The sequence below is a fragment of the Heterodontus francisci genome, chromosome 2 (assembly GCF_036365525.1).
Source record: "Heterodontus francisci isolate sHetFra1 chromosome 2, sHetFra1.hap1, whole genome shotgun sequence".
Lineage (NCBI taxonomy): Eukaryota > Metazoa > Chordata > Chondrichthyes > Heterodontiformes > Heterodontidae > Heterodontus > Heterodontus francisci.
Genome location: NC_090372.1, coordinates 202473387 through 202545475, shown reverse-complemented (window position 1 = coordinate 202545475; position 72089 = coordinate 202473387). Strand labels below are relative to the sequence as shown.

The window sequence follows — 72089 nt, the reverse complement described above, 5'->3', positions numbered from 1 at the left end:
AGCGGGGAGAGGATTCACTTCAAAAAGAGCATGGAGAGCAGGGAGAGGCTTCACTTCAAAAAGAGCACGGAGAGCAGGGAGAGGCTTCACTTCAAAAAGAGAGCAGGGAGAGGCTTCACTTCAAAAAGAGAGCAGAGAGTGGGGAGAGGCTTCACTTCAAAAAGATCGGGGAGAGGCTTCACTTCAAAAAGAGAGCAGAGAGCAGGGAGAGGCTTCACTTCAAAAAGAGTGCGGAGAGGCTTCACTTCAAAAAGAGCATGGAGAGCGGGGGGAGGCTTCATTTCAAAAAGAGTGGGGAGAGGCTTCACTTCAAAAAGAACGCAGAGAGCGGGGAGAGGATTCACTTCAAAAAGAGCATGGAGAGCAGGGAAGGGCTTCACTTCAAAAAGAGCGCAGAGAGGATTCACTTCAAAAAGAGCATGGAGAACAGGGAGAGGCTTCACTTTGAAAAGAGCGGGGAGAGCGGGGAGAGGCTTCACTTCAAAAAGAGCGGGGAGAGTGGGGAGCGGATTCATTTCAAAAGAACGCCAAGAGCAGGGAGAGGCTTCATTTCAAAAAGAACACCAAGAGTGGGGAGAGGCTTCATTTCAAAAAGAACACCGAGAGTGGGGAGAGGCTTCATTTCAAAAAGAACACCGAGAGTGGGGAGAGGCTTCATTTCAAAAAGAACACCGAGAGCGGGGAGAGGCTTCATTTCAAAAAGAGTGCCAAGAGCGCGGTGAGGATTCATTTCAAAAAGAGCGCGGAGAGCGAGGAGAGGCTTCACTTCAAAAAGAGCGTGGAGAGGGGGAGAGGCTTCACTTCAAAAAGAGCGTGGAGAGTGGGGAGAGGCTTCACTTCAAAAAGAGCGTGGAGAGTGGGGAGAGGCTTCACTTCAAAAAGAGCGTGGAGATGGGGAGAGGCTTCACTTCAAAAAGAGCGTGGAGATGGGGAGAGGCTTCACTTCAAAAAGAGCGTGGAGAGGGGGAGAGGCTTCACTTCAAAAAGAGCATGGTGGGGTGGGGGGGGTGGGGTGGAGTGGATTCACTTCAAAAAGTGTGCGGAGAGCAGGGAGAGGCTTCGTTTCAAAAAGAGTGCAGAGAGTGGGGAGAGGCTTCGTTTCAAAAAGAGCGCAGAGAGCAGGGAGAGGCTTTGTTTCAAAAAGAGCGTGGCGGGGGTGGGGGGGGGGGGGCGGGGGGGAGAGGCTTCATTTGAAAAAGAGTGTGGAGAGCAGGGAGAGGCTTTGCTTGAAAAAGAGCACAGAGAGCTAGGAGAGGCTTCATTTGAAAAAAAGAGCACAGCGAGCAAGGAAAGGCTATCCTATTCTCTGTCCTGTACTATCCTCTGTCCTATCCTCTATCTGATCCAGTTCAGTGGAACAAACCCGTTCAAAGAAAATCAAGTGTGGCATCACAGGCAAGCTGGTTGGGGAAGAAGCTAGCTGTTTGGTGAGTATGTGGTAAGTGGTTAAGGTTTATTCTAATACTAATATTTAAAATAGTAAAGGAACTAGTGGTAAGCTTAAATATATAAAAAAGGAAAATAAAATAAATTGAATAAAATAATTAAGTAGTTAATTGAAACACATTAAGGATGGCATGTCAGGTGATGTGTCACGGCTACAGCATGTGGGAGCTCCTGGATGCCAGTGTGATCCAGGACAAACACGTCTGCAGTGTTTGCGGCTCGAAGAGCTCCGGCTTATAGTCATTGAACTGGAGGCCGAGTTGCAGACACTGCGATACATCAGGGAGGGGGAAAGTTACCTGGACTCTTTGTATCAGGAAGTGGTCACACCCCTTAGGATAGGGTCTTCTGATTTGGTCAGTGGTCAGGGACAGGAGAGTGTGGCTGCAGCTGAGGCAGGTAAGGAGACCCAGAGGGCAGGAGTGCAGGAGCCTCAGCCTTTGCAATTGTCCAACATGTTTGAGGTTCTTTCAGCTTGTTTGGATGAGAGTGGGAGCTGCAGGGTGGATGAGCAACCTGACCATGACACCATGGTGCAGGAAGCCATTCAAGTGGAGGGAGAAAAAAGGAATGTAGTGGTAATAGGGGACAGTATAGTGAGGGGGATTGACATTGTTCTATGCAACGAAGAGCGAGAGTCCAGAAGGCTGTGTTGCCTGCTCGGTGCCAGGGCTCAGGACATCTGCTCAGGGCTGGAGAGGAATATGACACCATGTGGGAGGGGGAGGATCCAGTCGTCATGATCCATGTAGGTACCAATGACATAGACAGGGCTAGGAAAGAAGTTCTGTACAGTCAGCGTTCGCCAGAGCTGGTGGGCAGCCATAAAGGCGGGGCTAAAGTGTGGCGAGTCGAAGAGACTTAGCAGTTGGCAGGAAAAAAGACAGAGGCGCAAGGAGAGGGCCAACTGTGTAACAGCCCCGACAAACAAATTTTTCTGCAGCACCTGTGGAAGAGCCTGTCATTCTAGAATTGGCCTTTATAGCCACTCCAGGCGCTTCTCCACACACCACTGACCACCTCCAGGCGCTTACCCATTGTCTCTCGAGACAAGGAGACCAAAGAACAGTCAGTATGAGGAATTAGGCACTAAATTAAGAAGCAGAACCTCAAACGTAATAATCTCTGGATTATTACCTGAGCCAGATGCAAACTGGCATAGGGCAAATAAGATTAGAGAAATTAATGTGTGGCTTAAAGGCTAGTGTGGTAGAAGTGGGTTAAAGACAGGAAGGGACAGAGCGTACAAATCTAAGAGTAAATCAACAGGTAAGGCTAGAGGTTGCAAACATAATAAAAGGATAAAACTAAAGGCTCTGTGTCTGAATGCACATAGCAGATGAACTGAGAGCGCAAATAGAAATATATAAGTACGATCTGATAGCCATTACAGAGACATGGCTGCAGGCTGACATGGATTGGGACCTGAATATTGAAGGGTACATGGCATTTAGGAAGGACAGGAAGGTAGGAAAAGGTGGAGGGATGGCTTATTGTTAATTGTTAATTAATGATGGTATTAGTGCAATAGAGAGGGATAACCGAAGTTCAGCAAACCAGGATGTAGAAGCAGTTTGGGGAGAGATGAGAAATCAAAAAGGCAAGAAGTCACTTGTGGGAGTGGTGTACAGGCCACCTAACATTAACCACATTGTAGGACGGGGTATAAAGGAAGAAATAATGGCATCTTGTCAGAAAGGTACGGCGATAATCATGGGTGATTTTAACCTACATATAGACTGGAAAAATCAGATGGGCAGAGGTAGCCCAGATGAGGAGCACATAGAATGCTTTCGGGATAATTTCTTGGAACAGTACATTCTGGAGCCAACCAGAGAGCAGGCTATACTAGACCTGGTATTATGCAATAAGATAGGATTAATTAATGACCTCATAGTTAAGGCAGCCCTAGGTAGCAGCGATCATAATATGATTGAATTTTACATTCAGTTTGAGGGAGAGAAGACTGGGTCTAAGACCAGTATTTTAAACATAAATAAGGGCAATTATGAGGGTATGAAAGCAGAGCTAGCTAAAGTAAACTGGCAAATTAGGTTAAGGGATAGGTCAATAGAGATGCAGTGGCAAACATTTAAGAAGATATTTCAGAATACACAGGATATATTTCAACGAAAAGAACATTTCCAAGAGGTGGACCCACCGTGGTTAACTAAAACAGTTAAAGATAGTATCAAACTTAAAGAAAAAGCATATAATTGAGCAAAGATGGGTGGCAGGTCAGAAGATTGGACAGAACATAAAGATTGATTAAAAGATTGATAAGGAAGGTAAAATTAGAGTACGAGAGAAAGCTAGCTAGAAATATAAAGACAGATAGTAAGAATTTCCTAAGATATTTTTTAAAAAAGAGTTAACAAAGTGAGGGTTGGTCCTATAGAAAGTGAGTCTGGGGAATTAATAATGGATAATAAGGAGATGGCAGATGAATTGAACAGGCATTTTGCATCAGTCTTCACTACTGTGGATACAAGTAACATCCCAGAATTAGCTGTAAGTCAGGAAATGGAAGGGAGGGAGGAACTCAAGAAAATTACAATCACCAGGGAAGTGGTACTGAACAAATTGTTGGAGCTGCGGGCTGACAAGTCCCCGGGTTCTGATAGACTTCATCCTAGAGTCTTAAAAGAAGTGGCTAATGAGATAGTTGATGCATTAGTTTTAATTTTCCAAAATTCCCTAGATTCAGGGAAGGTTCCATTAGATTAGAAAATAACTCCTTTATTCAAAAAGGGAGGGAGACAGAAAGCAGGAAACTACAGGTCAGTTAGCTTAACATCTGTCTTAGGGAAAATGTTAGAAGTTATTATTAAAGACATTATAGCAGGGCACGGAAAAATTGAAGGCAATCAGGCAGAGTGAACATGGTTTTGTGAAAAGGAAATCATGTTTAACCAATTTATTGGCGTTCTTTGAGTGAGTTACATGTGCTGTGGATGAAGGGGAACCGGTGGATGTATTGTACTTAGATTTCCAGAAGGCATTTGATAAGGTGCCACATCAAAGGCTATTGCAAAAAACAAAAGCTCATGGTGTAGGGGATAACATATTGGCATGGATAGAGGATTGGCTAACTAACAGGAAACAGAGAGTAGGCATAAATGGGTCATTTTCTGATTGGCAAGATGTAACGAGTGGTGTGCCACAGGGATCAGGGCTGGGGCTTCAACTTTTTACAATTTACATAAATGATTTAGATGAAGGGACCGAAGGTATGGTTTTTAAATTTGCTGATGACACAAAGATAGGTAGGAAAGTAGGTTGTGAAGAGGATATAAGGAGGCTACAAAAGGATATAGATAGGTTAAGTGAATGGGCAAATATCTGGCAGATGGAGTGTAATGTGGGAAAATGCGAAGTGGTCCATTTTGGCAGGAAGAATAACAAAGAAGTATATTATCTAAATGGTGAGAGATTGCAGAGCTCTGAGATGCAGAGGGATCTGGGTGTCCTAGTGCATGAATTGTAAAAGGTTAGTATGCAGGTACAGCACGTAATTAGGAAAGCTGTTGGAATGTTATCATTTATCGTGAGGGGAATTGAATACAAAAGTAGGGAGGTTATGCTTCAGCTATACTGAGCATTGGTGAGACCACATCTGGAGTATTGTGTACAGTACTGGTCTCCTTATTTAAGGAAGGATGTAAATGCATTGGAAGCAGTTCAGAGAAGGTTTACTAGACTAATACCTGGAATGGGCGGGCTATCTTATGAAGAAAGATTGAGAAGGCTAGGCTTGTATCCGCTGGAATTTAGAAGAGTAAGAGGCGACTTGGTTGAAACATATAAGATCCTGAGGGGTCTTAACAGGGTGAATGTGAAAAGATGTTTCCCCTTGTGGGAGAATCTGGAACCAGGAGTTACTGTTTAAAAATAAGGGATCGCCCATTTAAGACAGAGATGAGGAGAAATTCTTTCTCTCAGAGGGTCGTGAGTCTTTGGAACTCTCTTCCTCAGAAGGTGGTGGAAGCAGAGTCTTTGAATATGTTTAAGGCAGAGGTAGATAGATTCATGATAAGCAAGGGGGTGAAAGATATTCGGGGGTAGGTGGTAATGTGGAGTAATCAGTTCAGCCATGAACTTATTGAATGGCAGAGCAGGCTCGAGGGGCCGAGTGGCCTACTCCTGCTCCTAATCCGTATATTCGTATGTTGACTTTGAAAAAACAGTCCCTGAAAATGTTTTTTTAAAAGAGGCACGGAGTGGTCTTGTGAGGAAAACAAGCCTTTCTGGGAAACCACCTGACTTCCAGCAACACCAACAAGCTTTTCCAGGAAACCATCTGACTTCCAGCTCAAAAAACAACAGAGAACTTTGGACACCTGAGAAATTGTTTACAAAGAAGTGTCAGGTCAAGATTGATGGAGGTCGAAAGGGTGACCTCCTGTTGTTGGTTTTGTTTTTGAATTGTTTTGAGTTGGGGTTAAACTGTATAAAAAGGGAGAGAACTTCCAAGGAGAGAAGAGAACTTCCAAGGAGAGAAGACCACAACCCTGCTCAGCTTTCCAGCACCTTGAGAAAAGACCTTGAGAAATCCAATGTGTCAACTCATCTCATCTCCCGTCTTTGAAGAAAAGCCTACTAAAATAATTCTCAATGCCACCTGAAAAGAACTGTTCTAAAACATCCCAGTGACCCGCCTACGTGTACTTGGAGGCTAGACTGTATGCCAGTTTTGGAACACAATATATCTCATTCGCTGTTTCTTCAAGAATGAGCAAGTATTCAGCCCAAGTTTCTTTTGTCTGTAATAGAGCTCTAAAAACAAAAATCACTTTATTTTTACAGTTAACCGGTGTATGTGTGTGCGTGAGTGTGAGGGGCTGAGGTAAAAAGGGAGCTTTCATATTTCAATCTGTGTGTTTATGCTTTACTTCATTACTAGCTAAGACTTGTTTTTATAATAAACTGATAATTTTGTTTATTAAGGAAAACTGGTTGGTTTGTTTTATCCTGGGATAAAAATAGAGTCTATGATTGACCCTATCGGTAAGTGGGAAAAAATTTAAATATATGTTGTGACCTAGAATAAACAGTGCACTCCTCCCACCTCGGTCGTAACAATGTCAACATAGTTACTGCCTCAATCACTTACCAGGAAAGTGAATTCCACAACCTCATAAATGCGCCAGTAAGTTTCTCTTGCCCTCTGTTCTAAATCGCTTACATTTAATCTTGTGTCTACAAATGATATAAGGGGATATGAGGATAGTGTGGGAAAAAGGCATTGAAGTGGTTGCTCAGCCATGCTCATATTGAATGACGGGGCAGGCTCAATGGGCTGAATGGCCTACTCCTGCTCCTGTGTTCCTATGTCTATGGTCCCTCAACTATCAGCAACAGTCTATTTCTATCTATCCTGCCCTTTCATAACTTTAAACACTTCTTTCAAAGTGTTTTCATTGTGTTCTTCCAATGAAAAATGATTCAAGGGTTGACGATAACTCTTGCTGCCAGGCAGGATCAGTTAAAATTGATCCCCAAATGTTTCGCATCATTCCTTGTAATTATATTTATTCAGACCAGACAGCATTCTAGTGAGCCTGTATTGAACCCTGCATAAAATTTCAACATCCTTCCTAGAGTGTGGAGCCCAATACTGTACACAGTACTCCAACTGATCAGAAGCAGAACTACTATGGGAGATAGGAACAGGAGTGGGCCATGCAACCTCTCGAGCCTGTTCTGTTCTTCAATTAAATCATGGCGGATCTGTATCTTAACTCCATTTATGTGACTTAGCTCCAGATGCCTTGACACCTCTACCTAGTTAAAACTATTGAGCTCAATCTTGGAAAATTTTCAGATATTTACTACCCTTTGTGTGAAAAACTGCTTCCTCATTTCACTGCTAAATGACACAAGAACATAAGGAATAGGAGCAGGAGTAGGCCATTCGGCCCCTCGAGCCTACTGCACCATTCAATATGATCATGGCTGATCGTCTGCCTCAACTTCACTTTCCTGCCCTCTCCCCATATCCCATGATGCCTCAAGGGATCAAAAATTTGTCTATCTCAGCCTTGAACATACTCAACAATGGAGCAGCCATAACTCTCCGAGTGAAGACATTTCTCCTCATCTTAGTTCTAAATGATCGACCCCTTATCCTGTGTTTTAGATTCCCCAGCCAGGGGAAACAACCTCTCAGTATCTGCCCTGTCAGCTGCTTCAGAATCTTGTATGTTTCAATGAGATCACCTCTCATTCTTCTAAACTCCAGAGAGTATAGGCCCAATTTACTCAGCCTCTCATCATAGGAAAACCCTCTCATCCCAGGAAGCAATCTAGTGAACCTTTGCTGTACCACCTCCAAGGCAAGATTAACCTAGTTCTAGTGTTATTATGCCCTCTTGTTTACAATTGCCAAACAAGAAAATATTTTTTGCATTTACCCTGTCAAATCATTTTATTAGAATTAATCTTCAGCTTTCTAAACTCAAGGGAATACAGGTCTGGTTTATGTAATCTGTCCTCATAATTTAATACTTTTAGCCCTGGTATTATTCTGGTATACCTGCACTGTACATCTCCTGAGGTGTGGTGCCCAAAATGGAAAGCCATACTCCAGACGGGGCCTGTCCAATGATCTATACAACTGAAGCATCACTTTCGAATTCCAATTCCCTTGAGATAAAGGTCAACATTCCATTTTTGTATTTTCTGATTACATTTTCTACCAGTGCACTAGCTTTCAGTGATATATACGTGAGTATCTAAATCCTTTTGTTCCTCCAACACCTAAAACAGATAATCTGGTCATTTATTTCATTGCTGTTTGTGTGACCTTGCTGTGCGAAAATTGGCTGCTACGTTTCCTGCATTATAAAAATGACTATACTTCAAATATTTTACTGGTTGTAAGTTACTTTGGCACGTTCTCAGGTCATAAAAGACGCCATATAAATGCAAGGCTTTCTTTACAAATATATTACATCTCAATAAGTTTATTTTCCATTTTTGTTCAGTTTGGCTCAGGGTTTTGTTAATAGTATTTTTTTTAATTCATTCACAGAATATGGACATAGATGGCAAGGTCAGCATTTATTTTCTATCCCTAGTTGCTCGAGTAAGTGGTGGAAAACTGCCTTCTTGAATACAATTGAGTGGCTTGCTAGGCCATTTCAGAGGGCAGTTAAGGGTCAACCACATTGCTGTGGGTGTGGAGTCAGACTGGGGAAGGGCAGATTTCCTCCCCTAAAGGTTCTTAGCAACCCAGGTGGATGTTAGTTTAGTTTTTAGTTTAGTTTAGAGATACAGCACTGAAACAGGCCCTTCGGCCCACCGAGTCTGTGCCGACCATCAACCACCCATTTATACTAATCCTACACTAAAAAAGACAGGGCTAAATTGTGGCGAGTCGAAGAGACTTAGTAGTTGGCAGGAAAAAAAAAAAAAAAAAAAAAAAAAAAGACAGAGGCGCAAGGGGAGAGCCAACTGTGCAACAGCCCCAACAAACAAATTTCTCTGCAGCACCTGTGGAAGAGCCTGTCACTCCAGAATTGGCCTTTATAGCCACTCCAGGCGCTGCTTCACAAACCACTGACCACCTCCAGGCGCGTATCCATTGTCTCTCGAGATAAGGAGGCCCAAAAGAAACACTAATCCCATATTCCTACCACATCCCCACCTGTCCCTATATTTCCCTACCACCTACCTATACTAGGGGCAATTTATAATGGCCAATTAACCTATCAACCTGCAAGTCTTTGGCATGTGGGAGGAAACCGGAGCACCCGGAGGAAACCCACGCAGACACAGGGAGAACTTGCAAACTCCACACAGGCAGCACCCAGAATTGAACCCGGGTCCCTGGAGCTGTGAGGCTGCGGTGCTAACCACTGCGCCACTGTGTTACGACAACCCAGTAGCTTCAATGGTCACCATTACAGATACTAACTTTCTATTCCAAATTTATTTATCTAATTTAAGTTCCCCAGCTGCTGTGGTGGGATTTGAACTCATGATTCTGGATCATTGATCCAGGTCTCTGGATTACTAGGCCAGTAACATAACTATGTACATGCACCTAAAGTTTAGATCTTCATTTAAAACAATTGATGCAATTGCTGTGTGGGCGGCACAGTGGCTAGCACCGCAGCCTCACAGCTCCAGGGACCCAGGTTCAATTCTGGGTACTGTCTGTGCGGAGTTTGCAAGTTCTCCCTGTGACCGCGTGGGTTTTCGCTGGGTGCTCCAGTTTCCTCCCACCACCAAAGACTTGCAGGTGATAGGTAAATTGGCCGTTATAAATTGCTCCTAGTGTAGGTAGGTGGTAGGGGAATATGGGATTACTGGAGGGTTAGTATAAATGGGTGGTTGTTGGTTGGCACAGACTCGGTGGGCTGAAGGGCCTGTTTCAGTGCTGTATCTCTAAATAAAATAAAAAATAAATTTGCTCCATTTTATTTTCCAGTCTGCACGTTGCAATTCATGTATTTTAACCTTTTTGTAGTTTTTTTAATCCTTCTCCTTTCCCCATGACTTCTTTATGTAAGGTTCTTAACCTTTTTGTTTCTGAGGAACACCACCACCTCCACCATGTTATAAAAATCCCACAGAGACCCAGTAAACCAAGCATTTTTCTGCATAAAAATACTTAAACATATTTATTATTTTTGTTTTACTTAATGTGAAACTTATTCCTGGTGCTGGCAACAATTCTGTCAAGTCATGGAAGCAGGCACACCTGCACGCCATGGTCAATGTTCATTTTGGCTCAGTACTTTGTTTTCATTGATGTCTTTGCTGGAAATCCAGCTACACATAAGCAGGTGGTACTAAACAGGACCAACACTTTCAGTGTTGCAGAAGAAGCAAAGCTGTGTTCAGTTGCACCATAACCAACGTGATCCTATTTCACGCGATGTCCACACTCATGCACTTTCCAGAATGGGTCTCTGGATGGTAATCAGAAGTAAGAATTCGAGCTAACTTTATTTTACCCTTCCAAAGATGTCGGAGGCACACTTGTTGCCATTAGACTTAGAACAGCTAACTGAGCACAGCCCAAGGATGTTCCTGTGCTGGTATCACATTCGGTTCGTGCATTTTGGTCTATCTATTTGGCCTATATATTCACAACATGTATTATGTATCGTAATAACATAACAAGATATAGAAAAGGAAGCATTGCCAAGCAGTACTTTGAAACAACACATTAGCTTTGATTTTTGGAACTAAAATTATGCAAAAATATACATCTAACCTGCACATACATATATGACTGACTATGAAAGCAAACTAATTCAAAGCCATTTGCCTAGATTCCCCATCAAGCAAGGAGTGCCTATTCCACATCTGGCATTGTGGACTCGTAGTTGCCCTGTCTTTATCCCCTTACATATATTTTACTTTGTTTAATGGACACACTTCAATGTAAATACAAATTCAGCGAGAGCTGCTTGTGTTCATTACTTAGGCGTCAGTGAAAGAGAAACTCCAATGAGATAAAGAAAATGAAAGGGCAGATTGTTTAATCTGGGAAAAGAACGAGTGATTGGATTGAAAAAAAACACCAGGAGCTGGAATTTGGGGAACTAAGAACCAAAACGGAATGACAGATAAAAGATGGGCCTTTGCTCAGCGTGGTCCCAGCGTTTTCTTTTCATAAAAGGTAACTTCTGAGACAACGTTCTGATTCTTAAAATAAAAGAGATGTCCGCAATGATAAAATTTGTGATCAAAGGTTGCTGAACAGAGTGAAACTGTGGAAACAGTGGGCTGCGAGATGAATGGAGGGGAAAGTGCATGTTTCCCTCCCAAAGAAAATGATTGATAAAAACAAATACATCAGATACATGTTAAACGCAAGTTTTAGATGGAATACAACTAATCCAACTCATCCATTTTTAAAAGCAAAGGTAGATGGGTTTTGATAAACTTATGGCAAAATGTAGCATGGTGAGGGGTGCGTAGTTTGGAGGCGGTGGGGTGGGGGGGGGGTGCGTGGACAGGAAAGGTTTTTTGTTTGGGTAACGTAACCAATCAGAACAGCTTTGTTCAGGATATCCCTGGTGATTGGAGAAAGTTCACGGAGAGAAATATAGCAGTTTGGTACGTTTTTAGAAAGAAGTGCTGCCTGTAGCCAGGGAGAGGTAATGTGACAGTATATCCGATTCTGAGACTCATAGATAGGGCTTTGCATTTACAAATGAGGATGTATATTTTGGAATCAAAGAAGCACTCTGTCTCAGGCTGTTTCTTGGGAGATGGTTAACCCTGCGAGTTAAGAGGCTGCTTAAATTTTGTGTGGAGTGGGCCTTAATGAGGATGGGTTGGGTTGATGGGAGTGTAGAGGTGGCTTGACAGTAGGAGATAAACAGCAGTCAGGCAATGATTTTGGATTTACTTAGAGGGGAGCCCAACAAGTAACAGGCCTTAAAAAAAAAAAGCAGGGAAGTGAACCCGCCGCACCCCCCAACAAAAGAACAGAACCTTCAAACAAGAAAATGAGTAAAGGGTGAGGCTGCGAGAACTCAACTAGTGCGAGTTTCTGCTGCACTCTGGATGGGAGGAGTGTGAGTACGTCACATGATCCAGTCAGTGACTTGGTGTAAATATGTTGGAGGACCAAGACTGAGAGTGACTTAATGCCAAGAAATCAGCCAACAGAAGCCAAGAAAAAGAAATAGCACACAAAATTAGCATTTTGTAGAATGTACAAAATGACAACAAAGAACAAAGAAAATCACAGCACAGGAACAGGCCCTTCGGCCCTCCAAGCCTACGCCGATCCAAATCCTCTATCTAAACCTGTCGCCTATTTTCTAAGGGTCTGTATCTCTTTACTTCCTGCCCATTCATGTATCTGTCTAGATACATCTTAAAAGACGCTATCGTGCCCGCGTCTACCACCTCCGCTGGCAACGCGTTCCAGGCACCCACCACCCTCTGCGTAAAGAACTTTCCACGCATATCCCCCCTAAACTTTTCCCCTTTCACTTTGAACTCGTGTCCTCTAGTAATTGAATCCCCCACTCTGGGAAAAAGCTTCTTGCTATCCACCCTGTCTATACCTCTCATGATTTTGTACACCTCAATCAGGTACCCCCTCAACCTCTGTCTTTCTAATGAAAATAATCCTAATCTACTCAACCTCTCTTCATAGCTAGCGCCCTCCATACCAGGCAACATCCTGGTGAACCTCCTCTGCATCCTCTCCAAAGCATCCACATCCTTTTGGCAATGTGGCGACCAGAACTGCACGCAGTATTCCAAATGTGGCCGAAACAAAGTCCTATACAAATGTAACATGACCTGCCAACTCTTGTACTCAATACCCCGTCCGATGAAGGAAAGCATGCCGTATGCCTTCTTGACCACTCTATTGACCTGCGTTGCCACCTTCAGGGAACAATGGACCTGAACACCCAAATCTCTCTGTACATCAATTTTCCCCAGGACTTTTCCATTTACTATATAGTTCACCCTTGAATTGGATCTTCCAAAATGCATCACCTCGCATTTGCCCTGATTGAACTCCATCTGCCATTTCTCTGCCCAACTCTCCAGTCTATCTATATTCTGCTGTATTCTCTGACAGTCCCCTTCACTATCTGCTACTCCACCAATCTTAGTGTCATCTGCAAACTTGCTAATCAGACCACCTATACTTTCCTCCAAATCATTTATGTATATCACAAACAACAGTGGTCCCAGCACGGATCCCTGTGGAACACCACTGGTCACACGTCTCCATTTTGAGAAACTCCCTTCCACTGCTACTCTCTGTCTCCTGTTGCCCAGCCAGTTCTTTATCCATCTAGCTAGTACACCTTGGACCCCATGCGCCTTCACTTTCTCCATCAGCCTACCATGGGGAACCTTATCAAACGCCTTACTGAAGTCCATGTATACGACATCTACAGCCCTTCCCTCATCAACCAACTTTGTCACTTCCTCAAAGAATTCTATTAAGTTGGTAAGATATGACCTTCCCTGCACAAAACCATGTTGCCTATCACTGATGAGCCCATTTTCTTCCAGATGGGAATAGATCCTATCCCTCAGTATCTTCTCCAGCAGCTTCCCTACCACTGACGTCAGGCTCACCGGTCTATAATTACCTGGATTATCCCTGCTACCCTTCTTAAACAAGGGGACAACATTAGCAATTCTCCAGTCCTCCGGGACCTCACCCGTGTTTAAGGAAGTTGCAAAGATATCTGTTAAGGCCCCAACTATTTCCTCTCTCGCTTCCCTCAGTAACCTGGGATAGATCCCATCCGGACCTGGGGACTTGTCCACCTTAATGCCTTTTAGAATACCCAACACTTCCTCCCTCCTTATGCCGACTTGACCTAGAGTATAGGTCAAGGGCAGCACAGTGGTTAGCACAGCAGCCTCACAGCTCCAGGGACCCGGGTTCGATTCTGGGTACTGCCTGTGTGGAGTTTGCAAGTTCTCCCTGCGTCTGCGTGGGTTTCCTCCGGGTGCTCCGGTTTCCTCCCACAAGCCAAAAGACTTGCAGGTTGGTAGGTAAATTGGCCATTATAAATTGTCACTAGTATAGGTAGGTGGTAGGGAAATATAGGGACAGGTGGGGATGTTTGGTAGGAATATGGGATTAGTGTAGGATTAGTATAAATGGGTGGTTGATGGTCGGCACAGACTCGGTGGGCCGAAGGGCCTGTTTCAGTGCTGTATCTCTAATCTCTATACAAAAATATTGCATGTAAAAGTAGGTGAGACAGTTGCAGGAAGTAAATGTTACACTTATAGACACACGTACTTTGGCTCAATTGTGGGTAATGCACACGGTGGACTGGATTTAGTGCACTGGGCTGAAAAGGCAGTGGGAATCCCGCCTGGCCATTCCGAGCACCCCCCCCCCACAACCGGCTCTATTTAATGGCACTTGGGCAATTAATTACCCAGTGCTGGCATCCCCATCCCTTTAAAGATGGAGATCCCGCCTGCAAGAGTTGCCAGCCAGAGGTATCGGCAGTGCCACCAGGAGTGGTAGCCTTGGAGCCAGGCCCAGTGCTGGAGACCCAGACCTCAGGTAAGTGAGGGTTGCTGGGGCTAGTCTGGCAGGCCCCGGCGATGGAGGGAGGGCAGGCGATGAGTGCAGGGGGTTGGGCATTCAGGGAGGTGGGTTGTTTTCTGCCACGGGCCCGCCATGGGTCACACAGATTGACCACGGAGGAGGGCCCCCCACCAAGCCTGCAGGGAGATCACCTTGTTTTACTGGGTGACCTCCCCATGTGGCAGTGGCCCCCCTGCCGCTTGCTTAATTCCAGTGGGGGCTGGAAGATGCCTTTATGTAGCAAATAATAGACCTCCAGGGCCTCAATTGGCTTCTGAGCAGGAAGGTCGTCGTTGGCCTTTCCTGCCTGACTTAATTGTGGTGCAACGGGAAGGCGACAGGCACTCCACCCCCCTGCCTCCTGCCACAACTCTATCGGTCCCCCGCCTCCTAGCCAGTCTCTGGGGGCACCTTTAAATCCAGTCCTGTAATTTGCAGAAGTTGGTCTCTGACTTCATGTTGCTGTTTTTTTCTCACAGTTGTGAGATACCCTAGATATGGGGGAGGTGCCAGTGGATTGGAAAGTGGTAAATATAACACCCTGATTCAAGAAAGGGTGCAAGGACATTCCTAGTAACTACAGGCCAGTCAGTTTAACATCAATGGTGGGTAAGGTTTTAGAAACAACAATCAAGAAAAAATTTGATAGACACTTGGAGAGGTTTGAGTTAATTAAGGAGGTCAAGCATGGATTTCCAAAAGGCAGATCATGTTTGACAAATCTAATTGAATTTTATGATAGAGAAGGTTGATGAAAGAGTTGCAACGGATGTAGTCGAATGGATTTTTAACAAATTAACACATAAAATTTAATAAATTTGAAGCTCATGGAATAGGAGGGTCAATGTCGAGTTAGATAAAAATTGGCTTAAGGACTGAAACCAGCAGGTCTTGGTAAATGCTTATCTTTCAGATTAGAGAATGGTAGACAGTGGTGTTCCCCAAAGGTCATTGCTAGGACAACTGCTTTTTCTATATGTAAGAGACTCGGATATTGGAATACAGAGTAGAATTTCAAAATTTGCTGATGATACCAAACTTCTTTTTTACAATCATGGGATGTGGGTGTCGCTGGCTAGGCCAGCATTTTATTGTCCATCCCCAATTGCTCTTGAGAAGGTGCTGGCGAGCTGCTTTCTTGAACCGCTGCAGTCCATGTGGGGTAGGTACACCAACAGTGCTGTTAGGAAGGAGTTCCAGGATTTTGACCCAGCAAGAGTGAAGGAACGGCAAGTCAGGATGGTGTGTGGCTTGGAGGGTAACTTGCAGGTGGTGGTGCTCCCATGCATTGTCCTTCTATGTGGTAGAGGTTGCGGGTTTGGAAGGTGTGGCAAACAGTGAAGATGATACGAATTGCCTGCAACAGGACATGGATAGGCTAGCAGAATGGGAAGACAAGTGGCAGATGGAATTTAATTCAGAGAAGTGTGAGCTGGTGCATTTTGTCAGAAGGGATAAGGTGAGGCAATACAGACTAGTTCTAAAGAGTGTGCAGGAACAGAGGGATCTGGAGGCTTCATGTGCATAGATCTTTGAAGGTGGCAGGTCATATTGAGAGAGTAGTTACAAAGCATTTAGGATCTTAAGCTTCAAAACTAGAAGTACCGAGTACAAAAACAGGGAAGTTATGCTGAACTGTTATAAAGCTCTGGTTCGGCCACAACTAGAGTCTCTCTCTCTTCTGTTTGGCCTCCTTGTCTCGAGAGACAATGGGTAAGCGCCTGGAGGGTGGTCAGTGGTTTGTGAAGCAGCGCCTGGAGTGCCTATAAAGGCCAATTCGAGAGTGACAGACTCTTCCACAGGTGCTGCAGAAAAAATTGTTTTTCAGGGCTGTTACACAGTTGGCTCTCTCCTTGCGCTTCTGTCTTTTTTCCTGCCAACAGCTAAGTCTCCGACTTGCCACTCTTTAGCCCCGCCTTAATGGCTGTCCGCCAGCTCTGGCGATCACTGGCAACTGACTCCCATGACTTGTGGTCAATGTCACAGGACTTCATGTTGCGTTTGCAGACGTCTTTAAAGCAGAGACATGGACAGCCGGTGGGTCTGATACCAGTGACGAGCTCGCTGTACAATATGTCCTTGGGGATCCTGCCATCTTCCACGCGGCACACATGGCCAAGGCATCTCAAGCGCCGCTGGCTCAGTAGGGTGTATATGCTGGGGATGTTGGCCGCCTTGAGGACTTCTGTGTTGGAGATACGGTCCTGCCACCTGATGCTGATTCTCCGGAGGCAGCAAAGATGGAATGAATTGAGACGTCGCTCTTGGCTGACATACATTGTCCAGGCCTCGCTGCCGTAGAGCAAGGTACTGAAGACACAGGCTTGATACATTCAGACTTTTGTGTTCTGTGTCAGTGCACCATTTTACCACACTCTCTTGGCCAGTCTGGACATAGCAGTGGACGCTTTTCCCATGCGCTTGTTGATTTCTGCATTGAGAGACAGGTTACTGGTGATAGTTGAGCCTAGGTAGGTGAACTCTTGAACCACTTCCAGAGCGTGGTCACTGATATTGATGGATTGAGCATTTCTGATGTCCTGTCCCATGATGTTCGTTTTCTTGAGGCTGATGTTTAGGCCAAATTCATTGCAGGCAGCCGCAATCCTGTCGATGAGTCTCTGCAGACACTCTTCTGTGTGGGATGTTAACGCAGCATCGTCAGCAAAGAGGAGATCCCTCAATTAGAGTATTGCGTCCAGTACTGGTCTCCACACATTAGGAAGGATGTGAGGGTCCTGGAGAAAGTGCAGAGGAAATTTACCAGAATGGTTTCAGGGATAAGGGAATTTGGCTACAACGTTAGGTTGGAGAAGCTGGGGTTGTTCTCCTTGAAGAAAAAGAGATTGGGGGGGATTTGAGAGAGGCGTACAAGATATGACAGGTTTAGGGAAGGTAGACAAAGAAAAGCTGTTCCCATTAACTGATGATACAAGGACTAGGGGACATAGATTTAAGGTATTGGGCAAAAGATTCAAGGGGGATGGGAGGAAGAAGTGGGTGGTAATGACCTGGAACTCGTTACCTACGAGGATGGTGGAATTGGAGATGATCAATGATTTCAAAAGGAATTTAGATGGGCAGTTCAGGGAAATAAACTTGCAGGGCTAAGGGGATAGAGTGAGGGAATGCAACTGACTAGATTGCTCTGCAGAGAGCCCACATGGGCTCGATGGGCCAAATGGCCTCCTTCTGTGCTGTAATGACTCTATGACTAGTTCAGATACTGAATGGTATTGGTGCATCATTGGAAGATAAGTACATTTCACACGCTCAGACGCCATAATCTTATTTCAGCCAACTCTGTGCAAAAATACTGTTCAAATCCTGGCTTTTGGGAGTGCTGGAGGATTTTAAGTAAAATGTTAATAAAGGCATTAAGGGCAATTCAGTGGATAAATTTTGTTGTGAAACATGTAAATTTCGACTTTCTTTTGTTCAAACCATTATTTTGGATACTAGAAAATTCAGCTACAAGAACTGATTTGTAGGAAAAACCTACTGGCTGGAAACTATAATTGCTTGGCAAAAACAAAAGTCTTTGAATTCAACTAAACTGTAGGCTAACCAAAATCTGTGCTGCTAAACATGTGATTGCCATTTGAAATTATATTTTCATTTGATTTATCTTTTTGGGGAGTGTGCGATGGGGTGATGGGTAAAATTGTTTCTGATTTGTAGGATACGCTCCCGTTGGTAGGTGGCATCAGCTAGTAAATATTGAATTGTTGGCTCCAGGCGAGAATTAATAAGGGTAAGCTCCAATAAAGGAGCATGTCTTTTCACCTATCTAAATGATTATTAATCATCAAAAATATTAAAAGCATTTTCCAATCAAAAAAGAAACATAATATACTGTTTTAAACTACAAAAAGTTTCTCCTGCATTGACAGTAGGCTCATGAATTTGTGGTAACCCTGTGTACCAACCTCTGACTAATTGCTTGTTCATTAAAACCAACCATACAAGACATGGGTGCCACAGTACATTATTGTTCCAAAATGCAGTGTCACACACTGTTAGGACAGGAATTCATGCCAATAGTGTGACCTGCAGGGGGAATGTAAATGATTTCGCACCCTCAAAGGCAAAATCAGCTCAGTTGCTCTCAGGTTTCCCAAGGACTGCTTACAAAGTAACATTGCAGAATTTTAGCAGGGATTTGGTTATTCTTCAGGTCTGTAGCTTTTGACACAGTTGAGCACACCATCCTCCTCTGTTATCCAGCTGAGTGGAAATGACCTGGTTCACTATTTCCTAAACATTCACAGCCAGAGAATGTTCTGCAATGGCCTCTCTTGCCACCCCTGCATTGTCACATCTAGAGCCCCCCCAAGGATCGATCCCGGACCCCTTCCTATTTCTCATCTAAATCCATACCTCAGTGACATCATCCAAAGACAGGATGTCAAGCTCCACATGTATGCTGATAACATCCAGCTCAACCTCACCATGTCTCTCTCAACCCCTCCACTGCTTCAGTTGTCAGACTGTTTGTCTGATGTCTAATCTTGGAGGATCTGAAATTTCCTACAATTAAACATCATGAAGACCAAAGCCATTGTCTTCAATCTCTCCCAGTTTCCAATTCAATCCCACTCTCTGGCCCCTGTTGCAGGCTAAATCAGACTGCACACAACCTCGGTGTCTTACATGAGCATTTCTAAGCTGAGCTATTAAAATAAGATTACATTTGTCAGTCATCAAGCAGAGCATTGAAGTCAAGGGATTTAGAATATGGTGCTCCTTTATTATTCTGTGCTACAGGACTGCCTTAGGCCTTTGAAAATGAGTGTGAAGACTCAAGCAGTGATAACAGAGCTGAATGTACAGGATCGCCATCAGGGAATCAAAAGCTCCAATTAAAAAGAAAGGCAAGTAGAAACCCGAGTTTTACGTAGCAACCTATAATTGATTAAGTCCAGGGTCACAAATGAGTCTTGTCAGCTTTCCCTGGAGTATTCCTTTCTAGAAAACAATAAAAAAAGAAAAACTTGCAGCTTTCATGACCTCAGGACATCCCAAAGTGCTTTACAACCAATTTGAAGCAAAGTCACTGTTGTTATAGACATATAGAAAATTTACAGTGTAGAAGGAGGCCATTCGGCCCTTTGTGTCTGTGCTAGCTGAAAAAGAATGACCCAGCCTAATTCCATTTTCCATCCCTTGGTCCATAGTCCTGTAAATGCATATGTGTTTTTTCAAATGCGACAAGAGTTTCTGCCTCTATCATTCTTTCAGGCAGCTAGTTCAAGACTCCAACTCCCTCTGGTGAAATACTTTCCCCTCAACTCCCCTCTAGTCTTTAGTTTTTAGTTTAGAGATACAGCACTGAAACAGGCCCTTCGGCCCACCGAGTCTGCGCCGACCATCAACCACCCATTTTACACTAATCTATACTAATCCCATATTCCTACCACATCCCCACCTGTCCCTATATTTCCCTACCACCTACCTATACTAGTGGCAATTTATAATGTCCAATTTACCTAGCAACCTGCAAGTCTTTTGGCTTGTGGGAGGAAACCGGAGCACCCGGAAAAATCCCACGCAGACACAGGGAAATCTTGCAAACTCCACACAGGCAGTACCTGGAATTGAACCCGGGTCACTGGAGCTGTGAGGCTGCGGTGCTAACCACTGCGCCACTGTGCCGCCCTGGTAAAAGTCCTTCTACTAATTACTTGAAAATCTATAACGTCTGGTTATTGGCCTCTCTGCAAAGGGAAATAGGTCCTTTCTATTCACTTTATCTAGGATTCTCATAATTTTATACACCTCAATTAAACCTCCCCTGCCTCCTCTGTTTGGTAGAGGCTTGGGTCTGAAACTAGTGCCTTAAACTTAAATAAAGGCAATTACAAGGGTATGAAGACAGGATTGACTAAGATGGACTGGGAAAAAAGTTAAAAGGTAAGAGAGTAGAGAAGCAGTAGCATACATTTAGGAAAATATTTCATAACTCTCAACAGATATATTCCACTGAAAAAGACTCTGAGAAGGATGCACCATCCATGGCTAACTGAGGAAATTAAGGATGGTATCAAATTGAAAGAAAATGTGTACAATGCTGCAAAGATTAGTGGTAGGCCAGAAGGTTGGGAAAATTTTAGAAAACAGCAAAAGATGACTAAAAAAAATAAAGGGGGAGAAATTAGAGTCAGAGTAAACTAGCAAGGAATACAAAAACAAAGTAAAAACTTCTAGAAATATATAAAAAGGTAAAGAGTAGCTGAAGTAAGTGTTGGTCCCTTAGAGGATGAGACTGGGAAATTAATAATGGGAAACAAGGAAATGGCAGAGACCTTGAACAAGTATTTTGTATCTATCTTCACAATAGAAGACACAAAAAGCATTCCAAGAATAGCAGAAAATCAATCGGCTCCATAACACTCAAGAAGCTCGACACCATCCAGGACAAAGCAGCCTGCTTGATCAGCGCTCCATCCACCACCTTAAACATTCACTCCCTCCACCACAGACACACACAGGCAGCAGTGTGTACCATATACAAGATACACTGCAGCAACTCAACATGTATCCTTTGACAGCACCTTCTAAACCCTGACCTCTTTCACCGAGAAGGGCAAGGGCAGCAGACGTGTGGGAACATCACCACCTTCAAGTTCCCCTCCAAGTCATACAGCATCCTGACTTGGAAATATATTGCCGTTCCTTCACTGTCACTGAATCAAAATCCTGGAACTCACTTCCTAATACATTGTGGGTGTACCTGCACCAGATGGACACAGCAGTTCAAGAAGGCAGCTTCTCAAGGGCAATTAGGGATGGGCAACAAATACTGGCCTTGCCAATGACACTCACATTCATGAAATTAATAAAAAAAGGAGGAACTTAAAACAATCACTAACGCTAGAGAAAAAAGTACTAGGAAAACTAATGGGACTAAAGGCTGACAAGTCTCCTGGACCTGATGGCCTGCATCCTAGGGTCTTAAAAGAAGTGGCTTCAGAGATAGTGAATGCATTGGTTGCATTCTTCCAAAATTCCCTAGATTCTGGAACATCTCTATTCAAGGAAGTCGGGGGGCGGGGGGGGGGGGGGGGGGAAAAGAGGTGGGGTTCGTGGCAGAAAGCAGGAAACTATAGGCCAGTAGCCCAACATCTGTCATTGGGAAAATGCTACAATCTATTGTGAAGGTATTAGTAGCAGGACATTGAGAAAACCATAATGCAATCAGGCAGAGTCAACACGGTTTTATGAAAGGTAAATCGTGTTTGAAAAATTTATTCTTTGAGGATGCAACAAGCAGGGTGGATAAAGGGGAACCAGTAGATGTAGTGTATTTGGATTTCCAAAATGCATTAGATAAGATGCCACATAAAAGGTTCCAAACAAGAGCTCATGGTGTTGGGGGTAATATTAGCACAGATAGAGGATTAGCTAACAGGAAAGATAGTCAGGATAAATGGAACATTTTCAGGTGAGAACCAAAGAAATCATAGAACCGTAGAAAAAATTCAGCACAAATGGAGGCCATTCAGCCCATTGTGTCTGTCAGCCGAAAACTAGCCTTCCAATCTCATTCCACCTTCCGGCACCTGGTCCATAGCCTTGCAGGTTACAGCACTTCAGGTATGCTTTAAAAGAACTGAGGGTTTCTGCCTCCACCACCATTCCTGGAAGTGAATTCCAGACACCCACCACCCTCTGGGTGAAAAAGTTTTTCCTCATGTCCCTTCTAATCCTTCTACTAATCACCTTAAATCTGTGCCCCCTGGTAATTGACCTCTCTGCTCGGGGAAACAGTTCCTTCCTGTCTACTCTATCTAGGCCCCTCATAATTTTGCACACCTCAATTAAGTCACTCCTCAGCCTCCTCTGTTCTAAGGAAAATAACCCTCGCCTATCCAATCTTTTCTCATAGCTGCAACTTTCAAGACCTGGCAACGTCCTTGTAAATCGCCTCTGCACTCTTTCCAGAGCAACTATGTCCTTCCTGTAATGTGGCGACCAGAACTGTACACAATACTCCAATTGTGGCTGAACCAGCCTTTTATACAGTTCCAGCATTACATCCCTGCTTTTGTATTCTATATCTCGGCCAGTAAAGGAAAGCATTCCATATGCCTTCTTCACCACTTTATCTACCTGTCCTGCCACCTTTCGGGACCTGTGGACACGCACTCCAAGGTCTCTCACTTCTTCTCCCCCTCTGAATATCCACCCGTTTACTGTGTATTCCCTCGCTTTATTTGCCCTCCCCAAATGCATTACCTCACACTTCTTTGGATTGAATTCCATTTGCCACTTTTCCTCCCACTCAACCAAACCATTGATATCATTCTGGAGTCACAGACATCCTCTTCACTATCAACTACATGACCAATTTTTGCATCATCAGCAAATTTGCCAATCATGCCTCCCACATTTAAGTTTAGTTTAGAGATACAACACTGAAACAGGCCCTTCGACCCACCGAGTCTGTGCCGACCATCAACCACCCATTTATACTAATCCTACACTAATCCCATATTCCTACCACATCCCCACCTGTCCCTATATATTTCCCTACCACCTACCTATACTAGGGGCAATTTATAATGGCCAATTTACCTACCAACCTGCAAGTCTTTTGGCGTAAAGTCCAAATCATTATTATATACCACAAACAGCAAGGGACCCAACACTGAGCCCTGTGGGACGCCACTGGAAACAGATTTCCATTCGCAAAAACATCCATCAACTACTACCCTTTGTTTCCTGTCACTGAGCCAATTTTGGATCCAACCTGCCACATTCCCCTGTATTCCATGGGTTTTCATTTTACTGACCAGTCTGCCATGCGCGACCATGTTCCTGATGGCGGGGCAGTCCAGGAGCAGGGGTCACAGTCTAAGGATAAGGGGTAAGCCATTTAGGACAGAGATGAGGAGAGATTTCTTCACCCAGAGAGTGGTGAACCTGTGGAATTCTCTACCACGGAAAGCAGTTGAGGTCAAATCATTAAATATATTCAAGAAAGAGTTAGATATAGTTCTTAGGGCTAATTGGATCAAGGGATAAGGGGAGGAAGCGGGAACAGGTTACCGAGTTTGGATGATCAGCCATGATCGTATTGAATGGCGGGGCAGGCTTGAAGGGGCGAATAGCCTACTCCTGCTCCTATTTTTCTATGTTCTACATTTCTAAATGCCTTACTAAAATCCATATGGACCACATCCACTGCACTGTCCTCATCAATTCTCCTGGGTACTTCCTCAAAGAATTCAATTAAGTTAGTAAGACATGACCTTCCCTTAACAAATCCATGATGACCATCCCTGATCAGTCCGTGCCTTTCTAAGTGGCAGTTTATCCTGTCCCTCAGAATTGATTCTAATAATTTATCCAACACCGACGTCAGACTGACCAGCCTATAATTATTTGGCCAATCTCTTGCACTCTTTTTAAACAATGGTATAACATTCGCAGACTTCCAAACCTCTGGCACCTCGGCTGTATCCAGTGAGGATTTGAAGATGATCCTCAGCGCATCTGCTATTTCCTCCCTGGCTTCCTTTAACAACCTGGGATGCAATCCATTTGGCCCTGGCGACTTATCCACTTTCAAGGATGTCAGACCCACTAGTACTTCCTCTCTCATTATGCTAATCATATCTAATATTTCCCACTCTTCTTTTACTACAATGTCTGCATCATCCCTCTCCTTTGTGAAGAGAGGCAAAAAACTCATTAAGAACCCTGCCCACATCATCTGCATCCACATGTAAGTTCCCTTGTACATTGCTGATAGGCCCTACCCTTTCTTTAGTTATCCTTTTGCTCTTAATGTACTGATAAAAACATCTTTGGGTTTTCCTTGATTTTACATGCCAATATTTTTTCATGTCCTCTCTTTGCTTTTCTAATTTCCTTTTTTACTTCACCTCTGCATTTTCTATACTCCTCTAGGCTTTCTAAAGTATTACGTTTTTTGTGATCGACATAAGCTTTCTTTTCCTGCTTCAACATACCCTCTAAGCGTCTAGATAACCAGGGGGCTCCAGATTTGGCCGTACCACCCTTTATCTTTGTGGGGACACTGGACATGTAGAATCTCGCTTTTGAATGCCTCCCACTGGTTTGCCACTGATTTTTCTTCCAGTAGCTGTGTCCAGTCCACTTTCGCCAGATCACCTCTCAAACTGTTGACAAACTAACTAGTGGAGTGCCTCAAGGATCAGTGATGGGGCCTCAACTATTTACAATCTATGCCAATGACTCGGACGAAGGAACCGAGAGTATTGTAGGCAAATTTGTAGATGATACAAAGATAGATAGGAAAACAAATTGTGAGGAGGACACAAAGTGTCTGCAAAGAGATATAGATAGGTTAAGTGAGTGGATAAAAATTTTGGCAGAAAGAATAGAAAAGCAGATTATTATTTACATGCAGATAGACTGCAGAATGTTGCAGTACAGAGGGATCTGGGTGTCCTTGTACATGAAGGTACAGCAAGTAACTAGGAAGGAAAATTGAATGTTGGCATTTATTGCAAGGGGGATGGAGTATAAAAGTAAGTAAGTTTTGCTACAACAGGGCATAGGTGAGACCACACCAAGAGTACAGTGTACAGTTTTGGTCTCCTTACTTAAGGAGGGATATACTTTCAGTGGAAGCAGTTCAGAGAAGGTTCACTAGGATGATTCCTGGGATGAAGGGGTCGGCTTATGAGGAAAGGTTCAGCAGGTTGGGCCTATACTCATTGGAGTTTAAAAGAATGAGGGGTGATCGTATTGAAACATTCTGAGGAGCTTAACAGGGTTGATGCTGAGAGGATGTTTCCCCTCTTGGGGATATCTAGAACTCGGGGGCACAGTTTCAAAATAAGGGATCTCCCTTTTATGACAGAGATGCGGAGGAATTACTTCTCTCAGAGTGTTGTTAATCTTTGGAATTCTCTTCCCCAGAGATCAGTGGAGACTGGTTATTGAACATAATCAAGGCTGAGTTAGACAGATTTCTGACCTACAAGGGAGTCAAGGGTTATGGGAGCAGGCAGGAAAGTGGAGTTAAGGCCACAATCAGATCACCCTTGATCTTATTAAATAGCGGAGCAGGCTTGAGGGGCTGAATGGCCTATTCCTACTCCTATTTCTTATGTTCTTAGATCCTGACCAGTCTCTTGCAGCTGCATTGTGGCCTCTTCATTCTCCCGTTTCCTATTTCATGGTTTCTCTATTCTTCCTCCTGCAGTCCTCTTTCTTTTTCCTGTTGCTTTGATACTCCTCAAAACCATTGTATTCCTTGCCTCCTACCATTACCATTAACCCATCTTTTGCATAGCACTGTGTTCCTCTCATTGTGTCCATTTTTGTTGTACTCTCTCATCCCAATGTCCTGTGCTCCATTTCAACCCCCATCATATATAACCTAATGCACTTACAACCTGTATGGGCTCCTATCTCCCTGCTTGACTCTCCCTCCCCCAGCTGCATGATACATCCCAATTCCTCCTCCTACTTAGTGGTTGCACTGATGGTCCATATTCCTCTTTGGCTTCCCCCACTTACTTCTCTGTGGCTGTCCCAACCACCTCTCATTCCCATCTGAGCTTGTCTTTCCCCCCATTCCTCCCTCTGCCATTTCCCTCACAGCTCTCTTTTGTGGCTGTCCTCCATCCTCCCTCTCATGTACATAAGTTGTATAGAATCTACAGCACAGCAATAGGCCATTTAGCCCAAATGATCTTTGCGCTACACGAGCCTGCTCCCACTCAACTTCATTTAATCATATCGACATAACATCCTTTCTCCCTCGTGTATTTACTTCGATTTCCCCTTAAATGTATCGATACTATGCGCCTCAACTAGTCTCTATGTTGTTATCACATGCCACATTCTTACCAATCTTTGGGTTTCCTACATTACATAGTGACTACACTTCAAAAATACTTCATTGGCTGTACAGTGCTTTGAGGCGTCTATTGGTCATGAAAAGCACTACAGAAATGCATTTGGTAGGGTTTACTGGGTTTCTTTCCCCCGCTACCTATAAGAACTCTTCCTGTTTACAGGATAACATTCTCAGGCATCAAGGAATTCAGCAGCGATGCCAATTTGCCTCAGAGTGGCTGGTAGGAGTCTGGGGAGGTCACAAATGCACAATGAAAGGCTGTATTTTCTTTTGAAGTTATGACATTTAAGTTCAAATGTATGCTTTTGTTGGATGCTTGCAACTGGGCGGGCTGGCAGGCCTGTGAGTGGGTGGAGATAGAGGGAGAGCTAGACAGTGCAATGTTCCAGTGAAACCAAGTGATTTTCAAAAATAATTTTAATTAATATATAAAGTGATTAAAAGCTATGTATAAAAAATGAAAATGTAAAAAAGGCACAGGCAAGGCTAGAATACCGAATGAGTACTTCGTATCGGCGTTTACAAAGGAAGAGGAATGTGAAAAAATAGCGGTAGAAACATAGAGTAGAGGCAAATGGATAGGGTAAAATTTGAGAGGGAGGAGGTACTGGAAAGGCTGGCTTTGCTTAAGATAGATAAGTCACCTGGTCCGGATGGCTCACATCCCAGATTGCTAAAGGAGGTGGAGCTGGATATAGCGGAAGGGCATGCCACAATCTTTCAATCTTCCCTGGATACGGGGGAGGTGCCAGAGGATTGGAGAGTGGCAAATGTGACACTCTTATTCAAAAAAGGGTGTAAAGACAGTCATAGCAACTACAGGCCGTTCAGTTTAACATCAGTGGTTTTAGAAACAACAAACAGGGGAAAAAAATCAACAGGCACTTGGAGAGGTTTGAGTTAATTAAGGATAGCCAGCACGGATTTGTAAAAGGCAGATCATGCTTGACTAATCTAACTGAAATTTTTGCTTAAGCTGCAGAAAAGGTTGATGAAGGGAATGTGGTGGATGTTGTCCACATGGATTTTAAGAAAGCATTTGATAAAGTACCACATAAAAGGTTGGTTAACAAAATTAAGGCACATGGAATAGCAGGGTCAGTTTCCAATTGGATAAAAAATGGCCTTAAGGACAGAAAACAGCAAGTTGTGGTAAATAGTTGTGTTTTCAGACAGGAGGATGGTAGACAGTGGGTCAGTGCTGGGTCCACAGATTTTTTTGCTATATATAAATGACTTGGATCTTGGAATACAGCGTAGCAATTCAAAAATTACTGATGATACCAAACTTGGAGGGTGATATGAACTGCCTGCAAAAGGACATAGATAGGCGTGCAGAATCAGCAGACAAGTGGCAGATGAAATTTAATACAGGCAAGTGTGAGGTGATGTATTTTGGTTGAAGGGATAGGGTGAGGCAATATAGACTTAATGGCACAGTTCTAAAGACTGTGTAGGAACAGAAGAATCTGGGGTTGCACGTGCATTGATCTTTGAAGGTGGCAGGACATATTGAGAGAGTGGTTAGCAAAGCATATGGGATCTTTGGCTTTATAAATAAAGGCATTGAGTACAAAAGCAGGGAAGTTATGCTGAACCTTTATCAAGCTCAAGTTAGGCCAGTTCTGTGCCTAGCTCTGGTCACGACACTTTAGGAAAGAGGCGAGGGTCCATGAGAGGGTGCAGAGAAGATTTACCAGAATGGTTCAAGGATGGGGGATTTTAGTTACAAGGTTAGGTTGGAAAACCTGGGGTTGTCTTCCCTGGAGCAAAGGAGATTGAGGGGAGATTTGAGAGAGATGTATAAGATTATGACAGGCTTAGGTAAGTTAGACAAGGAAAAACTGTTCACATTAACTGATGGTACAAGGACTAGGGGACACAGATTGAAGGTTTTCAGCAAGAGATACAGGGGAAATGTGAGGAAGAACTTTTTTTTTTTAATACAGCGAGTGGTCATGACCAGGAACTCGCTGCCCATGAGTGTGGTGGAAGCAGAGACAATTGACAATTTCAAAAGGAAATTGGATGGGCACTTGAAGGAAATAAACTTGCAGGGCTACGGGGGTTGCGTGGGGGTGGGAGAGAGTGGGACAGACTGGAATGCTCCGTGGAGAGCCAGCACAGACTTGATGGGCCAACTGGCCTCCTTCTATGCCATAAATGACTCCATGAATCTAGTTAAAGCTTAAATATAATTCCTGTATAGGGTTTCTGTTGTAACTTTTGTGGAAACCCTTGAGAAACACCATAAATCTGCAAGGTTTCCACAAAAGTTGCACCCAGCAATCGGAGAATTCCGTGAAAATTCTACTTTTCAAATGTTTAATACTTATTTTGGGGAAGCCCAAGAGGGGGAAAAAAAAAAAACAGAGGCCAGCCTGGCACAGAAATTTGCTTCAGAGCCATCTGATTGCACAATAAATTGTGACAAGTTTACAGAGGCAAAACCCATTGATAAATGTGGGAAGATTAATTTATATGAAAAAGTGTGATAACTGGAAGTCGAGTGGCACAGACAGGTAATGCACATAGATGCAAGATTTTTAATATATTATAGATAGATTATACTGTTAAGTGTCACATTGAATATATATAGAATTATTTTTAAAAGTCAAACTTTGAAGCTTACTTTTCAAACCAAAGGATAAGGATACTTTTCGGACATCAATATTTAAAATCTCTAGCCATCATCCCATACTAACATTATTACTTATAATTTTACCCTTCATAAACAAATTGCAGATTTTTTTCAAGCATTGCTGCTTTTTGAAAACAAGAGATTTTGAGTCAATTTTTTTATGAAAGGGATTTAAACATTTCATGACCTACACTTTTCAACCCTACAGTCTTTGCCAAATAGATGATGTACCCACAAAAATATGATCTCTTAGAGAACATTAGGGCTCTGGGGAAAAAGTGGGAGATTGGGATGAATTGGATAGCTCTTACAAACTTTCAAAGAGCCGGCACCGACATGATGGGTTGACTGGGCTCCTTCTGTGCTGTATGATTCTATGAACAAAGATTATCTACTATCTTGATCCTCATGACTCTTTGCAGCATTTTTGAAGATAAGAACAGTTTTAAAAATTTATTATTTTCAACATAAAACATTTTTCTTGCATTTATTCCTGCCTGCACATTAAGATTTAGCAAGTATAAATATTAGAACTTTTCTTTAGGTTTTTTCCCCTGATACGGTATAGATCTGTGCCCTGTAATTTTGCACTGTTTAAGCATAACACTGGTCATTTTCAAGCATTATAAACAGAATTCAGCATACATCTGATAAACCCCCTTCTTACCATTTCCAATTAGAAATGAAACAGGACAGAAAAGGTTCAGCAAATGAAAAGGATGGGTTGCATTAAAGAGATTTGTGGCTGAATACTTTTTAAATTTAAGCAATTCATACGAAACTGCCTCAAGAACAGATTATAAATATATATAGAAACTGAAAACTATTTAATCTTTCAATTAGAATGATTAAAATATTAATTTAATAGGACCAATCTGATCTCCACCACAAGAAAATACTCAAGTATTTCTGGTATTTTGTTTCAGACAGGAGTATACATTAAGAGCATGTCCTGGACTCGCCTACATGCACAAAGAGCATATACATCCAAAAAGGAGCTTTCAAGGAGATGTTTGAATTAGCCCCTGTCCCCTGCAGATCAGGCCAAAACCAGTTGGAGAATTCCCACTGAAAATAATAGAAATCATCCACAATCTGCACATTAAGAGGGCTAAACCTTCAAATGACCTTGTTTACAGTCAAATTACAATTAAAGGGTTAATCTAGATTTGCCCACCAGGAAAGCAATGAAGAGACTTCAGTTAACCAGAACAATTAAGCAGTAGTAAAATAAAAAGGCATTTTCTCATGTGTAGGATCATGGGTGTCTCCATGGTCCTTGTTTAGAAATGAGCGCTGAAGGGTTAAAGAAATTGGACCCCACCATCTGTAATAATAAAAGAGCACCTGGTCGCAATACTGTTTTTTGGGTGAAGAGAAACAATAGCAAATTCTTGCTTATTGTCCCTCATGCTGCTCTTTGAGAAAATAAACCTATGCTTGACCAGCTTTTGCCACGATTTACAGAGATACGGTTTATATTCTGCAACCGCAACGAGTGGAGGTTGCCAGGCTGCAGCAGCTCCATCTGGCCTAGCTGTCTCAGGCCCTGGGCCACTCATGAGGGCTTGCGTGGTTGCAAGTAACACCAGTCGGTATTCGTTCTGGAGCCTCTCCAGACACTCAACGCAGCACCTGAGATTAGCTTCCTGTTGGCTGAAGCTCTCCCCACCATTGCGTCTGTCAATCCAATAGAAAGCAGACATGCTGTCCACGATAAGCAGGCAAAGAGCAGGGTGGCTGCAAACCATGCTTTCCAGTGAGTGGAGCAGGAGCAGCAGCTGGGTACTGCTGCAGCAGTGAACGAGAAACAGACGACCCAGGCACTGTTTAACTGATTCCTCTGTGCTCTGTGCCAAGCGATGCTCTAGGATGGTGACCAGGCGAAGCATGTCAAAATGACAGTCTGTGTCGATGAAAAGAACCTCAACCTGGAGACCTCCCATTGATTCTGGGAGGACGCAAGATGCCACTAGGTGATAAAGCATTTCTGTCTTGCCTGCTCCCTCTGGACCGTGGAACTCAACAGTATCTCCTGTAAATGCACAGAAGCAAAAGTCAGCATCAAACTGCAAAAAGCACAAAAGGAGTATTTTTTAAAAACTTAATTCCCAGACAAGCAACATTTGCCCTAGTTGACAGATTTCACAGTAATTACTCCAAAATCTATGCATTAAGAAAAATCAAAGTGGAATCATTTTGAAATGTTCATGCATTTATTTAAATGCTGTAATTAGAACAATTACTGGCAGCTATAATCACATATGAAGTACAGTTTAATTTTTCAAAGTACAACAGTACAAAGGCTCTTAACATTTTCAGACTACCGTTCATTTAGCAACATACAATTGACTAATGTGGTTAACGTTTGCTCAAGTCTGTAGCATTCCTAATGGCTCAGCTGGTTAAGACACCTGATTCACAAAGGCAGAGGCAGGACCCAGCTTTGATCGCTAGTCTATAATGAGGTAGCTGAATGCAACTGAGGCCATGGTACAGGCACTACAACTGACCTGGGCCCTGAGGCCAGGATTGATCGGCTTCCTGCTCCAGTAATCTCCACTGGAAGAGCATGTGTAACGATATTGGGCGAGGATTAGACCAGGCTTGGTTGTGATGTTCTCGGTGTCATGCCGATGCTTGCATGTGAAGTATGCCACATGGTGAAAATACTGGTGGATGCCCTGCATCCATGGAACAATACCCCAGTAAGGAGTCAACAACTTCAGGGGCAGAAGTACACAAAAAAATTCTTTCAAATCTGCACTCCCTCCCCCCGACAGCGAAATGGTTTAAAAGTTTAAAAAATAAGTGCTTGTGTTACATTTGCTTCATATAGCTGCTACTTTAACCTGCACCAGTATATTAATCTCCGATTTAAAAAAACTAGCTGGCAAGATTTCAAACAAAATAGTAATAGCATGGACAACTGATTAGTCTTTTAAATTAGCTAGGGGGTTTCATAATGCAAAGCTCCCTCCTCACAAACTCACAAAGGGAGAAACTGTGTTATTTGCATCAACACACATTCAACATGATCCAATCAGGCAACTGCGAACACAGGTAATCAGGAGAAACTCTACGTGCGTGGGCCTGAGAAGACATTTGCAGGTTACCATGGGAACAAGCCCCTGCTTTGCAGTGCAGCAGAAAACCGTATCAGATGAAGCTCCCCATTAACTCCCAGCTTGGGTTGCCAAGCATATCAGGTCTTTGGACCAGTCAAAGCCAAATGCAAATTTAGGGTAGACAAAAAAAAACGCATATAAATAGCACCTTTCGTGACCTCAAGATGTTCCAAAGAGCTTTGCAGTCAATGAAATATTTTTGAAGTACAGTCACTGTTGTGGTGTTCAGAAACAAGACATCCAATTTTCACATAGCAAGTTCCCATAAACAGCAATGAGATAAGTGACCAGATTGTGGCCTAGGAATTCAATCACACTGCACCCTTTTTACAGGCACCCAAAGGTCTCATGTGGCTTGTGTTGTGTGTGCATTCATTCCATGCTAGAAATGTACTATTGGTATTGGTCTCCAATTTAGATGACCTTTCATCACCCTGAAACGTTAACTCCGTCTCTCTCTCTCTCTCCACAGATGCTTCCAGACCTGCTGAGTATTTCCAGCATTTTCTGTCTTTATTTCTGATTTCCAGCATTCGCTGCACTTTTTGCTCTTGAAGATGTCCAGGGTGCTTGGTAGAAGCATGTAAACCATTCATAATCATATTCAAATAGAGATTCTAAGCTTGTTGTAGGATTCTTTTGTGAATTGGGCTACCACAGGGCCTGACGCGCCATATGATATACTTGTTCAGCAAATCACGGTGCTAACAGGCATCAAGGAACCTGCTCAGTGCTACTGAAAAGAATCATCTACATGCATATAATAAAAGCAAAATGGCAGATGCTGGAAATCTGAAATAAAATCAGAAAGTGCTGGAAATAGCCAGCAGGTCTGGCAGCATCTGTGAAGAGAGAAGCAGAGTTAACGTTTCAGGTCTGTGACCTTTCATCGGAACTGGCAAAGGTTAGAAATGAAATAGGCTTTGAGCAAGTGAAAGGGGGAGTGGGAAAAGAAGAACCAAAGAGGAGGTGTGTCATAGGGCAGAAGGCAAGAGAAATTAAATGACAAAGATGTCACAGAACAAAGGCAAACAGACTGCTAACAATTGTATGAAAAGACATGACATTTGTCCAGAGGCGAGCGTCAATAGCAGAATAACGGTTCAAGAAGGTGGCTCACTACCACCTTCTCAAGAGCAATTAGGGAAAGGCAACAAATGCTCGCCTTGCCAGCAATGCTCATATCCCAGGAACGAATATTAAAAATCCCATCATAAGCTACTAACATCATATGAAAGTAGGATTTGCTGATTTGTTCTTTTAGGCTGCTAGTTAACTTCTGTGAGTTTTTGGACTTATTTTCTGCCTTCTAAAACTGAATTGTGAAAACAAGTTTTTGATGGGGCTGGGTTGCTTTTGTCTACATTCAAAACAAGTTTATTACCTTTATGATTGGTCTGCTTGGGATGCCTTTGGGGCAGGAAGATGAGGGGAGCAGTCAAGCAGAGACCAAGAGCAGCTGGGAGAAGAGGGAGGTGGAGGGCACTGTTCAGGAAGCCTGCAGAGGGCACTTTTAGTTGAATTTCAACGAGGAGCAATGTCTCAGGCGCCTTCCGTTACCTTTGCCAAGGAAACTATCACCGACATATGTCACCTGCTGCAGCCACATCTGAAACCTCAAACTGGGATATGGACAGCACTGCTTGTGGCCATCAAGGTCACAATGGGCCTTAACATTTATAGGACAAGTTCCTTCCAGGCTGCAACAGAAGACATCAGTGACATCTCCCAGCTTGCTGTGCACCACTGTATCAAGGAAGTCACAGAGGTTTGAAGAACACTTACATCTCCTTTCCAATGAACAGAGCAAAGCAGCACAAATTCGCAAGCGGCTTCGCCTGCATTGCACGCTTCCCCTGGGTGCAAGGTGCCATAGACTGCACACACTTTTTTCTTCCCCATCGGCATCCTGGCATCTTTCTGAAGAGAAAATGATTCCACTCCCTCAATGTCTCAGTTTCTTTGCAACCACAGGCAGCGCATCTTTTTAAAAAATTTATTCTTTCACGGGATGTGGGGATCGCTGGCTAGGCCAACATTTATTGGCCATCCCTAATTTCCCTCGAGAATGGGGGGTGAGCTGCCTTCTTGAACCGCTGCAGTCCATGTGGTGTAGGTACATTCATAGTGCTGTTAGGAAGGGAGTTCCAGGATCTTGACCCAGTGACAGAGAAGGAATGGCGAAATAGTTCCAAGTCAGGATGGTGTGTGGCTTAGAGGAGAACTTGCAGGTGGTGGTGTTCCCATGCATCTGCTGCCCTTGTCCTTCTAGGCAGTAGAGGTCATGGGTTTGGAAGGTGCTGTTGAAGGAGTCTTGATGAGTTGTTGTAGTGCATCTTGTAGATGGCACACACTGCTGCCACTGTACATCAGTGGTGTAGAAATTGAATGTTGAAAGTGTGAATGGCATGCCAATCAAGTGGGCTGCTTTGTCCTCGATGGCGTTGAGCTTCCTGAATGTTGTTGGAGTTGCACCCATCCAGGCAAGTGGAGAGTATTCCATCACACTCCTGACTTGTGCTTTGTAGATGATCGACAGGCTTTGGGGAGTCAGGAGGTGAGTTACTCGCCACAGAATTCCCAGCCTCTGACCTGCTCTTGTAGCCACCATACTTATATGGCTGATCGAGTTCAATTTCTGGTCAATGGTAACACCCAAGATGTTGATAGTGGGGGATTCAAAAATGGTAATGCCATTGTCAAGGGGAGATGTTTAGATTCTCTCTTGTTGGAGATGGTTGTTGCCTGGCACGTGTGGCATGAATGTAACTTACAGGTCTGTGCCCTGTTTCCTGGCAGCAGTAGCGATTCAGTCATCCTGTGCCAGTTCTGCACCACAGTTATTCTTAGCAGTCCGTCAGCTGGGCACCCAAACTGGGCACAGTTACAGAAGTGGCCTAATAGGAGAGCCAAGTTGCCACCAGAAATATTGAGCAGACTGTCAGTGTGCTCAAGCTATGCTCCGTCTGCACGGACCATTCAGGAGGAGCTTTACACTACTGCCAAGACCATGCATCCAGATTTCTGATCATCTGCTGGATGCTCTGGAATAACGAGTGTCCAACCTTTGCCACAAAGCTGGCTAGCAACTCGTGTAGCAGAATGAATGGCAGCATAAAGAGGAGCAGCAGCAACATCAACTACCAGTGGCCCTAGCTGCAGCAGCTAGTAGACAACATCACACCAAAAAGCACTTCTTGTAAACCATCCCTCTCATCTTCAATACACCAACAATTCTCATCACCACAGTCCTTCCTATCACTATCCCAGAGTTGAGCCTTATGGAAAAACAAAATACTGAGAGTGCTGGAAATCTGAAATAGAAACACAAAGTGCTGGAAATACTCAACAGGTCTGGCAGCATCTGTGAAGAGAGAAACAGAGATAACGTTTCAGGTCTGTGACCTTTCATCAGAACTAGCAAAGGTTAGAAATGTAATAAACTTTGAGCAACAGCAAAGGGGGAGTGGGGGAAGAAGAACAAAAGGGAAGGTGTGAGATAAAGCAGAGGGCAGAAGAGATTAAATGACAAAGATATCATGGACCAATGGCAAAGGGAGTGCTAATAGTTGTATTAAAAGAAAAAGCTGTAGTCCAGCGAGAGTTGTCATGAACATGGGCTATGCTGAATGATGATTTTTTTTAATCCATCAGTGGGAAACCTGAATTAAACTTTAAAAAAACAAACAGGAGACAAAGAACTGATAAAAGGTTATGGCAGGAAGGTAAAATTTGCATCTAAATACCCTATATACCAATGTATCGAGGTGGAGACGTAGGTCCAGGAGATCTCCAACCAGAAAAATGCCTTGAGAATTTTGAATGGGCTACCTGCCTTGTCTTCATTAACAAGACGTTAAAGGCAATCTTGGAACATTAACACTGGTGGAGACGGACCACTCAAAGGGTAACATTGAAACAATGGGACCTGAGAGAGATTAGAATTCTTAGACCTGATCTAATTATGTTGCAAAAGAGAGAATACACTAGGCCATCATGTGACAGACTCTCAATTTGTGTGAAACTAGTTGCCCCTTCTCTATATGGATGGACAAGCACTCGAGGTTGACTAGTGAAGGACTCAAGTGGAGGGGGGGGGGCGGGGGGGAGGCTCTCCCTCTCTCCAAGCGACCTTGCAAACTCAAACTCAGCCTGCTGGCTGCAAACATCCAAGCCAATCAATATTGCAGAGACCCCGAGAATAAAACTATCTGCATCACTGCCTCCAAGAAAACCCTGAACCAGCTGGCCACCTCTACCAGCCAGAAACTTCAGGATCACAGAGTTCAGCCGGAAGACAACTGAATTACCAGACTTCACACACTGTATATTCTTTTTTTATTGTTCCGGACTCTAATCCAACCAATCTATTCTTCTTCACTCTATAACCTATTTGTGTGTGCGTGTGTTTGTGTGAAAGTTTTAGTTTAGTTTATTATTTTACTTAGATCGGGTTTTGGTTAAGCACAATAAACTAACCTCTTCCTTGTTTAAACTCAAAAAAACCTGTCCGATTGGTTCTTTTATGATCATAGCACATAAAGGGTTAAACACTCACCAAATTGGTAAGCAGATCCACTGTTCAAAAGAAATAAAAGTGTTGCGCTCAAACAAAGAGAGGGACAACAGGGGAGCCTTTCAACCCCTCCTCACTTGATCGGAACAGTGTTAATGGCAGAATAACGAACACCTCTGTTCAAAAGCAGGTGATAGGTAAATTGGCCATTGTAAATTGCCCCTAGTGTAGGTAGGTGGTAGGGAATATGGGATTACTGTAGGGTTAGTATAAATGGGTGGTTGTTGGTCGGCACAAACTCGGTGGGCCGAAGGGCCTGTTTCAGTGCTGTTGTGCTTAACCAAAACCCGATCTAAGTAAAATAATAACTAAACTAAAACTTTCACACAAACACACACACACACACAAATAAAAATAAAATAAAAATAAAAGCAAAAACCAGAAAAATAAGTTTAAGACAGGCCCATGGTTAAAAAATTAAATTAAATTAAATAAGGCAGTCATGCTCTGAAATTGTTGAACTCAATGTTGAGTCCTGAAGGCTGTACTGTGCCTCATGGGAAGATGAGGTGCTGTCCCTCGAACTTTTCTTCCCTCCTCCAACTTTTCACTCGCACAAAGCCTATTTCATTTGTAATTTTTGCCAGTATTGATGAAAGGTCACAGACCCGAAAAGGTAACTCTGTTTCTCTCTCCACAGATGCTGCCTGACGTGCTGAGTATTTCCAGCACTTTGTTTTTATTCTAGCCGTATGGATCATGTTTTCACTTCACTACAAAATAAAAACCAACACTAAATCCAGAACAAAAATCAATTTTTTTTCAAACTGAACTCCATCTGTGCAAATATTTAACTGGAATAATTAAGAATCACTCTTGCACAACCCCTTAGTGCTCGTCATCTGGGCTTGTTTACCTATCCAAGAAAGCATTTCCCCAGTGGCTACATCTTGTGCGGTGGAAGACCGAGCTTCCACTGAGGACACTTTGTGGTAGGTGACCACAAGTAGCTCTGGGCTTCGAGGGCCCAGCTATAGGCTGCAACATCTCAGCAAGGACCGGGACAGTCTGGTCCAGCTGGCTGTATGGCACTAACAAGGGCATCGGTAAAGTGGGTGGCAGGGAAACAGGCATGCCGTCATCCTGACAGTGTTGAGGTTGAAGGTGTGTGGGGAGAGTAATTATGGTGAGAGGTAGGATTTTTACATCGACAACTCTACGGAGGACATTGGAGTCATAAACTGGAAGCTAAGCTCTGCATTGACCAGCTCTGTCACCTCTTCCCACTTGAAGTGGAGGTGCTGGCTGGAGAACTTTCTATTTTCAGGGGGCATCAACATCACTTCCCACCTGTCCACAACTAAGGTATCCAAAGCAGAATAAGAGAATCTTGTGGGAGTGGGAGAGAGGGCTCAATTTACATCTCTTGCAGTCAATTTCCTCCTTCTGAAGCATCCCACTCATCAGCAACCGGAGTGCACCTCTCCTTTGAGAGGTGCAGACTGATTTTAAGTGGCTTCACAAATGGCCAATTCCCCACTGTGCCTCCCCAGCCCCACCCTATCCCTAACTAGCATGCAGCCAGCAAGTAGCACTGGCTGCAAACCTCTCTCAGTATGATGAGCACCAATTTCAAATGCTCCCTGTTCCCACATGAACTGGCAGGTGCAGTGCACCCTGCATCGTATGTGCCACTTTTCTTCGCCCATCTATTTTAGTAATGTTGATTGAAGGATAAATATTGGCCAGGTCACTGAGAGAACTCCCCTGCTCTTTGAATAATGCCATAGGGTCTTTTATATACTGCTTTATCATGTCCTCAGGAGGCCCAACGCGCTTTTCAATAAATTCCTTTTTGTTGTGCAGTCAATTTTACATAGGGAAATGCAACAGCTAATTTGTATACAGCAAGGACCAGATAGATAAACAGCAAATTATGATGACCACATAATGAAAAAATTGAAGAAGTTGCCTACTCTCCCCAACAGAGAGCTGATTTCAACTTGCATTGTCCTTGTTTCTAGGTAAGCAAATCACTCACCAAAACAAAACATGGGGGGAGAAAATGTATGCAAGCCAAGCTTTATTTTCTTAACAGCAATGAAACTACTCTCTGCTTTCTATGGCTTAGCCAATTTCATATCCACCCTGCTACTGCCAGTTTATTCCTATGGGCTTCAACTGTGCTACTTCTGATAAAACTACCCTGGTCATATGTGCAGAAATTTCACCAGGGGGCAGAAAGTAGCAGCAAAGACAAGGTTGCCACCCCGGTTCAATGCAAGTGCTTGCACTCTTACCAAATTTACAATGGAAGCAGTTTACTGGCACCACCATGGTTTCTCGAACATTTTTAATAATGCATTTTTTTTAAAGCGGCATTTGCCAAGATACCAGATGTGCAGCAACTGACAAAATTGAAAAACATTCATCAACTCTTTCTTACTTATCCTGTTTCATAATGTGAGAGAGGAGCCAGCAAATGATCTTTTTTTAAAAAAAGGTTCGTGACAAGCAGGAGGCAATCAGTCTGGCGCTGCACATATGTCACCACTACTGACAAGATCATCATCACCCCAGTTGTTTTATAGTTCACTGGGGAAAAATAAATAAAGTCAAACTCATCTCTCTGCCATCAATCTTTGGAAACCCACTGGTGTGTTGGATTTTGTGGAGATGTGTTATTATAGTGGCAAACAAGAGCTGAATTATGTGTTGATTCAGCTTTCATTCAATAATATAAGTGAGGTATTGGACAGCAGCAACAGAATAAATTAAGGCAGAAAGAAAATATTTCTGAATAAACTCCAGGCATTGGATGATGTAGCGAGTCAAGACACAGTTTTGAATTCACACTGAACCGAGGAGATAAAACTACTGTCAACTCTCTGTAGGGATCTCGCACAAAGTGAGATTCAGCCAGCTCAGTCCAACTGCCATTAATCAGATGTCCAGGGAACAAAACTGCCCATAACTCAACACAGAAAAGCCATAAAGGACAGCTGGTGTGAGAAGAGGAGATATCATAATGGCAAGAGGTGCATTTGAGAGGGTGGCCTTCAATGTTGGGATAATATCCAATTTTATTTATCCTGCTTTTAACCCTATGACCTTGGAGCACCTAATGTACATAAAGGGTTCAAAATAGTAGAACCATAGAAAAATTACAGCACAGGAGGCCATTCAGCCCATCGTGTCTGCGCCAGCCCAAAATACTAACCACTCAGTCTAATCCCACCTTCCAGCACGTGGTCCATTGCCTTGCAGGTTACAGCACCTCAGGTGCATGTCCAGGTACCTTTTAAATGACTTGAAGGTTCTGCCTCCCCTACTGCTCCTGGCAGTGAATTACCGACACCCACCACCCTCTAATGTCCCCTCTGATCCTTCCACCAGTCGCCTTAAATCTGTGCCCCCTGGTAACTGACCTCTCCGCTAGGGGAAACAGATGTTTCCTGCCTACTTTATCTAGGCCCCTCATAATCTTGTACACCTCAAATAAGTCACCCCTCAGCCTCCTCTGTTCTAAAGGAAAACAACCCTAGCCAATCTAATCTTTCCTCATAGTTGAAACTTTCAAGCCCTGACAATATTCTTGTAAATCCCCTCTGTACTCTCTCCAGAGCTATTATGTTTTTTCTGTAATGTGGTCACCAGAACTGTACACAATACTCCAGCTGTGGCCTAACCAGCATTTTATACAGTTCCAGCATTACATACCTGCTTTTGTATTCTGTAACAGAAACAAGAAATGCTGGAATCACTCAGCAGGTCTGGCAGCATCTGTGGAAAGAGAAGCAGAGTTAACGTTTCGGGTTAGTGACCCTTCTTCGGAACTGACAAATATTAGAAAAGTCACAGATTATAAACAAGTGAGGTGGGGGTGGGGCAAGAGATAACAAAGGAGAAGGTGCAGATTGGACCAGGCCACATAGCTGACCAAAAGGTCACGGAGCAAAGGCAAACAATATGTTAATAGTATTCACACCTAATCTGTACTAATGCTTTGTCTTTCAACACACCATTAACATATTGTTTGCCTTTGCTCCGTGACCTTTTGGTCAGCTATGTGGCCTGGTCCAATCTGCACCTTCTCCTTTGTTATCTCTTGCCCCACCCCCACCTCACTTGTTTATAATCTGTGACTTTTCTAATATTTGTCAGTTCCGAAGAAGGGTCACTGACCCGAAACGTTAACTCTGCTTCTCTTTCCACAGATGCTGCCAGACCTGCTGAGTGATTCCAGCATTTCTTGTTTCTGTTTCAGATTTCCAGCATCCGCAGTATTTTGCTTTTATTTTTGTATTCTATACCTTGGCCAATAAAGGAAAGCATTCTTTATGCCTGCTTGACCACTCTATCCACCTACCCTGCCACCTTCAGGGAGCTGTGGACATGCACTCCAAGGTCTCTCACTTCTTCTACCCCTCTCAATATCCACCCGTTTATTGTGTATTCCCTCGCTTTATTTGCCCTCCCCAAATGCATTACCTCACACTTCTCTGGACTGAATTCTATTTGCCACTTTTCCACCCACTCAACCAAATCATTGATATCATTCTGGAGTCTACAGCTATCCTCTTCACTATCAATTACATGGCCAATTTTTCTATAATCAGCAAATTTTCCAATCATGCCTCCCACATTGAAGTCCAAATCATTAACATATAACACAAACAGCATGGGTCCCAACACTGAGCCCTGTGGAACGCCACTGGAAACCGCTTTCCATTCGTAGAAACATCTATCGACTACTACCCTTTGGTTCCTGTCACTAAGCCAATTTTGGATCCAAACTGCCACATTCCCCTGCATTCCATGGGCTTTCATTTTATTGACCAGTCTGCCATGCGGGACCTTGTCAAATGCCTTATCAAAGTCCATGCAGTACTTTAAAGGTTTCTGATTGCAATGCAAAACAAGCTATTTGAACCTTGTACAGATCATTGATGGGCTACATGTGGAACTCTGCAGTTTTGGGTATCCTACTTTCAATAGTACATACACAATCTGGAGAACTTTGACAAGATCAATTCTGGGATTGGGGATTCTGAGAAAGAAGAGTGATGAGGGTAAAATTTATTTCCATTGGAAAAGTGTACTAGGGTGGGGATGGGGGGGGCAGTGTTGAACACAATCCAGGGACCTCAGAGAGATCACTGCATCCCTGCAGAGCCCTTAGCTCTGGAATTCCCTGCTAAACTTCTCCCCCTCTTTCCTTTAAGATGCTCCCTGTAAAGCTACCTCATTGACGAAGCTTTTGGTCACCTGACCTAATATCTTGATGTGGCTCAGTATTAAATTTTGTTTAATAATTGTTCCTATGACGCAACTTTGTTATGTACTGACACTATATAAATGCAAGTTGTTGTTGCTGCACGAAGAAACAAGCCAAAAATCTTTCAAAATAAAACTGAGATGAATGAAAGCACATTGTAGTTTTCTGATTTTCCTATTTTTTTTTCCACAGTTAGCTGGTGTTTGAACAGTACCCCAAATGTAATCAGTGAGAATGAACAAGGGTCCTCAAATAAGACTCCAATTCATCAGAAGACTTAAAGAGTTCATGTTTTTTTTAATCCAAAGACCCAATCAGTCGCATAGTGGTAATAAGACGACTAGGAATCCAGAGGCCTCGTCCAATGCCCTGGGGACACAGGTTCAAATCCCATCATGGCAGCTGGTGGAATTTAAGTTCAATTAATGAATAAATGTAATTAATAAAAATCTGGAATTGAAAGCTAGTCTCAGTAATGGTGCCATGAAACTATCAAGGATTGTAGTAAGATCCCATCTGGTTCACAAACATCCTATAGGGGAGGAAATCTGCTGTCCTTACTGGTCTGGTCTACACATGACTCCAGACCCACAGCAATGTGGTTGACTCGTAACTGTCCTCTGAAAAGGCCTAACAAGCCAATCAGTTCACAGGCATTTAGGGATGGGCAACAAATGCTGAACTTGCCAGCGATTCCCACATGCCATAAAGAATAAAAATAATCTTATGATGGCAGCTGGTGGAATTTAAATTCAATCAATAAATCTGGAATAAAAGCTAGTTTCAGTAATGGTGACCATGAAACTACAGAATGGTCATAAAAATCCATCTGGTTCATGAATGTCTTTCTGGGAAAGAAATATGCTGTCGTTCCCTGGTCTGGCCTCGTGATTCCAATCCACAGCAATGTGGTTGACTCTTAAATGCCCAAGCAAACTACTCAGTTGTATTCAAGTGCTACAGAAAAGTGGAAAAAGAATAAAACTGGACAGGTCACCCAGCATCGACCTGGGCACTGGAAATGACTAATGCACACCCTGTCCATTCGATTCTGCAAAGTCCTCCTCACTGACATCTGGGGACCTCTGCCAAAGTTGGGAGAACTGGCCCACAGACTAGTCAAGCAATGGCCTGACATAGTCATACTCACTGAAACATACAATACAGCCAATGTCCCGGACACCACTATCACCATCCCTGGGTACGTCCTGTCCCACTGGCAGGACAGATTCACCAGAGATGGTGGCACAGTGGTATACAGTCAGGAGGGAGTGGCCCTGGGAGTCCTCATAAAGCCTCATGGCATCAGATCAAACATGGATAAGGAAACCTCCTGCTGATTATCAACTACAACCCTCTCTGAGCTGATGAATCAGTGTTCCTCCACGTTGAACACCACTTTGAAGAAGCACTGAAGGTGCCAAGGGCTCAGAATGAAATCTGGGTGGGAAACTCCAATGTCCATCATCAAGGGTGACTCAGTAGCACCAATATTGAGCTGGCCGAGTCCTGAAGAACATAGCTGCCAGACTGGGACTACAGCAGGTGGTGAGAGAACCAAGAGGGAAAAACCTACATGACCTCATGCTCACCAATCTACCTGTCGCAGATGCATTTGTTCATGACAATATTGGTCGGAGTGACTACCGCATAGTTCTTATGGAGACAAAGTCCTGTCTTCACACTGAGGATATCCTCCATCATGTTGTGTGGCACTACATCCATGCTAAATGGGATAGATTCAGAACAGATCTGGCAGCTCAAAACTGGGCATCCATGAGGCGCTGTGGGCCAATAGCAGCAGCAGAATTGTATTCAACGACAATCTGTAACCATTACCATCAAGCCAGGGGACCAACCCTGGTTCAATGAAAAGTGTAGGAGGTATGCCTCAAAATAAGGTGCCAACCTGGTGAAACCATAACACAGGACTACAAGCATGCGAAACAGTGGAAGCAGCATGCGTTAGAGCAAAGCGATCCCACAATCAACGAATTAGATCAAAACTCTGCAGTCCTGTCACATCAAGTCGTGAATGATGGTGGACAATTGATTAACTAATCGGAGGAAGCAGCTCCACAAATATCCCTATCCTGATGGGAGAGCCGAGTATGTCAGTGCAAAAGACAAGGCTGAAGCACTTGCAACCATCTTCAACCAGAAGTGCTGAGTGGATGGCCCATCTTGGCCTCCCCCTGTGGTCCCCAACATCACAGATGCCAGTCTTCAGCAATTTGTTTCACTCCACACGACATCAAGAAATGGCTGAAGGCACTGGATACAGCAAAGTCTATGGGCTCTGACAACATCCCAGCGAAAGCACTGAAGACTCCTACCTGAGCAGCAGAGCAGTTGGCGGCAAACCCGTGTCTCTGTGGCTGTGTCCCCGTGCACTGGGTTTGAAAAGTGAAAAAAAAACTAACAGTGACATCACAGGAAATCTGTAAGCTGATTGGTTGCTAAGTAATCAGCTGTTAGTGCCTGTAAATAGCTTAAAGAAATCAGAGAAAAATAGTTTTTTTTTTTAAAACCCTCAAACAGCTACCTTGTAAATGGTAAGTTTGGTACTGCTATGGTTTTAGTTAGTGTAATTTATCAGTAGTTACTAATTGGAAAGTGCTGTTTGGACTGAGCGCAAGGCTCTGAGTTGTGTGTGACGGATTTTAGTGACCGGGGGAAGGAAGTGCTCTTTGCAGACTTTTTCTTTTCTGCCTAAATGGTACAGGGGAAGAAGCTGACTGGCAAGTTATTCTACTTATTACACCAGCAATCAATTTTTTGTAAAGCTGAGTAATGGCAGGGCAGCTCAACCAAGTGGAAGGTGCCTCCTGTGGCATGTGGGAAGTCGTGGACGCACTATGTGTCCTTGACAAACACATGTGCAGGAAGTGTTACTGGCTGCAGAAGCTTGAGCTCCAGGTTTTGGAACTCGAGCAGTGGCTGGAGTCAGTGTAGCGCATCTGCGAGGCAGAAAACCACGTGGATAGCACGTTTCAGGAGGCAGTTCCCGGAGCTTAAGAGAGCACAGGCAGAGAGGGACTGGGTGGCTGCCAGACAGACAAGGTGGTCAGGGCAGGTAGTGCAGAAGTCCCCAGAGGGCATCCCACTTTCTAACCGGTATTCAGTTCTGAGTACCGATGGGAGAGAGGGTTCCTCTGGAGAGTACAACGAGAATCATGACCAGAGCACCATGGGTGGCTCAGCTGTGCAGGGAGGGAGGAGAAAAGACAAGAAAGCAATAGTGGTAGGGGATTCTATAGTTAGGAGAACAGATAGGCGTTTCTGTGGTCACAGACGTGCTTCCAGGATGGTATGTTGCCTCCCTGGTGCTAGGGTCATGGATATCACATTGGGACTGGTTCTAGGGAAGGTGGGACCTGTACAAGCTGGATGGTCTACCCCTGAACAGGATTGGGACAAATATCCTTGCAGGAAGGTTTGCTAGTGCTGTTGGGGATGGTTTAAACTAGCTTGGCAAGGGGATGGGAACCTGAGTGCAGTCTTAGATAGGACAATTTCAGGGCAGGGAACAAGAGGCAGAAAGCTACGAGTGACTCTGAAACAAAGGTTAAAAAGTGTGTAGCACAGGAATTTGGCAGTGTTAAAGGGTATTTATTTAAAATCAATGTTCATGACAAAATTAATATGCCTCATTCTTGGCAGGTGGGGGTCTGCATGACAAGATACAAAATAGGTTGGATGATGGTGGACAACTTGAAAACTCTGGACTTCAAGGGACAGATTTTGTTCTGGCGACGGGGTGCAAAGTTTGGGGTGCGGGGGGGGAAAACACCCCAGCTTGGCGCCCTATTGGACCCCAATGCTATTTAATGACAGGCAGGCAGGCAATTAACTGCCCATCAGAAGCGACGCTCTGTTGTCCTTTTAGGGATGAGCTCCAGCCTCCAGAGCTGCCAGCCAATCGGAAGGCTGGCAGCTATGCAGAGTAGAAGAGTGAAGACGACCCCTGGACAGGTGAGTGAAGTCGTGGTTGCCGAAGTTATTCAGGCAGGCCCGTTGCTCAGGCCATTCAGGCAGGCCCCAGCAATGGGGTGGGGAGGGGTATCAGTGAGAAGGTGGGGGGGGGGGGGTTCCAAGGTGTCTTCCCGGGGGAGGAGGGAGGCATCTGGTGGCCATGAATTGCTCCTAAAGGAGAAACTACCTCAATTCTACTAAGAGGCCTCCAGGCTTTACCTGGCGGCATCTTCATTCAGCAGCAGATGCTTCCATCTTCCATTAAATTGAGGTGGCCTCTTAATGACCTCAAAGGCCATCCTCAGCTGTCCCCACCTGGACTATATTAGGTGGCTTCGGGTAGGTGCCGGGCACTCCTTCTTCCCCCCCCCCCCCCCCCCCCCACCCACCTTCCCATGCAATTTTATGGGCACCTCTGCTTCCGCCCCATCCCTTGGGGGCCCATAAAATTCAGCCCTATGTCTCACAAATAGTTAGTTAAGATTTATCAGCAATATGAACAAAGCAGCTAAGTCCCAAATACATTTAATTTTGTCACTATCCCCAAAAAATAACATTCCAAAGTACTCCATGTCGAGGTTAATCCTGCAATGAGTATAACCATTTCCTCTCCTTGGCTCAAAATTAACCAGATAAGAGCTGTCAGATAATGTGCCAATAGCATCCAACCTCTTCCAAGTTACATTAATACTGCAGAATAGGACCCCAGAATGGTATCAAATGGCTGATAGACACAAGCCAAGTCTTTATTTAAAAGTTAACACAACATGGCAGTCCTGCCAATTGACATCACCGTCTTCTTCGCTGTTTTGAGGCTTCGAAGTGGAAATGTGACATTCTGTTGCTGATCCTTAGCTTTTGGCACTCATCCCCTCTCACTGCTTGAGGCAGGAACTGGGTGCCAAGGTTAACTAACAGAACATCACAGTTAGATTTCTCAGACTCAAGAACATAGAAAATGGTGCACTCCCAAGCTAAAGGCAAAGAAATGCAGTATCTGCAACACACTGCAAAAGCCCATCCATTTGTTGCTGTGTTGCATTACACCCAAGCTCCCCATCCCCTCCTTATGGAGAGAGTGCAGAGGCAAAGTGCAAAGAGAACTTAAATATGACAACGCAGAGTGCTTCCCAGTCATGGCCCATTCTAGAAACTGGCAATCAAGGCCACTGGTTTGCAGTTCTGATGGAAGGGCAGATGAAAATAAGGGTACGCAAAACTCAAAGTAATAAAAATTATCTAGTCATCACAGATTAGTGGCACCAATTTTAGGGACTGGTAGCATCTGTGTATACTATGAGCATGGCCACTTGTCATTTGATCCTTCACAAAACATGGACAGAGCTGTTGAATTTGATGCCTGAGATACTGTAACAATTCCCAGAGTCACAGAAACTGGAATAACATTTAACACAGTGCATGCAGTACTGAGGGAGTGCTGCACTGTCGGAGGTGCCATCTTTCGGATGAGACATAAAACCGAGGCTCAGTCTTCCTTCCCAAGTTTAAAAGATCCCATGACACTATTTTGAAGAACAGCAGGGGAATTATCCCCAGTATCCCTCAATCAACATCACAAAAAACATGAGCTGGTCATTATCAAATTGTTGTTTCTTCAGACCAGTCACTGACCTGAAACATTAACTCTGCTTCTCTCTCCACAGATGCTGCCAGACCTGCTGAGTATTTCCAGCATTTCTTGTGTTTATTTCAGATTTCCAGCATCCGCAGTATTTTGCTTTTATCAAATTGTTGTTCGTGGGTGCATTTCCTGTATTACAACAGCGACTAAACTTCAGAAAAAGTACTTCATTGGCTGCAAAGCACTTTGAGACTTCCAGTGTTCGTGAAAGGTGCTGTAAAAATGCACATTTTATTTCAACGTTTGACTTATTCAGTCGCCCTAAAGCAGTAGACCTGCTTTTAGGAGTTCAACAAAAAAAGGCCCGTTAGTTTTCATTGCAGTAGTGTCGTCCTGGAACATTCTTTTAAAACTAGGGAGAAATACATGGGATGAACTTGCAAACATGATTCCTCGCAGCAGTGTTTATGCTTTGTGAATTCTTACCGTGGTTTGGGAATCCTTTCTCAGTAAATAGCCGTGGTTCAAGATGTTTCAGAGAACTTCTTCCTTTGAGTCGAGCAAGCAGCTACCAAAATATCAAAATATGTATTTCAATAATGAAGTAAAATGCCTAATTACTTAGAATTTCACTTAAAACTGCATAAAGCTCTGTTGCAACAAGTCTTTTCCCTGCTCTTGATCACAGCTGCATAGAAAGGAGCTCGGCCAGAAACTTTGCTGGTCCCAAGTGCATATTGAGCTTCAACTATACCTCCCTGGGTGTCCAAAAATTGTGACTACTAATGGAGGATATGTCTCTTAAAATTATTACTCGCTGTGAGGTCTGTGGAGAAAGCTTTGATATGAACTTCTGGTTCTCCAGTACACATTTAAAAAAAATATTTTCTACCTGATTGGGTAGAGTCTTGCTGCTTTACTGTAGGAGTTATGACTTTTCAGTTGAACGACATTAGTTACTGACTCCTCAATCAAGAAACTCCTCAGTAGCCAATAAAAGATGTTCCTGAAACTGTCAGGCCTGTTTTGAGGGTGTGGTTCAATAACAACTTGCATTTATGTAGCACCTTTAATGTCGTAAAACATCCCAAGGTGCTTCACAGGAGCGTTATCAAACAAGATTTAACACCGAGCCACACAAGTAGATATTAGGCAAGGTGACCAAAGCGAGAGGTTTTAAAGGAGCATCTTACTGAGTAGAGAGAGGTCAATATCTGGAGAGGTTTAGGGAGGGAATTACAGAGCTTTGGGCCTTGATAGCTGAAGGTAAGGCCACCAATAACGGAGCAATGAAAATTGGGGAGGTGCATGAGGCCAGAATTGGAGGAGCGCAGAGATCTCAAAACATTGTAGGAGGTTACAGAGATAGGTAGGGCAAGGCCTGGAGGGATGAGGAAAAAAAAGGATGAGAAATTTTAAAATCGAGGGGTTACTGGACCAGGAATCAATGGATTCAGTGAGCTCAGGAGTGATGGGTTCAGTACTTTCAGCAAGGTTTTTTTTATCTTCCCTCCAACAGGAAGTTAATACTTTGAAATCTTTAAATGGGAAATATTGAGATGAAGTCAGGTCAGATGTAGCACTGGCCAGATAGAAAATAAATCTCCTGTTACTCTTCCCCAAAAATATGATTTAACCCAAAACTCAAAACAACAGTTGTGCACCCAATTGCATTATAAACTAGGTCAACATTGCAAACTCATTTTACCAGCCTAGCATAAAGCGAAACCAAATTTCCAGGATTGAAAGGAATTACGAAGTTAGATCTAAAGCTATAGAAGCAGAACTTCTACATTCAGAGAAAGAGCAAATCAACCTAACCTCATCGGATCCATTTCTTTTTACCACAAACTGTATTTATATTGCTCCTTTAATATAAAAACTCCCAAGGTGCTTCACAATGGAAGAAATTAGTGGAACGGATGCCAAGCTTGGAAGAGGAGATTAGGAGGGGTGACCAAAAGCTGGGCTTTGTGGAGGGATGTGCAAGAAGTAGGGCTGAACTAGTTGAAGAGCATCAATGATGGAAGGCCGTGGACAGGGGATGGGAAGGGAAGAAAGAAGGCTAGAGGATTAGAGAATCAAAGGCTATGGTGGGGGATATACAGCCGCAGGAATGGCAGCAATAGAATGAGGTCATGGTAGAAGGTGAAGGCCAGGATTTCAAGTTTAATGCACTGTGGCACAGGAAGCCAATGGAGGTGAGGGAGTACGGGGTGGGGGCACGGGTGGGGTGGGGTGCTGTTGCTCTATTCGGACCTTGCTCAGATAGAGTGGTGAATAAAACAAGCCTATCACTTCCTAATAAACAGATTCAGCTGTACATTTGTAATTGAATTCAGTTCATGCTGCTTACTTTCAAACATTAGTGCTGGCAATCCTTCAGGAGTGTTGGTTTGCTTTGTAGCAATTTTAAAAAACATTGGCTGGAATTTTACGCAACCCCAATGAGCCGGATGGTTGGCGGGTGGGTACTGTAAAATGGAGTGGGAGACTCCAAGAGGCTTTCTCGACCCGCTCCCGCCTCTGCTCCCCTTTACGTAGGGCGGGCGGGGGTGGTGGTGGTGTTTGGGGCGAAAAACAGCCCGCCCGCCCCAGGCCAATCAAGGCCCTTGTGGCCACTTAATGACCACTCAAGGGCCTTCGCCCACATGCATGCAGATCTTATGCGTGGCAAGCGGGCGTCCTGGAGCCCGATGGAGGGCCGCCCCCCACTACTCCAACCACCTCCAAAACCCAACAAGCGCCCCCTTCCCCCCAAACCACTACCCTTGCCTTGCCGGGACCCAACAAATTACCCGGCAAGGCAACCAAAACTTACCTGGACCCGTAAAACGCGGGTCGAATTCCCAGGCGAAGCGAAAGTTGGTGGCCGTCTCCCGTCCACCCAACTTGAAATTTATTTTATTTTGAGGAGCAATAGTTTCATAATTCTGTGATCATGAAAAATAAACAGCTAATGTGGATTCAGAAGGAGAAGGGCCTGCCTGACCAACTTCCTTAAAACCTATTTATGTCTCCAGTCTAATGAGGAACAGTGTTGGATCTGGTTCAGGGAAATAAAGTGGGGCAAGCAAAGTGTGTTATAGTAGGCGATCATCAAGCTAACAGTCAACGTAACTCAGATTCAAGTAATTATGGAAAAAGAGACCAGAAAATATTGAAAGTAAAAATGATCAACTGAGGAAGATCTAATTTCAGTGATTTAACAAGGGACATAGCACAGGCATAATGGAAAAGGCAATTGCAGGGGAAAGCAGTAACAGAGCAATGAAAGGCATTCAGAGAAGAAACAGATCTGATCCAAACTGGGCACATTCCTTTGCAAGGAAAAGGTAGAACATTCAACGCTAATACACCTTGGATGACAAAGGAAATTAAAGTTCAAATAAAACAAAAAAGGGAGGCTTTGACAAATTTTTGGAGCAAGAATCAGTTAATAACCAGGAAAATTAAGGAAAGTACAGGAGGGAATTGAAAAAGTTAATATGGGAGGCAAAGAAAGGTTATGAGAAAAGATTAGCAGGCAACATTAAATAAAATCCTAAAACATTTTATAAACAAAGTGCAAGCAGTTTACTAGGGAATGAGTTGGGCCTATTAAAAACCCAAAGGGAAATCTTCATGTAGAGGTAGAGGACATGGTAAAGTATTAAATGAGTACTTTGCATCTGTCTTCACAATAGATGTTGTTGTGAAGGTTACACTAATAAAGGAGAGGGAAGATATGGACAGGATAGTAATAAAGATTTACTGAAAAGATTCGCATTACTGAAAGTTGGTAAGTCATCTGGTCCAGATGAAAGTTACTCTAGGTTGCTGAAAGAAGCAAAGGTAGAAATTGTAGAGGCATTGGTCAATATCTTTCAACCTTCATTGGATACAGAAGTAGTGCTGGGGGACTGGAGGGTTGATAATGTTATACCACTATTCAAGAAAGGAAAGAGGGATAAACCAGGAAACAACAGGCCAGTCAGCCTAACCCTAGGTGGGGAAGTTATTGTCAACCATTACCAGGGACAAAAGAAACATTTGAAAAGGTATGGGTTAATCAAGAACAGCCAGCACGGATGTGTTTAAGGCAAATTGTGTCCAACTAACTTGATTGAAATCTTTGATGAGATACTAAAGTAGGTTGATCAAGGTAATGTGTAATCGATGTGTACTATGAACTTTGGGAAGGCATTCGATGAACTGCCACACGAGATGCTTATTAAGGAGATAGCAATCCATAAAATTGAGAAAGTAGTGGCATTGATACAGAATTGGCTCAGTGGTAGTAGATAGATGATTTTCAGATTGCAAGGGCGTTTGCAATGGTGTTCCTCAAGAGTCAGTTTTGGGTCTATTACTTTTAAAATTTTTATTAACGACCTAACTCAAGTGTCAGAAGTAGCATTATAGAGTTTGCACATGAAACAAAACTTGGCAACGTAGTAGATAATAATGAGGATAGTTGTAGATTTCAGGATGACAGACAAGGTGGTGAAACGGACAGAAGCATACTAAATGGTGTTCAAGCAGAGAAGTCTGAAGTGGTGCAATTTGGGAGGACTAATACGGAAAGACTGTATACTATAAATGGCATGATTTTGAAAAATGTAGTTGAGCTGAGTCCATATACACAAAACCTTAAAAGTGGCAGGGCGTTAAGGTGGTTATTAAAACATATGGGTTGAGTTTACAAATAAAGGCATGGAATGTAAAAGCAAAGAGATCATGTTAGAACTTTGCAAATCATTGGTTAGACCACAGCTGGAATATTGTAGACAATTCTGGGCATAACACTTTGGAAAGATGTAAAGGCCTTAGAAAAGGTACAGAGGAGGTTTATCATGATAACAGGATGAGTCACTCCAGTTATGAGGCAAAGTTAGCACTGTTCTCCTTGGAACAAAGAATGTTAAGATGTGATCTAATGGAGGTTTACAAGATAAGTGGTTTTGTTAAGAGTACATAGAGAAAGGCTATTCACTATGGCAAGTGGATTAATGACCAGAAACTACAGATTGCTAAAAACACTGGCAAAAGATCTAGAGGGGAGATGTGGAGAAATTATTTTCACTCAGGGACCCATCAGGATTCCAAATGCTCTACCTGAAAATATGGTGAAAGCTGATTCCATAAATATTTTTAAAAGGGTGCTGGTTGAGCAATTGTGGATGAGGAGTTTAATAGGGTTATAGGCATAAAGGGAGGAGGGGGTGTCACATCTCAGACTGAAAGCACACTTGAAGTCACAGATTTAAGTTTAACAAGCTTTTAATGGAGGCCCCTTCTTACTGCTACCACATGTGCTATCTGACCTGACAACAACGCCAGGTCAGGTGACTCCCCATAGTACAAAGAGTTCCTTTCAGTTTCTTTTCCAAGTCCAGTATAGTATCCAATACTCAGGCCCACACATACAATCAGCCGCCATGACATCCCTCCCTTATCAGGGGGTTGTGGGTCTAACCAAAAATGCTCTTTCAAAGATCCAGCACAAGCACAACTGGTTGAAGGGCCTCCTATTGTATGAATATAGTTCACTTGCAAGCAGTACCACACCATGATTAAATCTGACCAAGGCAAGATAAATACAATCACAGGTGAAATATACTGAGGTTCAGTCATAAATAGAAATATCCCATTTGAAAAATATATTTCACAAATGATGGACCAAAAAAATCTAAGTTAATTCAAAGAGAAAAATGTTGACAAAACTAAGAAAAATCAGTGAAAATGTGGGTGTAACCAATGTGATTGGTAAGAGACAGAACTAGATGGTGTTTTGTGTTGGCATCATGAAAAAGAAACAATTAAAAATCCAATTGTACATCCACCGTGTATCGTGAAAGTATTTAAAAATTACTGCATAAAATAGTTGTTGCTTAGATATGATAGGCGAGGGATCTATTGAAATGAAGATCCTGTGCTGTTGAGGACAGAATCCATGAAACCCAGAGACTAACTTCACTGAAATATCAGTTACAATCTCCAGCCCCCGCCATCATAACCACAATCTTACCTCCGTGCCCGACTCTCTCTGCCGAAAATCGCTGGTCATAATTGCAAGGTTTATTGTTAATAACAAAGTAAAGACAAGCAAACCTAGAGCATCTTCAAACCAGCAGCGGCCATCTTCTTTCACCTCTGACCCCACTTCCTCCTCCTCCTGGTTGCTAGGGCTACCCAAAACACTGCTGCACATTGTTTGTCTTTTCTTTAATGCTTTTTTCCATCAGATTTTTCAAGGCTGAGGTTTAATACATAGTATTACAATGATAAATAATAATAGATTGCACATCTATTATTTGTAATCTTGTGCCCTGAACAAATCAGTGATATAATAAAAAAAAATCTTGATCTTGAAATTGAAAACACTTTTTATTTCATTTAATTGCAACTTCGTCCCACTTTCTCCACCGGTGACTCTGTTGATTCACACAATTTCCTTCCCCCTCAAAAAAAACATGCCCAATAATGTATATAAATTGATCACAATACTTCTGATTCCAAAACTCCAAAACAATGATTTAAGAATTTTGACAAGATGGAAAAAAGAACATGTGTAAACAAACATACATTCCAACCTACCTAAAAATCTTGGAAAAACTGGCAAACAGTCTCGTACAACTCAAAGAAGAAAATGTACAGCACTCATAAATACATAAAGGTCTATATGACCGAAGTCACTGCATCTGTTTGCCAGTTTTTCCAAGATTTTTAGGTAGGTTGGAATGCATGTTTGTTTACACGTGTTCTTTTTTCCATCTTGTCAAAATTCTTAAATCAATGTGAATAATTGTATTTGTTACATTAGATAGCAGGATTCAATATTTAGTCTTAAGATCGCACACTACAATTCAGTCTGCTTTTAAGTGAAAACTAAAACCCAAAGGCCTCACGCATGACATACTAAAAGTAGTTACAGAAGGAATGCAAATCGACATGAACTTCTCATGATATAAGTTGCCTCTGCACCTAGTATTACATTAGATGTATTTTCAGGTGCAGAGCAAGAGAAGGGCTTAAAAGCGCAAATTTTTCAGTGCTGGATTTAGACATTTTTGAAAAGAACTTTAATGATATAAATTGTATTTCTTAAGGGGGTCTCTGTGGCATGCCTCCCCTGAATTTCAATTTGTGACATTTTTAGCAGCAGTACCATGAGAAGTTGCGGAAATACTGTCAAGTTTTCTTTAAATATGGTAAAATAGTGTTCTCTATTGGGGCGGCACAGTGGCGCAGTGGTTAGCACCGCAGCCTCACAGCTCCAGGGACCCGGGTTCGATTCCGGGTACTGCCTGTGTGGAGTTTGCAAGTTCTCCCTGTGTCTGCGTGGGTTTTCTCCGGGTGCTCCGGTTTCCTCCCACAAGCCAAAAGACTTGCAGGTTGATAGGTAAATTGGCCATTATAAATTGTCACTAGTATAGGTAGGTGGTCGGGAAATATAGGGACAGGTGGGGATGTTTGGTAGGAATATGGGATTAGTGTAGGATTAGGATAAATGGGTGGTTGATGTTCGGCACAGACTCGGTGGGCCGAAGGGCCTGTTTCAGTGCTGTATCTCTAATCTAATCTAATCTATGCAAAAGACCCTGTCAAGTGCACTTTGGCGTGAGTACAGGTTTTAAGATTCATGTTTGAATTTACCTCTCAAATGATATTTAAAATTACTGATGAATTGTGGCGCAGTGGTTAGCAGTGCAGCCTCACAGCTCCAGCGACCTGGGTTCGGTTCTGGGTACTGCCTGTGTGGAGTTTGCAAGTTCTCCCTGTGACCATGTGGGTTTCTGCCAGGTTTGTGGATGTGTGAGAGTACAGGACAAAATCATCTGGTTTCCTCCCACAGCCAAAGACCTGCAGGTTGATAGGTAAATTGGCCATTGTAAATTGCCCCTAGTGTTGGTAGGATAATTGAGGGAAGGTGGGGATGTGGTAGGGGACATGGGATTAATGTGGGATTAGTATAAATGGGTGGTTGATGGTTGGCACAGACTCGGTGGGCCGAAGGGCCTGTATCACTCTATAACACTTTAACAACTGCTGTCTTTCCCCAGGACTGCTCTCCTTTGTATCACAGCATCAGAGCAGTGCTGCGTCTGTTCTCATGCCTACAGCCATGTTGAGGGTTAGTTGCCAAAACAATGCAAGCGACCACTGACTTTACAGAGAGAGTCCTAAGCAAACAACTGCTGTATGCAGTCCTTTGCTGCTGTCATGTCCACACATGCACACAGATACTCTCAGCATTGTCCAGGGAGGAGAGCGTGATTTTGTCCTGTACTCTCACACATCCACAAACTGAGGTACGTGACAGCTAGCCAGATACAAAACAATCCAACCACAATGTGGGAGTGAGTGAACCACTGAGGAATTAAGTGGTCCCTGATTCTTTTATTGGTTCCCTTAACTGTAAATTATCCCGTCGTCCTCAAATCCTGTGCCTGACAGAAGAACTTCCCTGGATCTAAATTCCTCATACCTGTGAAAATCTTAAAGAGCTCCTCAACATCTCCTTATTTTCCTCTTCTCCAGGCATTACATTTACAGAGTCAAAAAAGTAACTTCATACTTTAGCCTTCCAAGTTTAGTTATCAGTCCTATGGCACTCAAATTGATTCCACCTATATATCAGTTCTATAGGTCAGCTGTGCTCAGTTGGTAGTACTCTCCCCTCTGACTCAAAAGATTGTGGATTCAAGTCCCACTCCAGAGACTTGAAGGCAAAAATTTAGGCTGATACTCCAATACAGTACTGAGCGAGCACTACACTGTCAGAGGTGCTGCCTTTTGGATGAGACATTAAACCAAGGCCCCATCTGCCCTCTCAGGTATTTGTTAAAGATCCCGTGGCACTATTTCGAAGAAGAGCAGGGGAGGTATCCCTGGTGTCCTGGCCAATACATTGCTGTTTGTGGGAGCTTGCCGTGTGAAAATTGACTGCCGTGTTTCCGACATTGCAACAGTGACTACACTTCAAAAAGTACTTCATTGGTTGAAAATTGCTTTGGGAGGAATAAAGAAAAGTTTGATGTTTAGTTTAGAGATACAGCACTGAAACAGGCCCTTCAGCCCACTGAGTCTGTGCCGACCATCAACCACCCATTTAAACTAATCCTACACTAATTCCATATTCCTACCACATTGCCACCTGTCCCTATATTTCCCTATCACCTACCTATACTAGGGGCAATTGCTAATGGCCAATTTACCTATCAACCTGCAAGTCTTTGGCTTGTGGGAGGAAACCGGAGCACCCGGAGGAAGCCCACACAGACACAGGGAGGACTTGCAAACTCCACACAGGCAGTACCCAGAATTGAACCCGGGTCGCTGGAGCTGTGAGGCTGCGGTGCTAACCATTGCGCCACTGTGAAAGAGGAGACTGGATTTTGTGCAGCCAGCAGGAGCGGGAGTGGAGGTAGCGGGGGGTGGTGTGGGGGGGTGCGAAAAATAGTGATGGACATGCTCGCCTGGAAACCTGACGTCGGTTCTGGATTTTGTGAGTGGCAGGAAAGCTCCAAGGCGGTATTGCTGCCCTGACGCAGCGGCACTGTAATTTAAATTTCTGAACCGCTAATTGCAATATATTTGCCTTGAACTGAACACAATTTTATAGGGGGTTTTAAATTTAGTCAATGGCGTGCAGGGATCATGTGCCTTCTGATCCTTGGCCATTTAAAGGTGCCGGCCCCGAAGTAAGGCCTCAGTGTCACCGTGGGAAGGCAGCCATGGGGAGAGTAGATAAGGGAAGGTGGGGAACAGAGGCTATTGTCGCCCTGCAGTACTGGACACTCTGCACGGCTGGGCTATACCTCGGGTTCAAGAATTCGGTGAGCTATATCTCAGGTGCTAGGCTCTCTGCAAGGGTAGGCACTGAGGGGCATTAGTGCTTATCCTGAGGCAAGTAGCTAATGGAATGATGCCAAGGCAACTTCGTCTCTGCAAGGACAGCACGCTGAAGGGCTACTGATCAGATGGCATGGATCTCATATACTCTGCCTTTGTTGACCTCTGTGCCACATAGCAGCAGCTCAGACAGAGGCAGGACCAGGATGTAGCTGCACCCATCTGTGAAGCTCCCAGAGGTGGGCGGCAGCAGCCAGTCACGCCATGAAGGGCCCACCTGCGCCTGAGAGTTTACCAGACTCGACTCAGCTAACTCCAATTGTCTGAGCAGCAGTGTCAGAAAAGACTGCGGCTCTTCAGGGAGGCCATCACCAACTTAGGCACCTTCCTGCAAGACGAATTGTAACCAATGGGCTTCGATGGACACCCAAAGACCGTGGCCCTGAAGATCACCGTGGCACAGGACTTTTATGCATCTGGCTCTTTCTAGATATCCACCGGGGACATGTGTGTGGTCTCCCAGGCAGCAGCCTGTCATTACATCAAGGAGTTGGCCAATGCCATGTTTCAGAGAGCCGGCAACTATGTGCACTATGAGAGGGCCAAGGACTTCGGTTGCTGGATTCCCACAGGTGCAAGATTGTACGCATATGACCATCAAGGTTCCCACGGAGCAGCCAACTGCCTTCATCAACATGAAGGGCTTTCATTCAATCAGCGTTCAACTGGTCTCTGACCACTGAAAGCCGGTGTGTGCCTGCTCCCCAGGAAGCAGCCATGACACCTACATACTTCAACAGTCCCAGGTGCCACAGCTTTTCTGGCCCCCCACTCAACTTCAGGAATGGATTCTTGGGGACAAGGGCTACTCTTTGAAGACATGGCCACTTACATCTGTGAGGAACCCTCGCACTGCAGTGGAGGAAAGGTACAACACTTGCCACGGATCCACGCAAGCCACCATTGAGCAGGCCATTGGGCTGCTGAAAATGAGATTATGGTGCCTCAATTGGTCCGGTGTAGCCCTGCAGTGTGGCCCAGCAAGAGTCTTGCGTATTGTGGTGGTCTGCTGTGATCAGATGGGTTTTTACGACAATCGATGATAGTTTTATGGCACTATTACTGAGACCAACTTTCAATTCTGGATTTTTATTTTATTAATTAATTTAACTTATTAATTAATTGAATTTAAATTCCACCAGCTGCCGTGGTGGGAATTGAACGCATGTCCCCAGGGCATTGGCCTGGGCCTCTGGATTACTAATTCAATGACATTACCACAACGCCACCATCTTCCCGAGTGAGTGGTGCTCTCACCAGCTTGTGACCCTGAATCTAAGTCTGAATGCATACCCACTGAGGTGAAAGTATCCGCACTGGTGGAAGGTGCAGGAGAGTGACGTGACAGTGCATCCTCTGACTGTTCCTCCTCCTCCTCAGAGGTCGACGGTAGGTCCCCCGTCACAGTGGCTGTGCTTGCCTCTGCTGTACGATGACCTGCATGCGAGAACACAAATATTTGTGGGTTAGGCTGTGCAGATCACCTCATACCAACCATGCATGATGTGGAGGACACATGGACACAATCCTCATTCTCTTATGCGGACACTTCAGTCTCACCGTCTGCAATTGCACGGGCAACCTGAACCCCCGCTAACCCCAGAACCTCCTCCTAAGCCGACGTCAGAGGACACAGATCAAGGATTCCTCCGCCAGTCCTTGAGGTCTCCCTTGTGTTAAGTGCCCATTTTTCCTGCAAGTGGAAAGGGGGACATAGTTGGACTTTGCAGGAAGAGCAACAGAACTGTAATGCTAGTGCCAGCCCCATTCACTAATCGGGTCTCCTAAATGGCTCCTCCCCATGTCCACTCTCAGAGGACGTAATGAGGCTGAGCGGTGTAAGAAGGCGGCTTGTTGCTGAGAAGCAGCCATGCATCTGCCAGGATGTGATAATGCTGCACCCCCTTGCCACCGCCTTCGTGGTCACTTCTTCCCTGTGTCATGCTCCCTCCCCTGTAGCCACGTGCAAGCCCCAAAGGAGGACTCAGCTTGGTGAAGCGAAGAAGGTCATTGACCCTCTTGTGACACTTGACCCAGTTCTGGAGGGGGTGACCCCATGGCTGCTGACCTCCTCTGCATCGCCATCAAGGCTTGCTTGGTCAGGTGAGAGGATCTCTTCTTGCTATCCCATGGAAGGAGGACCCCCTGACTTTCCCTTGCAGCCTGGAGGAGAATCACCAGGGAAGCATCACTAAACAGTGTCTTGCCACGGACATGATCCCAGTTCACTCCTGTACTGTCCCAACAGTCGACAGTCCTGGTGCAAGGGGGTCCAGGAGTTCCAGATACAGCAACAACAACAGCAGTGTTGCAGGGGGTCCAGGAGTTCCAAAAAGCATTTGAAGGGTTCAGCCTTAGTGAAAGGCAGCAGTACAATCAGGGCTTTAAAAATGTTGCCAGCATCTGTGTTGCAATCATATGACGCTGCCATCAGCGCCTTGGAGCCCACCCCACATCGTGCAATTGGATGTGGCCTACACCTCCAATATGTTAAGTGGTTGGCCGTGACGTGATCACGGTCGGCTGGCTGCGCATGTCACATGGGGCGACAGCATCTGCTTCCAGAGATGCCGCCGTGACCCGTAATGGTTTGACAAAATTCAGCCCAGGATGTTGAGATTCTTGGAGGCGTCCTTAGCAAAGGAGTTTACATAGCATTCTGTTCAAGATCAGAGGAGATACTCAGGTCAAGAATTTGACAGATGAAGGATTAAGAGTAAGAGGTGTAGCTATTGACTGGATGTGAAAAAATATGAAAAAACTATGGGCAGCACAATTGGTGTGAATGGGGGTTCCTGCTAAATTCAAACAGAAGTGGGACAGGTGTTCTTTGCATCTTCCTTGATACGTGTACGCACTGCAGGCGGGCATATTTGGCAGTTGTCTCCGATGATGATTTAGAATGATTAGGCATCATAAACGTTTAATGTGTGATAACCTTGATTGTTACAGGAAAATGTGTTCTTCTATATGCGATTTACAGATTAGAATTATATACAAAAAAAAATTATATTTATATAGCGCCTTTCACAACCTCAGAGTTCCAAAACACTTTACAGAGAAAGAAGCACGTTGAAATATAATCACTATTGTAATATCGGAAATGTAGCAGCCAACTTGCGCACAGCAAGCTCCCACAAACAGCAATTTGATAATAACCAGATAATCTGTTTCAGTGATGTTGATTGAGGGATAAAGATTGTCCAGGACACCAGGGATAACTAGACTGCTCGTCTTTGGAATAGTTCTGAGGAGGCAGACAGGGTCTCACTTTAATGTTTTATCTGAAAGTACTGCATTAAAATCGCAGCCTAGACTTTCTGCTTAAGTCTCTGGACTTGAATTCGCAACCTTTTGACTCAAAGGTGAGAGTACTACCACCAAGCCACAACTAACACTTAGAGCTGTATTGCAAAACTAAATGTGACTATAGTATCCAAAAATAGCGGCAGCCCTCTTCACAACTATGGAGTAGAGGTGGATAAAAAACAAGCAAACAGCTGAGGAACATCAGGTTTGGCAGTTTGTGAGAAAAAGTAAAATTCATCATTGTGTTTATAAAATTGAGACAGAATTAGCAAAAAAATCCTGAAAATGACCCCACTACCTTGATCAATTTAGCAGTTAAAATGCGAAAATGTTTACTATCTCAAGCAATTTAAGAAGATGTCATCTACATAGAACTATATACTTCATGTTTCCAGTTCTGTTGGCATGCTGCATTAATTGTGTATTATTTGTCTTCAATTGTATGCAAGTGGTGGGCATTAATTGAGGATTCACTTGTGCTCCCAAAAATAGGAACAGATTGAAACTGTGGTTGTTGGGTAAGGAAGTGCATGTTTGCAATGTATATCTCTGTAAATAAATGCTTATAAAAGTGTGTAAAAATTGGCTCTAGTTCTATAACATGGCAGCAGAGTATGGTTACATAAAGGTGAAGATTAGAAACTAGGAAAAAGTTTTCAGAAAGAAAACTAAAATCCTAGTGGCCATTGTGGAAAATGGCATAAAGCAGTATAAATTGTTCGGGTATGATTACCCTCTAATGTTCTTGGAGTCTGAACCATATGACCAGTGGAAGAATGAAATGGATATGTGGACATGGGTTATATCTTTCCCAAAGAGGAATTAAGTTATGGCCTTGGTGTTGTCACTTACTACAAGAAGCAAAATCAGCAGTAAAGCATTTTATGAGATGGGTGCCTGTTGGTTGGGCAGTGATGAAGGTTTGGACTTTCTATTAGAGCTCTTGGATAAAATCTACAAGAAAGATGATCTGTTAAATGCCTATGAGGCATGGTCAGAATTTGATAGATTTCAGAAAATAGATGATCATTCCATGGAAAAATATATCTTGGACTTTAACAGACTGTATAAAAGATTGACAAAATTCAAGTTGGCATCCCTGAATCCGTACTTGCATTTAAATTCCTGGCTTGTTCTAAGGTGTCTCATATGGGCAAGCAACTGGTTCTAGCTGCTGTTTGGTTGTTGGAGAAGAAGACCCTGTTGGATCAGATGTCTGCTGCCTTAAAATAATTCCTGGGGGAACAGTCATTTCCTTCAGCTTTCATGGAACAAATGAGACATTCTGCAGTGACACAAAGAATAGAAGACTCAATGATTGCCAGATTTTGAAATAGTCCAGGTGTCAATATAACGGAAGAATTAAAGACATTCAGAATGAGGATGAAAGCACCTTTAGCAGATCTGGCTGTTACAGCAGAAGACAAAATTGGAACAAAAACAAATGGGTGAATGAATCAAAATAAGGGGGAAGCCACTTAGGACAGAGATGAGGAGATACTTCTTTACTCGGAGGGTTGTGAATCTTTGGAATTCTCTACCTCAGAGGGCTGTGGAAGCTCAGTCATTGAGTATGTTCTAAGCAGAGATTGACAGATTTCTAAATACAAATGACATGAGGGGATATGAGGATAGAGTGGGAAAAAGGCATTGAAGTGGATGATCAGCAATGATCGTATTGAATGGCGGAGCAGGCTTGATGGGCTGAATGGCCCACTCCTGCTCTGATATTCCTAAATTATACTGGTCGTAAGAGGTTTTAGTCCTGTGATGAATATATTACATGCAGACTCCTTTAACTGTGCAGTGCTTGATTGTACTTGTACTTCAACGTTATGTGGCACAGATTGGTTAAAATGTTACCTTGATTCACTAAGTAGTGAGGATCAATGCAAGGATAAGGAATATAAAAGAACTACCTGCTTTAGGTTTGGTGATGGCAAAACATTGAGGCCATTAAATATAGTTGTAATTCTATGTAAATTAACTGGAGTAAGCCCTTTTATAAGGACTGATCGCTACTGAGACTCCTATGCTGTTGATAAAGGCACACATTAAACGTGACATGGAGCATGATAAGACAATAATTTTTGGAAAGTCCGTTGATCTACAATTTAGCCAGTCAGGACATTCTTGTATCTCCTTAACAAAACCTAATGTTTCTCATCAGAGTGTTAGAGTGCAAATAAAACATGAAGGAAGTTAAATCTGAATTAATGCATATTTAAGTTCCCATCCTTAGGTGATCCAAAGAACATGAAGCTAGTCATCTTTAGCAATGCTTCACATGCTAATCTTTCTGATGGGTATTCCTGTGCAGCTAGTTTCATAATATTTCTGATGGGTGGGAATGGCAAATGTTGTCCTTTAGCTTCGGAAGCTAAACACATAAAAAGGGTTGCTAAAACTACTCTGGCTGCTGAAACACTAGCTATTGTGGAATCAGTGGATATACGGTTCTATGGGCTGAATTTTTCCGAAAGCCCCTAGGTCCCACACCAGGACTGGAAGGAATAGCTGCTTCCGCTCGGGTGGGGGTGTTGCTGGAGAACACAATTCAGTGCAAGCCAATCAATGAACTGCCGAGAGGCAGAGGAGCTGCCCACAATGGTGGCACGGGAAGTGTTGGCGTCATATTTAAAAGGTTGTCAGCACTCTGACAATTCCATCCATCCATAAAAGCAACACAGTGAAGCCCTGAAGAATAAATCAGAACAAGAAATGGCTGAAAGAAGATCCAGGGTTCAGTGATGTCTGTCTGCAGGTTCTCCTCCAGTCTGCTTGGGCAAGGAGGCCTGCCCATTTCTCCAGGGGTGGGAGGAGAAGACAGGCCAGTCAGATGAAGCAAGCTTGGATGGAGATCACAGAGGAGGTCAGTATCTGTGGGGTTGTCCTGCAAACCTGGCTGCAGTGTCTCAAGTGAGTTCTTTGAAGAAGTAACATGTGCAGTGGATATAGGGGAACCGGTGGATGCACGGTACATAGATTTACAGAAGGCATTTCATAAGGTGCCACATGAAAGGTTATTGCAGAAAATAAAAGCTCATGGTTTAGGGGTAACATATTGGCTTGGATAGAAGATTGGCTAGCTAACAGGAAACAGAGAGTAAGCATAAATGCGTCATTTTCTGGTTGGCAAGATGCAATGAGTGGTGTGCCACACGGATCAGTGCTGGGGCCTCAACATTTTACAATTTATATAAATGACGTGGATGAAGGGACCAAAGGAATGGTTGCTAAATTTGCTGATGACACAAAGATAGGTAGGAAAGTAAGTTGTGAATAGGACTTAAGGCAGCTACAAAGGGATATAGATCAGTTAATTGAGTGGGCAAAGATGTGGGAAAATGTGAAATTGTTCATTTTGATAGGAAGAATAAAATAGAAGCATATTAGCTAAATGGTGAGAGATTGCAGGACTCTGAGATGCAGAGGGATCTGGGTGTCCTAGTGCAGGAATTGCATAAGGTTAGTATGCAGGTTTAACAAGTAATTATTGCAAGGAGAATTGAATACAAAAATAGGGAGGTTATGCTTCAGTTATACAGAGCATTGGTGAGATCACATCTGGAGTACTGTGTACAGTATTGGTCTCCTTATTTAAGGAAGGATGTAAATAAATTGAAAGCAGTTCAGAGAAGGTTTACGAGACTAATATCTGGAATGGGCGAGTTGTCTTATGAGGGAAGGTTGGACAAGCTAAGCTTGTATCCGCTGGACTTTAGGAGTGTAAGAGGCGACTTGATTGAAACATGTAAGATCCTGAGGGGTCTTGACAGGGTGGATATGGAAAGGATGTTTCCCCTTGTGGGGAGAATCTAGAACTAGGGGTCACTATTTAAAAATAAGGGGTCGCCCATTTAAGACAGAGATGAGGAGAGTTTTTTTCTCTCAGAGGGTTGTGAGTCTTTGAAACTCTCTTCCTCAAAAGGCGGTGGAAGCAGAGTCTTTAAATATTTTTAAGTCAGAGGTAGATAGATTCTTGACAAGTAAGGGAGTGAAAGGTTATCGGGGGTAGGCGGGAATGTGGAGTCGAGGTTACAATCAGATAAGCCAGGATCTTATTGAATGGTAGAGCAGGTTCAAGGAGCTGAATGGCCTACTCCTGCTTATAATTTGTATGTATGTTCATATGTATGTATGTATGTTAATTACCTCATTTCTTCCACCAAGGCACATATTGCTTAACCTACAACCTTACATGTGACTAGGTGTGAATGTGAGAATTTGTGAAAGGTCATGCCCGTCCAGTCACTGGCAATGGCTAGACAGCAGTGTTGACTGTCAGTGGCATGACAGCCTCTCTGTGAACATAGGAACATAGGAGCAGGCGTGACCATTCAGCCCATCGAGCCTGCTCCACCATTCAATTTGATCATGGCTGATCATCCACTTCAATGCCTTTTTCCCACAATATCCTCATATCTCCTTATATTATTTGTATTTAGAAATCTGTCAATCTCTGCTTTAAACACATTCAATGACTGAGCTTCCACAGCCCTCTGGGGTAGAGATTTCCAAAGATTCACAACCCTCTGAGTAAAGAAATTTCTCCTCATCTCTGTCCTAAGTGGCTTCTCCCTGATTTTGAAATTGTATCCCCTGGTTCTAGACTCCCCAACCAGGGGAAATATCTTACCTGCATCTACCTGTCTATCCCTTTAAGTATTTTGTAGGTTTCAATGAGATCACCTCTCATTCTTTGAAACTCTAGAGAATACAGGCCCAGTTTCCCCAATCTCTCTTCATAGAACAGTCCCGCCATCCTGGGAACAAGTCTGGTGAACCTTTGTTGCACTCCCTCTGTAGCAATAATATCCTTCCTAAGGTAAGGGTACCAAAAGTGGACACAGTACTCCAGGTGTGGTCTAACCAAGATTCTATACAATTGAAGCAAGACTTCACTACTCTTGTACTCAAATCCTCTTGCGATAAAGGCTAACATACCATTAGCTTTCATAATTGCTTGCTGCACCTGCATGTTAGCTTTCAGTGACTTATGACAAAGACACCCAGGTCCCTTTGTACATCTACACTTTCTAATCTCTTACCATTTAAGAAATTCTCTGCATATCTGTTCCTCCTGCCAAAGTGGATAACCTCACATTTTTACATGTTATATTCCATCTGCCACATTCTTGCCCACTCACCTAAGTCTGTCCAAATCCCCTTGAAGCCGCTTTGCATCTTCCTCACAACACACGTTCCAATCTAGTTTTGTGTCATCCGCGAACTTGGAAATAATACATTTGGTCCCCACCTCCAAATCATTGAGATGTATTGTAAACAGCTGCTGCCCCACTAAGTCAGAATTGACTGCTGCACTGCTGCAGTGGTCGTATGCAGGAGACATTCCTATGGCACCATCATGGTCAGTTAGGCTGCCATCAGCATCGGCGTTGTGCATATCTTTGGCAGGCAAATAACAATGGTCATTCCTGTGCTCGCAGGAGAAACTTCCCACAATGCCAAAGAAAGAGAGGAGATGGGCAGTGGTGTCCCTTCTCTGGCCATCCTGATGCCAATGGAGGAGGATGCACTGGAGCTTACAGGCAAGCATGCGGCCCAGTCAATAGCAGATCGTGAGACAGGAATGGAGTCCCGAGAGAGTGAGTTGCCTAAACAATGTGCAAAAGACAGCATCTGGTGGCCACGAAACATAGTGCTCACATGGAGCTTCAGTAGGAGTGGTCTGAAGGACATGATGGAATGCACATTACCCTCTAATTATTTTTATTATTTCATGGGTTGTGAGCATCGCTGGCAAGGCCAGCATTTGTTACCCATCCCTAATTGCCCTTGTGAAGGTGGTGGTGAGCCACCTTCCTGAATCGTTGCAGTTCATCTGGTGTAGGTACACCCACAGTGCTGTTAGGAAGGGAGTTCCAGAATTTGACCCAGTGACAGTGAAGGAATGGCCATAAGTTAGGATGGTGTGTGGCTTGGAGGGGAACTTGCAGGTGATGATATTCCCATGTATCTGCTGTCCTTGTTCTTTTAGGTGGTAAAAGTCATGGGTTTGTAAGATGCTGTCAAAGGAGGCTTGGTCAGTTGCTGCAGTGCATCTTGTATATGGTATACACTGTTGCCACTGTGTGCTGGTGATGGAGGGGGTGCCAATCAAGCGGGCTGCTTTGTCCTGGATGGTGTCAAGCTTCTTGAGTGTTTGTTGGGGCGCCACTCATCCAGGCAAGTGGAGAGTATTCAATCACACTCCTTACTTGTGCCTTGTAGATGGTGGACAGATTTTGGGAGTAAGGAGTTGAGTTACTCTTTGCAGAATTCCCAGGCTCTGACCTGCTGTTGTAGCCACAGTATTATATTGGCTGGCCCAGTTAAATTTCTGGTCAATGGCTACCCTTAGATGTTAATGGTGGGGGATTCAGCGATGGTAAAATGCCATTGAATGTCAAGGGGAGATGGTTAGATTCTCTCTTGTTTGAGATGTCATTACCTGGCACTTGTGTGGTGTGAATGTTACTTGCCACTTATCAGCCCAAGTCTGGACATTGTCCAGGTCTTGCTGCATGCAGGCATTGACTGCTTCAGTATCTGAGGAGTTACGAATGGTACTGATCACTGTGCAATCATCAGCGAACGTTCTACTTCTGACCTTATGATGGAGAGAAGGTGATTGATGAAGCAGCTGTAGCTGGTTGGGCCTGGGACATTACCCTGTGGAACTCCTGCAGTGATGTCCTGGGGCTGAGATGATTGGCCTCCAACATTATAATCAGTGGGAATCCGGGATAAAACTCTCCACAACTACCTTTCTTTGTGCTAGGTATGACTCCAACCAATGGAGAGTTTTCTCCCTGATTCCCATTGACTTCAATTTTACTAAGTTTCTTTGATGCCACACTCAGTCAAGTACTGCCTTGATGTCAAGGGCAGTCGCTCTCACCTCACCCTTGGAATTCAGCTCTTTTGTCTATATTTGGGTAAAAGCTGTAATGAGGTCTGGAGCCAAATGGTCCCTGTAGAACCCAAACTGAGCATTCGTGATCAGGTTGTTGCTGAGTAAATGCTGCTGGATAGAACTGTCAACGACACCTTCTATCACTTTGCTGATGATTGAGAGTAGACTGATGGGGTGGTAATTGGCTGGATTGGATTCCACAGAATCATAGTATCACAGAATCACAGAATTGATTTGTCCTGCTTTTGCGGACAGGATACACCTAAGCAATTTTTCACATTGTCGGGTAGATGCCCGTGTTGTAGCTGTACTCGAACAGCTTGGCTAGGCGCGCGGTTAGCTCTGAAGCAAAAGGCTTTAGCATTGCAGCCAGGATGTTGTTGGGATTGTTGGACTCTGCAGTATCCATTCTGCTCAGCCATTTCTTGATATCATGTGGAGTGAATCGAAGTGGCTGAAGACTGGCATCTATGATGCTGGGGTCTTCAGGAGGAGGCTGAACTCAATCATACACTCAGCACTTCTGACGAAGATGGCTGCAAATGTCTTTTGGACTGACGTGCTGGGCTCCCCCATCATTGAGGATGGGGACGTTTGTAGAGCCTCCTCCTCTCGTTAGTTGTTTAATTGCCCACCACCATGCACAATTGGATGTGATAGGACTGCAGAGCTTTGCTCTGATCTGTAGTTGTCAGATCGCTTAGGACTGCCTAAGGCATTGATGATTCTGGTGTTTCGCATGTTTAGTATTTGTTTTGTTTTGTAGCTTCTCCTGGTATGCCTGGTGCTGCTCCTGGTATGCTCTCCGACACTCCTCATTGAACCAGGGTTGGTATCTTGGCTTGATAGTATTAAAAGAGTGAGCAATATGCAGGCCCATGAGGTTACAGATTGTGGTGGAGTAGAATTCTGCTCCTGCTGATGGCTAAGAGTGTCTCATGGATGCCCAGTTTTGAGCTGCTTGATCTGTTCTGAATCTAGCTAATTTTACATGGCGGTAGTGCCACACAAAATGATGGAAGGTATCCTCAGTGTGAAGACGGGACTTTGTCTCCACAAGGACTATGCAGTGGTCACTCCTGCCAATGCTGTCATGGACAGATGCATCTGTGACATGTAGATTGATGAGGGCAGGGTCAAGTAGTCTTTTCTCTTGTGTTGGTTCCCCCACCACCTGCCGCAGGCTCAGTCTGACAGATATGTCCTTCAGGACCTGGCCAGTTCAGTCGGTAGTGCTGCTATGGAGACATTCTTGGTGATGGACATTGAAGACCCCTACCCAGAGAACATTCTGTGCCTTTGTTACCCTCAGTGCCTCTTCCAAGTGGTGTTCAACATGGAGGAGTATTGATTCATCAGCTGAGGGAGGATGGTAGGTGATAATCAGTAGGAGGTTTTCTTGCCTATGTTTGACCTGATACCATGAGACTTCATGGGGTCCAGAGTCAATGTTGAAGATATCAGGGCCACTCCCTCCCAACTGTATACCACTGTGCTGCCACGGTGGGACAGGGCATACCAAGAGATGATAATGCAGGATTCTGGAACATTGGCTATAAGATATGAATTGGTGAGTAGAACTATGTCAGGCTGTTGCTTGACTAATCTGTGGGACAGCTCTCTCAATTTTGGCACAAGTCCCCAGATGTTAGTGAGGAGGACTTGGCAGGGTTGACTGGGCCGGATGTGTCTTTGTCATATGTGATTCCTAGGTTAATGCCGGGTGGTCCATCAGGTTTTATTCTCATTCAACCTTTCTGTAGCAGCTTGATAGAACTACAGTTTGATACACTACTTTGAAGGTTCGGGATAATCGTGCATCACGAACCCTGCACCTGATTTCGGGGGCTATCCAATTTAGCACCCTGCATGTCTTTGTAGGAGTGGGATTGGAAGATTCTCATAATATACATTAAAATTGTTCAAAAAGCTTTTGTGATGATTTTCCACAGCCATGCATGACTTGGGCCGGCATAAACGTTGTAGCAACAGTGAATAAACCTCAATGCATTAGCCAACCTCAAACTGAGGCCCGACGTTATGAGCTCTGTCTGGAGACCTATTGCATGCTTGATATCAGACCACAGTAAACACTGCCAGGGCTTTGAAGAGTTTTGAGGCAAACTGTAATTGGAGAAACTGACGGTTATTACCATGACCAAATACTAAAGAGGCTGTCAATGATTTAGTGTCAGTTGCCTTTCGTGGCTTTTGCAGATCTTGAAGCTGGCTTTGGGTAAGATCCTGAAATCATAAGTGTGGAGATTTTGTAGCTGGAAAATAGAAAATGAATGTAACTAACACCCGCACTCTCTAATGGCATGTCAATGAGATGGCAATCAACATGTCTAATAGTAACAAATGTTTATGTGCAGTAACTGGCCATCTGTTGGTACTTCTATTGGACTAAAACATCTGTCATCCCATGGCCAAGGATTTATACAAATCTGCTGAGTTCTCTTATGAACAGTATTTTTTCAGGCCATCTGTAATATTTTACACCACTGACAGCTATTCTGTGCGTTTAAGTCCCAAAGATTACAATGTTTAGGATTCCTTTAGGTTCTGGACATGAATAGTTTTCAGAACTCTCAGTCCAAGGACAATTTTTTATTTATTAGAGCAACATAACAGCAGGCTACAGCCGGTGAATTCCAACTCTAAGAAAGCCAAACACATTACTTAAATTAACAATCAGAAAGGGTGATATTGCTACTATCTAAGTCACATATTGAACAACAATTAGAGTACTCTGTGCTGTGTGATTGACTTTAAAAGTGATGTCCCTTTAATATTTTAATATGGCAGTGAGCTAAGTACCAGGATGTGGTCATGTGACTACTTGCCAGTCTCACTCTGTAACTGTAACACCCGAGAGGCAAGTTCTGTAAATAGTTCTGTAAGGTATAAGAGTTGAGCTGTAAGAAATCTGTTTGAGATCTTCAACCAACTGAACTCCACACACCTCATTTATGTTACATCAGACAACATAAAAAGAACTAATTATATGGTGGTAGCTATGATGAGAAGACAGAATCCAAGTTTGAAGAACACAAGAAAACAGCTTTAAAAACTACCCTTTCTACAGCCAGAAGAGAGAAAGTTAAAAAGAAATACTGGCCCAAACAGTAAAAAAAAGAAAATTTACCTCCGTCTGTAGAAGACAGAGCTCCGAACGACAGGCTGCAAATCAGTCATTGTGCCATCGGTAGAGGAATCCCAGTAAAAACAAAACTTTGAAGTGCTTAGAAAATTGATTTTAAAAAAAACTCCATGGTAGAAAAAGCAGGGAAAACCCAATCCCTACCTCAGGCTTATCAATTATTTTCAAAGGCTCCCCCAGGCTGATTGATGTCTGTGCCATTACAGGAGGCGCCTGACAGCAAAAAGCATGGGAATCCCCATTCACTCAGCTCGCAGCTAAAGCTATAAGAAGAAACCATCAAACCACTAGAACACTGCAGAGCCTTCACTCACTCAGCCAAAGTTTTAAAAAAGCTCATAAAGCTACTCAAGGGTGAAGAATAGCCCATTGAACTGTGGTGTAGACAAACTCTAGCAGAGAAAAGGAACACTTGAAATGCGATTGCACAGCTGTTTAAACAGACAGACTAGAGTGCTGGAAGCTAGATAAATAGACAAGGACTGCTAAACCCCCCACTGTGGTTGACAGGGTCCTCAACCTCGCTTGGCTTAAAGAGGGGCAAGAATGGCAGCTCAACATCCCCGGATAAAGAGTTTTCAGGTGGGATAGAGAGGGGATAAGAAAGGAGGGGTTGTGGTATTATTAGTTAAGGAATCAATAACAGCTATGAGGAGAGATGATATGCTAAATACTTCATCAAATGAGGCCATATGGGTAGAGCTCAGAAATAATAAAAGGGGCAGACACTCTACTAGGCGTGTACTATAAACCCCCAAATAGTGAGAGAAAGATAGATGAACAACTATGTAGGCAAATTTCTGAGTGCAAAAACTATAGGGCAATAATAGTTGGGGATTTCAACTACCCTAATATCAACTGGGATAAAAACAGTGTGAAGGGCACAGAGGACGAAAAAAAATTCTTGAGCAGTATTCAAGAGAACATTTTTAGCCAGCACATAACAAACCCAACGAGAAGGGGCACAATTCTAGATTTAGTCTTCGGTAATGAAGCTGGGCAAGTGGATGAAGTAACAATGGGTGACCATTTTGGAGATAGTGACCATAATACAGTTAGTTTTAGCATAATCATGGAAAAGGACAAAGATAAAACAAGAGTAAAAGTTCTAAATTGGGGGAAAGCAAATTTTATGAAACAGAGAGCTGATCTGGCAAAAGTGGACTGGATACAGTTTAGATTAGATTAGATTAGAGATACAGCACTGAAACAGGCCCTTCGGCCCACCGAGTCTGTGCCGACCATCAACCACCCATTTATACTAATCCTACACTAATCCCATATTCCTATCAAACATCCCCACCTGTCCCTATATTTCCCTAGCACC

General features: G+C 43.7%; 1 protein-coding gene across 3 annotated transcripts; it reads right to left on the bottom strand.

The window, feature by feature from the left end:
• Positions 1–29419: 29419 nt before the first annotated feature.
• On the bottom strand, positions 29420–53617 carry xrcc2 (X-ray repair complementing defective repair in Chinese hamster cells 2). 3 transcript variants are annotated; one of them, XM_068015024.1, is made up of 4 exons: positions 53568–53617; positions 47961–48042; positions 40360–40422; positions 29420–31030 (listed from the first exon to the last, which is right to left on the bottom strand). In XM_068015024.1, the coding sequence occupies exon 4, from the start codon at positions 30981–30983 to the stop codon at positions 30300–30302; it is 684 nt and encodes a 227-aa protein (XP_067871125.1). In that variant the 5' UTR covers positions 30984–31030; positions 40360–40422; positions 47961–48042; positions 53568–53617; the 3' UTR covers positions 29420–30299. The 3 variants fall into 3 exon arrangements, with proteins under 3 accessions (XP_067871125.1, XP_067871124.1, XP_067871123.1); XM_068015023.1 differs by lacking the exon at positions 40360–40422; XM_068015022.1 differs by lacking the exon at positions 40360–40422 and having other exon boundaries at positions 53485–53602.
• Between the last annotated feature and the right edge of the window lie 18472 nt (positions 53618–72089).

Bases quoted from the DNA above. Each gene is read 5' to 3' on its own strand.
- xrcc2 (XM_068015022.1), bottom strand. From the start codon at position 53,523: ATGACCAGCGATTTTCGGCAGAGAGAGTCGGGCACGGAG. The intron at 48,043-53,484 runs GTAAGATTGTGG...ATATTTTGGTAG, and splicing joins AGAGAGAGTCGGGCACGGAG to CTGCTTGCTCGACTCAAAGG. The intron at 31,031-47,960 runs GTAAGAATTCAC...GTGCATTTACAG, and splicing joins GAAAGGATTCCCAAACCACG to GAGATACTGTTGAGTTCCAC.